Below are 72,089 nucleotides of genomic sequence, written 5' to 3'. Positions count from 1 at the left end.
GGGCAGCTATGATCCTCTGGGGGAGCTTTGGCTTTCATTTGCCTGAGATAAGAGATAAGCTGGAAAGAAGGGCTTAAGGAAAAATGCGGACAGAGGTCAGTGAGTACAAGCATGTGGGCGGTAAAGGTCAGGTCTTGGGGTATAGCCGGTGACAGCTTCACCCTGGCTTTGGCTGTTCTCTGTATTCTGTAAAAGCCTCTATTCAGAATCCTTATTAACATTTTCCAACTTTTTTTTTTAAGGTTTTTGTTTATTTATTTGACCGAGCACACACAAGCAGGGGGAGTGACCAAGGAAAAGTGAGAAGCAGGCTCCGCAGTGAGCAGGGAACCAGATGAGGGACTCGATCCCAGGACCCTGGGATCATGACCTGAGCCAAAGGCAGAGCTCAACCCCTGAGACCCCGAGGAGCCCCAACATTTTCCAACTTTGATATTAACATAGGGGTACCATGACATTGCAGAGTAATAGGAACTGGATTTGCCCTCCTGCCTGAAGCAACAAAACAAAACAAGAACAAACCAGGCAAAATCCAGGAAACAGATTTTTGAGATATTAGACATCAGGCGAAGAGGACAGTGAACCCTTGAGGGATGGAAAACAAACAGGTGAGCCTTGCAATTGCTCCAATTTACTCCCTCGAGCGAGTTTCCAAGCACTGAACTGAAGAGTTGCTTAGTGGACCCTATGGAGTTGAGCACACGAAGTGAGATTCCAGGAAGGCTGAGGTAGCTGGTGTCCATAGGCCAGAGTGCCAGAGAGGAGAGAGACGAGGAAAGTGGGTCAGAATGATTTGCCTAGGGGGCCTGGCCTGAGTTCAGATCTATCCTGACTGGGCCTCCAAGTGAGGCAACTCTACCGTCAGGGGGAAATCATTTGAGAGGATTAGAAGGAACAATGTCTGGCACTCCTACTTCGCTGGCAAAGGTGCTTGTTCCCAACAGAGAGACTGCAGCAAAGCAACCCTTCATAGTTCATGGGGTGTGGGTGGAGCCCTCAGGAAGGTCTTGCCTCAGTGGTGGGAACTGCTCCTCGACTGAGCACTGCTCTGGACAGCTTGAATCATAGAAGCGAGACCAGAAATGATCAAAGTATTTTCTTTCTTTTTTTCTTTTTTTTAAAAGATTTTATTTATTCATGAGAGACACAGAGAGAAAGAGAGGCAGAGACACAGGCAGAGGGAGAAGCAGGCTCCATGCAGGGAGCCCGATGTGGGACTCCATTCTGGGTCTCCAGGATCACACCCTGGGCTGAAGGCGGCGCTAAACCACTGAGCCACCCAGGCTGCCTGATCAAAGTATTTTCAAATAACTTATATGCATCCCAAAACAAAGCTCGAAATTCAGAGAAGACTTATATAAAAATAATAAAATCGGTGTAAGAATAACCAGCAACCAACAGAGTAAACTTTAAAATGTCTGGCATTCCATCAAAGGCTTTGAGGTATGTGAAGAGCTGGGGGAAATGACTCTTAAGGAGGAGATCAATCACTTTAAAATGACCCAGAGCTGACGCAGATATTAGAATCATCAGAAGAGGACGTGCAAACATTTATTACAATTGTAGTCCATAAATTTAAGACATTACGTAGAAAAATGAAACATATAAAAAAGATCCAGTCTAACTCTTCAGAGATGAAAACTGCCATGTCTGTGTAAGGAAATGTACTGCAAGGGATTGACAGCAATTAGGAAATGAAGAAAAACATTTGCTAGACTTGTGTTGAGTCAGCAAATCCCTTTGAGCAGTAGGGCCACCCTCACAGCACGAAACCCTCCAAGCACAGGGTGCTTTTCCACTTCTTTGCACCTTCTTTAACTGCTTGCAGCAATGTAGAGTTTTCAGTGTACAAGTCTTTTGACTCCTTGGATAAATTTATTACTAGATAACTTTTTTGGTAAGATTTAATTTATTTGAGACAGAGAAAGAGAGACAGAGAAGGGTCACAGGGAGAGGGAGAAGCAGACTCTTCACTGAACAGGGAGCCTGATGTGGGGCTCGACCCCAGGACCCTGGCATCATGACCTGAGCTGAAGGGAGATGCTTAACAACCCACTGAGCTACCCAGGTGCCCCTATTCCTAGATAATTTATTCTTTTGGGTGTTCTTGTAACTGGAATTGTTAATTCCCTTTTCAGAGTGTCATTGCTAGTGTCCAGAAACCCCACTGATTTTTGTCTATATTCTACCCTATGACTTTACAGTTAGTTTATTGACTCTAGCAGGTTTCTTTTTCCCCCTGTGTGAATTAATTGAGATTTTTCACCTGCAAAGATAGATGGTTTTATTTCTTATTTCTACACTGATTTTGCTCACCTTTAGTTTTAAAAGCTAGTTTGGCAGGGTGCTGAACCTGTATATAGCCCGCCACGGGCCACCCTTGGTCTCTGCAGGTTATCCAGGAGCTGAGACAGGAGGTTGCCTACCTCAGCTGGTGTCCGTGATTGGTACTCACAGGCTTGCCCCCGGAAATGGAGATCAACGGGACCCTTTGCTTTTTGCAAGTTAGGTTCCAATTGGAAGGATGCCAGTGACCCCTTGAGGCCCCTGCAGGGAGTGCTCCTGGCCCTAGGTCAGAAAATGTGGATCCCCAAAAAGCTAGTCCAAGTGCCCCTCTGCAAACAAAGGAGAAGTCAAAGGATCTGCAGGCTTTCTTCTCTTGGTGGGATTGGGGGCCTCAGAGTGGGTGCAGGGGCGGGGCTGCTGATTCCAGGTCCTCCACAGGGTACCACCGCCTCAGAATGTGTACAGTTCAGTGTGGTGTGCCTGGGCCACTTGGCTTTCCTGCTCCGCAGCAGAAGGGCGGGGAGCCACCACATCCAAAGGGCAGACTCCCCATGTTGCTGCTACAACCCAGCTCCATAGTCCTTCCTCAGTTAGGGCTCACATTCAAACCCGAGCCTCAGGGTTCCAACAGCACACCAATCACACCAAGACTGCCACCAAGACTGCCATCCTGCACCACCCATCGCTTGTGGTGCAGTGGTGGTGGTGGGGAGGGTGCGGGGGGGGGGGGGCGGGCGGCTGCAGGTCTCAGCATCTGAGGTTAGAAGCCAGCTACTGCTGAGCACCAGCCCCCCATACTCCAGGTGGCCTACTCTCACTGCTCCTCTCCAGCTTTCCCTGTTCACCCTGCTGCCTGTGCAGCCCTGTGTCCTCCCGCTGCAGCGTCCGTGCAGATGCAGGTGCAGGTGCAGGCCGAGGCTGGACATCAGGCATCCCCCTGTCCTCTAAGAGCCGTCTCCTGTGACCAGCGTCTGCAGACCCCTGCCCTGTTCCAGTCCCTGGAGTGAAACTGTATACAACCACTGTATGGAAAAAACTCCCCTTTTGCTTTTTAAAACAAATAGGCAAAGAACCCTTGAACGGGGCAAGGAGACCTTTGAACTGGGACAGAAGAGGCAATTGTTTTACAGGTAGTTGCTCTTTAAAATTCAACAGGACCACTGTTATCTAGACCATAAATGTGTTGGGGTGAACTCTCTGGAGACTAATTAATGCATACCAAGAACAGTCTTCTTTGTCTATGCCAATAGAATAGTTGGTCCAGTGACCCAAAAGCCACTCACCTGGCTTTGCTTGCACCAGTGGCGGTGGGGGAGGGCGAGGTTCTGGTGCTGCCAGAATCTGTGGCCCAGAATTGCAATTCTGAGACCCCAAATAAAATGCCTTTTAATATCACCTCCTTTTCTTGGTTGCCGCTGGCAACCCTGAAGTGCTCAACTGCGCATGTCCCAACCGGACATCCCCCTCCTCCTTCACCTCTTCAGAGAGCCTGCCTGCCCAGATAAGGCCCTCCAGGCCCAGGGAGCTAGGACTGTAGTCCCCAGGGTGGTGTGAACCCACCCCCTTAAAATCACTCTGCTCTGGCAGCTACAACTTGAGTGAATCCTCGTTTGGACCTGCTGTCAACAGGGCCCTGGTTTCTCCCAAACCAGGGAACCCAGGTGACTCTCAGAGTCACCAGTCAGCAGCCCTGTCCTTCCCTGACTAAGTAGTGCGGGATCCCTCAACTAGCCTGCAGGGGAAATATGCAGGCTACGGTTTGAGAATAGTCATACCCTGTTTCCCCAAGTGACACCGGTCAGTCAGTACTTGCAAACCCCCATCCTGTTCCAGAAAGCTGACAACCGCTGAGCTGTGAAGCCCCCTTATGCTCAGTAGTCTTTCAGCAGGTCTTGGGCAGCAGGAATCTTCCAGGCCTAGGGAATTTGGGCATGACCCCCTGGTTATCAGGGGATTTGGAGCCCAAACCCCTGATAACTACTTTGGGGCAGCAGCTCAAAAAGGTGACAGCCAGTCCCCAATGGAATCTGCTGTCTAATCTGCATGTAGGCTTCTCCCATACAAATCTCTCTTCTTGGGGGATACCCAGTCATCCTGCCAGGCTCTGCCCTGGCAAGGCATTCCAATTTCCTCCAGCTCTGCCTTCAGGGCAATATGCCCATTTGAGTTGGTTAGGATTTGGGATTAAAGAGATGCTTTGTAATTTTCAGTGTGAGCTGTCTCCGCCCGGAGGCCATTCAGGTGGTTAAAGTTTTACCTGAGCTCCGCAGGCCTGGAGTGCCTCCTGCAGCCCAAGGCCTGCTCACAGAGTACAGCTCTTACATATAGGGGCAGGCTCACCTCTGCATATGGCAGCAAGAGGACAAATTAAAAGGTGAGTCTAAAAGCTGCACCCCCACAGGACAGAGCAGCATTATTAGTGATTTTTTTATAATAAATTTATTTTTTATTGGTGTTCAATTTGCCAACATACAGAATAACACCCAGGGCTTATCCCGTCAAGTGCCCCCCTCAGTGCCGGTCACCCATTCACACCCACCCCCTGCCCTCCTCCCCTTCCACCACCCCTAGTTCATTTCCCAGAGTTAGGAGTCTTTATGTTCTGTCTCCCTTCCTGATATTTCCCAATATTTCTTTTCCCTTCCTTTATATTCCCTTTCACTATTATTTATATTCCCCAAATGAATGAGAACATATAATGTTTGTCCTTCTCCGATTGACTTACTTCACTCAGCATAATACCCTCCAGTTCCATCCTCGTTGAAGCAAATGGTGGGTATTTGTCGTTTCTAATTGCTGAGTAATATTCCATTGTATACATAGACCACATCTTCTTTATCCATTCATCTTTCTATGGACACCGAGGCTCCTTCCACAGTTTGGCTATTGTGGACATTGCTGCTAGAAACATCGGGGTGCAGGTGTCCCGGTGTTTCACTGCATCTGTATCTTTGGGGTAAATCCCCAACAGTGCAATTGCTGGGTCGTAGGGCAGGTCTATTTTTAACTCTTTGAGGAACCTCCACACAGTTTTCCAGAGTGGCTGCACCAGTTCACATTCCCAACAGTGTAAGAAGGTTCCCCTTTCTCCGCATCCTCTCCAACATTTGTGGTTTCCTGCCTTGTTAATTTTCCCCATTCTCACTGGTGTGAGGTGGTATCTCATTGTGGTTTTGATTTGTATTTCCCTGATGGCAAGTGATGCAGAGCATTTTCTCATGTGCGTGTTGGCCATGTCCATGTCTTCCTCTGTGAGATTTCTCTTCATGTCTTTTGCCCATTTCATGATTGGATTGTTTGTTTCTTTGGTGTTGAGTTTAATAAGTTCTTTATAGATCTTGGAAACTAGCCCTTTATCTGATACATCATTTGCAAATATCTTCTCCCATTCTGTAGGTTGTCTTTTAGTTTTGTTGACTGTATCCTTTGCTGTGCAAAAGCTTCTTATCTTGATGAAGTCCCAATAGTTCATTTTTGCTTTTGTTTCTTTTGCCTTCGTGGATGTATCTTGAAAGAAGTTACTGTGGCTGAGTTCAAAAAGGGTGTTGCCTGTGTTCTCATCTAGGATTTTGATGGATTCTTGTCTCACATTTAGGTCTTTCATCCATTTTGAGTTTATCTTTGTGTCTGGTGCAAGAGAATGGTCTAGTTTCATTCTTCTGCATGTGGATGTCCAATTTTCCCAGCACCATTTATTGAAGAGACTGTCTTTCTTCCAGTGCATAGTCTTTCCTCCTTTATCGAATATTAGTTGACCATAAAGTTCAGGGTCCACTTCTGGGTTCTCTATTCGCTTCCATTGGTCTATGTGTCTGTTTTTGTGCCAGTTCCACACTGTCTTGATGATCACAGCTTTGTAGTACAACCTGAAATCTGGCATTGTGATGCCCCCAGCTATGGTTTTCTTTTTTAGAATTCCCCTGGCTATTCGGGGTCTTTTCTGATTCCACACAAATCTTAAAATAATTTGTTCTAACTCTCTGAAGAAAGTCCATGGTATTTTGATAGGGATTGCATTAAACGTGCGTTATTAGTGTTTGCAGGCACCAGAAACACAGAACTGATTCACTTGGTAAGAACAGCTGAGGAAATAAACCAAGATAACACCCATGTATATAGGCAAAGCAGGCCTACGCCTAATGTAAATAGCCCCAATCAAAATAGTCCAAAGAGACTTACACTACCACTCTTTAAAACAAATTATAAAAATAGAAACCTGAACAGAAACCCCAGAAAGTACATAAGTGACAGAGAAATGGAAACAACTAACATTTGAGAGTAAATAGACCTACAAAAAATAAACCCATACATAGACCCACTAATCCCTTTATTGTAAATACTAACCTCTTTATAAAGCCTAATCCCGTTAAAAGACAAGCCACTGAGGGTCAAAGGAGGCATTCACCCATGTTATGCTGGCCATATCAATAGAAACTCAATTTGCAAATAAAAATACTACATATACCACCAGATTGTTAAATACAAGTTCCCACGTAACAATGATGCAAGGATATTCTACTAATTAAGAACCTTTAATAATAAAAAGGGACTAATTGAAGTGTTGGTTGAAAACTTCCTAACAATTGTTGACAGATTATGCATTGAAGCTAAATGCCTTAGAGGACCTGATTTAGGAAACATTTTTGGAATGGATGTAATAGGACATATTCAAAGAAAACATTTAGAAACTCCTAAGGAATTTATTACTGTGCCTACTAATTCACCATATAATAACCCAATCTGACCTATTAAAAAGCCAGGCGGGTCCTATAGATTTATAGGAGATGATAAGAACTTAAACATTCTCCCAAAATTGAGGGAGCACCCCCCAGATATAGGCCTATCATAAATGGTATCACCACTGGACCTTGATGAACCTACTACAGAGTGATAGACTTATCTGACATGTTGTTTGCTATTTCAATTAACCAGGAGAGCCAACCCATGACTGCATTCACATAGGAAAGCAGACAATGCCACTTTACTAGGTTACCACAAGCACAGCTTAACAGTCCTGTGACAGCCCACAGCCTAACACGAGACATCCAGACCTTGGACAAAAACAGCACACACATAAAACAATTTTCCCTATCCTGATAACATCCTTATTTCTGGGCTCAGTTTTATCCATCCTCACTTATGTCAAGAGGAAAATAAGAAATACAACATGATGACATGTATAAAATAAAACAGGTAACAAAGTCTTCTAAAACAGGTAACAAATGGGACAACAGATGGAAAAAGATATTATTTAAGGTAAGATAAAGAAGATAAAGGAATTATTAAGATCATTAGAGAAATATCTCACATTGAACCTCCTAAAATAAATCTAACAAATGTAAGTCATACCTTAGAAAACTTAAGAAAAGAAACATTTGGAAGATAATACTGACAAAGTCAAAATAACTTTGCAGATGTTAAAAACACAAAAACATGCATTCCCTAAAACAACAAGAGCTTTGAATTCTGATGTTATGACAATCGAACAGGTACTTGATAGCAGTGTGCAAGCTTGTAACCACCAGAGCTTTATAAATACTGGGAAGAAGCCCTATGACACTGGGACATGTAGACTATGAACACTGGGACTTGTGAGGAGCATGAGAGTGGTTGGTTTGGGCAAGGTACACTCTGTTGATCTAAATAAAATAGCTCTCCAGAGGCCTTGAGGCAATTAGTTCTTGCTGCAGTAAAGGCGACCCTTTTGCTGGCACTAGTGAAAGTCATGCAGCGACCCCTCAAAAAATGTCCTCTCATCCATCATCACCAGCACCCATGTTCCCAAGAAGTGTGCTCTGGCAATGCAGGACTCTAACTCCAGCACTGGCAGCTGGACATCGGCTCTCAGTTGGCTACACCGTCTCTCCTGAGTACCAAGTCCTATAAAGGTGCACAACAACAACATTTGGACTTGATTGCCTTATCTCCCCTTGCCTGGACAATAGTGTGATTAGTTGATGTTGCTTTGGAATATTATTTCTTTACTGGTAAATTAAAACATCATCCTGAAAAATAAAACATCATCCTGTACTCTATGAGCTTATGGAATTTGCCCAGTGAACCAGAGTTAAATACATTTTTGGGAAAGACAGAATCAGTTTGAGCATTATTTGCCTCCACGGACAAAGCAGACCACTGGGACAATGTGTGCACCAGTGTAGGTCAGTCCTCGGATTAAGGCAGATGCCAGGTACGTCCGATCTTCTGCTTCTGTGACTTGGCCTCACCCAGAATCACTGTGTTTCAGGTCCCCAGCTATCCTGACCATCAGTAGGCCTTGGGCAGCTGGGGACCTCCAGGCCTGTGGAGCTTGGGCCTGTCCCCAACCACATGCATTTCCTCAAGGGTGGAGGGAGCCCACTGCTGGAAAATCACTTTAAGGCAGCCACAGAAATGGGTGACAGTTAGTACCCATGTGTACTTACTGCTTGCTGGGGTCCCAGGCTTCTGCAGAAATCAAAGCTGCCAGGTGTCTCTTACTGGAGGATACCCCAGCTGGCCTGCACGATCCAGCCCTAGCCAGGCAGTCCAGATTCCTCTAGCTCTGCCTTCAGAGGTAATATGTGCATTTGTGTAGGTTGAGGCTTGGAATTAAGCAGATGTCAGGTACACTAAGCAGCTCCCTCCTGTGAGCTGGCCTGGCTAGACATTGCCCTGTTCCAGGTCCCTAGCTCCCCTGAACTGGGCCTCCAGTGTGTGTACAGTCTACACCTTATCCTGCAGAGCTCAGGCCTTTCCCAACCATCTGCTTAACTTCCTGGGTGAAAAGAGACCATTTCCTGAAAATCTTGCTAAGGAAGTGGCTGTAAAACTGTAATTGTTAGTCTCCATTTGGACTGGTTACCTGATAAGGTCTGGGCTTGTCAAGCAAAGCTCCAGAAGTCCGTTGGTAGAGAATACTCTGGCCAGCTTACTGTCCCAGACCTAGCAAGGCCAATCAGATCCTCCAGCTCGGCTTCAGCAGAAATATGCACAATTATGAAGGTTAAGGCTTAAACCTAGAAGGATGCTAAGCACCCCCTAATATCTGTGACCTGGCTTCACTGGACATCACCTTGTCTCTAGTCCCTTGGTGACCCTGAATTGTATGGTCTGCACTTGCATAGTTTGTCCCATGGCCTTTAGCTTGGGCTCTAGCTAAATCCCAAACCCTGAATAGTTTCAGGCTGCATAGAGCCTTCCCTAAAATCTTTCTGAGGTGGCAGCTTTAAACTGGCAACAGTCAATCCCCATTTGGGCTGGCTGTCTGATGAGGTCCAGAACTTCTCCATGCTCCCATGTATCTGTTATTGGAGGATACCCCTGTCAGTCTTCTCAGCTTTGCCCCAAAAAGGCAGACCAGATTCCTGCAGATTTATATTCAGGGGAATATGTGTGTAGGTGAAGGCCTGGAATTAAGTAGATGGCATAAACCTCCAAGAGTTTGTTTTCATAATCCACCTTCTCTGGATATTTGCCCTGTTCCAGATTCCTGCCTAATCTGACCTGCACAGAACATACCTGGTCAGCTAGCCTTGGGCAGCAGGGACCCTCTAGGCCTGTGGCATTTGGTCCATCCACAACCAACTTTATAAGATGTCAAGCTTGAAGCATCTTCGGAGGGTGTGAGAACAAGGCAGTTGCAATCTCACAGATTTTCCTGGTTTGTAATTTATTTCTTTCTTTCTTAAGTAAACTTTATACCCAGTGTGGGGCTTGAACTCATGACCCCAAGATCAAGAGTTGCATGCTCTATTGACTGAGTCAGTCAGGGGCCCTTGTTTGTAATTTTTTTTTCCTTGTTTGTAATTTTTTTAAAAAGATTTTATTTATTTATTTATTCATGAGACACACACACACACACACACACATACACACAGAGGTAGAGACACACGCAGAGGGAGAAGCAGGCTCCATGCAGGGAGCCCCACGTGGGACTTGATGCTGGGACTCCAGGATCACACCCTGGGACTAAGGCAGGAGCCAAACACTGAGTCACCCAGGCAGCCCCCTGTTTGTAATTTAAATGTGTCTGATGACCCTTTTGAATGGCTTGGAGAGCAATAGGCACAAAGACTATCTATATGTGAGTAATTGTGGTAATTTCCCATCAGATCACTCATATTCACTTTGCAGGGCTTAAAAATAAGAAAAGGCAGGGGCACCTGCACAGTTTAGCTGGTTAAGTGTCTGTCTTTGGCTCGGATCATGGTCCTGAGATCAGCCCTGCTTCAGGCTTCCCGCTCAGTGGGGAGCCTATTTCTCTCTCTGTCTCTCTCTCTGCTTGTACTTTCTCTTTTCCTTTCAAATAAATGAATAAAATCTGTACTATTTAAAAAATATTTTATTTATTTATTCATTAGAGACACACAGTGAGAGAGACAGAGAGAGAGAGAGAGAGAGAGAGAGACAAAGACACAGGCAGAGGGAGAAGCAGGCTCCATGCAGGAGTCCGACGTGGGACTCGATCCTGGGACTCCAAGACCACACCCTGGGCCAAAGGCAGGCGCTAAACTACTGAGCCACCCAGGAATCCTGAATAAAATCTTTTTTTTTTTTTTTTTTAAAAAAAAGCAGTTTTAGTTTTCCATGATTCCAAGTCAAAGGATGGGAGAAAATTGAAAATGTTAGTTTTCAGAGTTGTACCCAGACATTGGAGACTAGAAAAATTCAGGATTTAGTATAGTTTACAGGCAGTAAACAAAACCTCAAAGACAAATGAACAGAATTGAAGTCACAAAAGTGAGTTATTGAAACAATTTTTCTCTCTAAAGTCACCCTTGTTTTCAAAGTCAACCAAAAAAAGACTAATTTGTATTTAAAATAATCTGTTAATGAACAAGGCCTGGTTATTTATGTAAGTGCAGGAGAATAGTGATTGATCTTATAAGCTATTTTAAACCTGCTTTGCTGTTACTTTTCATAAGGGATCATCAGATTGAAGTTTTAATGAAAGACTCCTAACTCTGGGAAACGAACTAGGGGTGGTAGAAAGGGAGGTGGGCAGGGGGTGGGGGTGACTGGGTGACGGGCACTGAGATGGGCACTTAACGGGATGAGCACTGGATGTTATTGTATATGTTGGCAAATTGAACACCAATAAAAAATAAAGTTATAAAAAAAAAGGTTGAAGTTTTAACAGCCTTTTAACAGTAGGAAAAAAAAGGTAAATGCTCAATTCTGCTTATAAAGGTGTAATTTACCAAATTGTTACAAATCAGCTTAAAAGGCTTCTTTTCATCTGGTTAAAGAAAAATATTTTTAAAAATCAGCAATGTTCAAACAAAAAGTCATAAAAATGATAATCACCCTCTTCAGTTTATTCAGTCCCATGTAATTAATTCTTGTTTTGCTTGAATCCAGTTTTTTTTTCAGGAGTTCTGGAAATGTTTACTCAGTTTAGTTTTATGATCACAAAATTATCATAAAGGTGTATGCTGGAGTCTTTTTCACGAATCTACTTGAAGATGAAGCTTTTTTCAGGAACACTTTTGTAAAAGCCTCTGAATAAAAATATAACTACCGGTAAATGATAAAAGACTTCAAATTCCCATGGTTAAAGATCTGATGAGAGTTCACTACAATGCAATTGACAAGGAAATGTGGTTATTTCTGTGACAGACAGTACTTCAAGATAATAATAAGAATTACAAGACTTCCAGGGAAGATGGCAGAATAGGAGGGCCTGATGTTCATCTTGTACCTCGGATATAACCGGATAACAGCCACAGGAGTGTAAATAACCCAGAAAATGACCCTTAGACTGGCAGAACAGACTCTCCACAGCTAAATGTAGAGAAGTGGCCACGTCAAAGAGGGTAGGAAGGGCAGAAACACTGCTGGGAGTGAATGGCCCTTGCAGCTGCCCACAGGAGGGAGGGAGCTGCTGGCACAGAAATGGGAAAGAAACAGATTCTCACTCCAGGGAGTCCAAATGTGGAAAAACAATCCCCATAGCATTTGTTTTTGAAAATTCGGGGGCCTGAATTTCACCAGTTCTTACAATCAGCAAGGCTTAAAACCCAGAACTTTAAAAATCAGTGGCTTCGCTCTGGGTGAGGTGGCAGGGCAAGAGGAAACTGAATCCTTGCCCTTAAAGAGACAGCACAACAAACAGCTTCCTAAGATACAGCATAGAAGCAGTGGTTTGGAAAAACACTTAGGGTATACAGGAGGGAGACGTATTTACTAATCTTTGAGCATGTGCTGGAGGGGCAGAGATCCTTAGGAGACTTCTCCCAGGAACAAAGGAGCTGGCAGGCATCATTTCCCTCCTCTACCCCCAAGCCTAGGCATCCTACTACCCCTAAACCAGAAACCTGTGGGAATCCATGCAACATCAATATTCCCTACCTAACTTGCTAAAAGTGTGCCCCACCCCCACATTCTCCTTTGGACACACCCCTCCAGCCAGGCCTCCAATTCAGGCCCCTCGCATAGCACACCCATGAAAACCTTACTAAGACTGCTGCCCTGTCCCCAAGTACTTCTGTGGATCTGCCCCCCCCCCCTGCCCCCAACCTGGCCTGCCTCAGTCCCTGGCAGCTGCCCATCCTGTGTCAGTGACACAGACCTTGCTGGCATCAGGCATCCCAGCCCCACATTCTCCTATAGTTTGGTGCTACTACATCTTTAGAAAATACCTGGTCTAACTCAACTTAAACCCAAGATAGCCCCAGACTGTATCAGTAACAACACAGGGAAAAAACCCTGCCCACAATAGGTAAAGAGAGCCATTGCAGATGACTGGACTAAAGGCAAAAGTAGTTCAGCCACAATAGCAGGGCACACACAACATATAGGAGACACGCCAGGTTCTGGTGAACAGGGGACATTACACTGCATGGCACTACAGAACCTCTTCTTCATATGACCACTACTTTCAAGAACAGGACATGTAGTTGACTTTCCTAACACTTAGGAATAGACACATAAAGTTAGACAAAATGAGGAGAGAGAGGAATATGCTCCCAAATGAAAGAGTAGGACAAAATCGCAGAAAGAGACAAGTGAAATGGAGATAAGATTCTCTTCTGATAGAGAAGTTAAAGTAATGATTGTAAAGATACTGGACTTGAGAAGGGTGGAAAGGCCTCATGAGACCCTTAATAAGGAGATAGAAAACATAAAAAAGAACCAATCAGAGATGAAGAACTCAATAATTGAAATTAAAAACAAATTGGGAGGGGGGTGCCTGGATGTCTCAGTCAGTTAATCCTCCAACTCTTGATTTTGGCTCAGGTCATGATCCCAGGGTCATGGGATTGAGCCTGATGTCAGGCTCTGTGCTCAGCATAGAATCTGCTTGTTCCTCTCCCTCTGCTCCTCCTCCTGCTCTCTCTCTCTCTCTCTCTCTCTCTCCCTCTCTAATAAATAAATAAAATCTTTTAAAATTTATTTATTAGAGAGGGAGAGAGAGAAAGAGAGAGAGAGAGAGAGAGAGAGAGAGAGAGAGAGACAGTACAAGCAGGGGGAGGGGCTGACGGAGAGGGAGAAGACTCTCTGCTGAGTGAAGAGCCTGACATGGGGATTGATCCCAGGACCCTAAGATGATGACCTGAACTGAAGTCAGATGCTTAACCAACTTGGCCACCCAGGCATCCCAAATAAATAAAATATTTATAAAAATAAAGATTAAACTAGGGCTCCTGGCTGGCTCAGTTGGTAGACCCTAGGACTCGATCTGAGTGTCATGAGTTCAAGTTTCACATTGGACATGGAGCCTACTTTAAAAAAAGAACATGAATGAAACTGTGAAATTAAAAATAAACTAGATGGAATAAATAGCAAAATAGAGGAAACAGAAGAATGGATCAGCGATCTAGAGGACAAAGTAATGGAAAGCAATCAAGCCAAATGGGAGAGAGGAAAAAAATAACTTAGAGAAAACTCAGTAACACCATTAAATATGAAACATTCAACATTATAGGGATCTCAGAAGGAGAAGAGAGAGAAAGGGGCACAGAAGATGCATTTGAAGAAATAGTTTAAAACTTCATGAATCTGGAGAAGGAAAAAAGAAATCAGTTCTAGGAGGCACAGAGAACCCCCACCAAAGTCAACCCAAGGAAGTCCACACCAAGACCCATAGTAATCAAAACTGCAAAAAGTAGTGATGTATCCCTCTTGCATTTTTAAAAAAGTAATCTGTACACAGACCAGATCTGTACAATGTGGGGCTTGAATTCATAACCCTGAGATCAAGAGTTGTGTGCTATACTGACTAAGCCAGCCAGGAGCACCATAAAAAAGTAATGATAAAGAGAAATATAAAGCAGCAGAAGAAAGGAAAACAGTTGCATACAAGGGAAACCCCATAAGGCAATTAGCTGATTTTTTTTTGCAATTCTGATTTTTTTTTTTTTTTGGCAGAAACTTTATAAGCCAGAAAGGAATGGCATGAAATATTCAAAGTACTGAAAGGAAAAAAAATGCAGCTAAGAATACTTTATCTGGAAAGCCTATCATTCAGAAGAGAGGGAGAAATAAAGAGTTTTCTAGACAAACAAAAGTTAAAGGAATTCAAGACCATTAAAACTGCCCTGTAAGAAATGTTAAGGGGGCCTCTTTGAGTAGAAAGGAAAGACTTAGTAGGACTAAGAAAAGCAATAAAAATAAATATATCTATAAAAGTTTGTCAAGGGATTCACAAAATAAAAGGATGTAAATCATGACACTATATACTTGATATATGTGTAGAGGGGTGAAGAGTAAAGAATGGGTTCAAACTTAACTGACCATCAACTTAATATAGACTACAGAAGATGTTATATACAGATTGAATGATAACCACAAATCAAAAACCAGTAATAGATATAAAAAAATAAAGTGAAGTGAATCCCACTATGTCACTAAAGAAAGCCAATAAACTGAGAGGTGAGAGCAAAGGAGAATGGGAAAAACTAAAACAAAACAAAACAAAACAAAAAAACCCCAACCAACTATTAAACAAACAATGGCGATAAGTACATGCCTATCAGCAATTACTTTGAATGTAAATGGACTAAACACTCCAATCAAGAGACATAGGATGACAGAATGGATAAAAAAGCAAGATCCATGGGGTGCCTGGCTGGCTCAGTCAATGGAGCATGTGACTCTTGATCTCAGGGTTGTGAGTTTAAGCCCCACATTGGGTGTAGAGATTGCTTAAAGATAAAACATTAAAAAAAAAAAAAAAAGGCAAGACCCATTTATATGTTGCCTACAAGAGATTCATTTCAGACCTAAAAACACATGTGGATTGCAAGTGAAGGGTTAGAAAAACATTTATCATGTAACTGGAAGTGAAAAGAAAGCCAGAGTAGCAATACTTGTATTAGACCAAATAGACTGTAAAATAAAGACTGTAACAAAAGACAAAGGAGGACACTATACAATCACAAAGGGAACAATCCAACAAGAAGATCTAACAATTGTAAATATTTAGGCACCCAACATGAGAGCACTCAAATACATAAAGCAGTTTATAACAAACATAAAGGCAGTAATCAATAGTAATACAATAAAAATAGGGGACTTTATTTATTTTATTTTTATTTTTTTTAAAATAGGGGACTTTAATACCCCACTTACATCAATGGATAGATTATCCAAACAGAAAATCAATGATGAGACAATGACTTTGAATGACACATTGGATCAGATGGACTTAAAAGATATATTCAGAACATTCCATCCTAAAGCAGAATATATATATTTTTTCAAGTGCACAGACCATTCTCTAGAATAGGTCACATATCAGGCCACAAAACAAGTCTCAACAAATTTACAAAGACTGAAGTTATTCATTGCATGCATCTTTTCTGACCACAACACTATGAAACCAGAAGTCAACCACAAGAAAAAATCTGGAAAGAGCACAAATACATAGAGATTAAATAACATGCTACCAGACAATAAAAGGGTCAACCAAGAAATTGAAGAGGAAATTTAAAAAAATACATGGAGACAAATGAAGATGAAAACACAATGACACCAAATCTTTGGGATGCAGCAAAAGTGGTTCTAAAAGGGAAGTTTATAGCAATATAGGCCTAGTTCAAGAAGCAAGAAGAAATCTAGCCTAGCCTAAGGAACTAGAAAAAGAACAAACAAAACTCAAAACCAGTAGAAGGAAATAATAAAGATTAGAGCAGAAATAAAAGAAATAGGAACTAAACAAAAAATATATCAATGAAACCAAAGCTGGCTCTTAAAAAGATCAACAAAATTGGGACGCCTGAGTAGCTCAGTGGTTGAGCACCTGCCTTCAGCCCAAGTCGTGATCCCGGAAACCCGGGATCGAGTCCCACGTTGGGCTCCCTGCATGGAGCCTGCTTCTCTCTCTGCTTGTGTCTCTGCCCCTCTCTCTCTCTTGCTCTGTGTCTCTCATGAATAAATAAAATTTTTTTTTAAAAAAAGAAAAAGATCAACAAAATTGATAAACCTTTCTTTAGTCAGGCTTATCAAGAAAAAAGAAGTAAAAATAAATAAATAAATAAATAAATAAATAAACAAACAAACAAGTAGAAAAAAGAGGATTCAAACAAAATCAGAAATGAAAGAGGAGAAATAACAACTAACACCAGATAAATACAAAGGATTGTAAGAGAATATTATGAAAAATTATATGCCAACAAACTGGACAACCTAGAAGAAAAGGATAAATTCCTAGAAATATATGATTTCCCAAAACCAAATCAGAGAGAAATTGAAAATCTGGCCAATTACCAGCAATGAAATTGAATTAGTAATCAAAAAACCCCAGCAAACAAAATCCATGACCAGATGGTTTCACAGATGAATTTTACCAAACATTTAAGGAAGAGTGAATACCTATTCTTCTCAAACTATTTCAAAACAGAGAAAAGGAAGAAAAGTCCAAATTCATTCTATAATGATTCAAGAATTCCATGCATTTCTCAGTGCTCATCAAGATAAATTTACTCTTAATACCCTTCACCTATCTCACCCATTCTCCCATCCTTCCCTTCTGGCAACCACCAGTTTGTTCTTGTGTTTAAGAGTGGGGGGTGGGTGCTGGGTCTTTTTTGTTGTTGTTGTTGTTCATTTGTTTTTGTTCCTTATATTCCACATATGAGTAAAATTTCTTTCTCTGGTATTTCTATTTTTAATTTTTTGAAGAAACTGCATACTGTTTTTCACAGTGGCTATACCAATTACCTTCCCTCCAACAGTGCACAAGGGTTCCTTTTTCTCTACATCCTCACCAACACTTGTTTCTTGTCTTTTTGATTCTAGCCATCCTGACAGGTATAAGGTGACATCTCATTGTGGTTTTGATTTGTATTTTTCTGATGATGAATAATGTTGAGCAGCTTTTCATGTGTCTATAGGCCATCTGTGTATTCTTTGGAAAATTGTCTATTCAGGACCCTTGCCCATTTTAAAATCAGATTTAGTTTGGTGTTGAGTTGTATAAATTCTTTATATATTTTGGATATTAACTTCTTATTGGATATATAATTTGCAAATGTTTTCTCTCATTAAGTTGCCTTTTTGTTTTGTTGATGGTTTCCTCTGCTACACAAAGCTTTTTATTTTGGTGTAATCCCAGTAATTTATTTTTGCTTTTGTTTTTCTTGCCTGAGGCATATCTAGAAAAATGTTTCTATGGCTGATGTCAAAGAAATTACTGCCTGTTTTCTTGTCTGAGTTTTATAGTCAGGTCTCACATGTAAGTCTTTAATCCATTTTGAGTTTATTTTTGTGGATGGTATAAACAGTGGTTCAGTTTCACTCTTTTGCATGCTGCTCTCCAGTTTCAACATCTGTTGAAGGGACTCTCTTTGTCCCATTGCATATTCTTGCCTCCTTTTTAAAATGTTATTTGACTATCTGATTGTGGGTTTATTTCTTAAGTCTTTATTCTGTCCTGTTGATCTATGTGTCTATTGTTGTGCTATTACCATGCTGTTTTGATTACTACAGTTTTGTTGTATATTTTGAAATTTGGGATTGTGATACCTCCAGTTCTGTTCTTCTTTTTCAAGATTGCTTTAGCTATTCAAATCTTACATACAAATCTTAGTATTACTTGTTCTAGTTCTGTGAAAAATGCTATTGGTATTTTGATAGGGATTGCAATAAATCTATAGATTGTTTTGGATGGTATGGACATTATAATAATATTGATTCTTCCAACCCATGACCATGGACTGTCTTTTTATTCATGTGTGTTGTTTTCAATCCCTTTCATTAATGTTTTATATGTAAATATTTCTAAGAATTTCAGGGTAATTGCTGTTTATCTTTTTAAAGTACAGTCCAATTTTGTCTCAATATTACGGTATTTTATAATATCTACAACCATTTGGAGAACAGGTGAGGTTTGGGGATTGATAGATAGGTGGGCTTTGACCTGCTTCCAAAGTTGCATTTCTGATTTTGTAGAGATTTGCAAGACAAAGATGGTTGTTTTTAATCCCCCCAAATTACTGGATATCAAGAGATTGACCCACCTTTTAAATTAAAAAAAATTTTTTTTATGATAGTCACACAAAGAGAGAGAGAGAGAGAGAGAGGCAGAGACACAGGCAGAGGGAGAAGCAGGCTCCATGCACGGGGAGCCCGACGTAGGATTTGATCCTGGGTCTCCAGGATCAAACCCTGGGCCAAAGGCAGGCGCCAAACCGCTGCGCCACCCAGGGATCCCAACCCACCTTTTAAATTAAACTTTCTTCCTTATACCAGAGAGATTTCTAACTAAAATAGGAATCAAAAGATTTATGCCTTTGAAATGTCTGTTTACTGTATTTTAACAAAAGTCTTCTAAGTATACAATTTGACATTGGCTTCTATTAGTCCCTATCACCTTTCTGCTGATCATGTGTAGAAGGGCCTAGAAGAAATTTTGATCACCTCTTTGCTCTGTGAGGAGTGTGTTGTGAATGGTCACTCATTTTTCTAATTCCATTCTAAATAGAAAATTTTGAAAGTGGAGGTAAAGGGGCTTGATTTTAACTAATTAATTGTATTTTTTAAGATTTAAAAGATTTTATTTATTTATTTGAGACAGAGAATGAAAGAGAATGCAGAAGAGAGGAGAGGACCATAGGGAGAAGCAGACTTCCTGCAGAGCAGGGAGCTGCCACAGGGCTGGTTCCTGCAATTCTGGGATCATGACCTGAACTGAAGGCATGTAACTGACTGAGCCCCCCAGGTGCCCCTTACAGGGGCGTTAAATTTAAAATCTCTGCTCTTGTCCAAGGGTATAAATTTATATGTGTGTGTGGTTGGGGGGGGGGGGTCCAGGACACATTTGCAAAGGACATTGCATAGGAAAGCCCGAAGCTGGGAGAGCCTGATTTTTTTTAAATAATAAATTTATTTTTTATTGGTGTTCAATTTGCCAACATACAGAATAACACCCAGTGCTCATCCCATCAAGTGCCCCCCTCAGTGCCCATCACCCATTCACCCCCACCCCCCGCCCTCCTCCCCTTCCACCACCCCTAGTTCGTTTCCCAGAGTTAGGAGTCTTTATGTTCTGTCTCCCTTTCTGATATTTCCCACACATTTCTTCTCTCTTCCCTTATATTCCCCTTCACTATTATTTATATTCCCCAAATGAATGAGAACATATAATGTTTGTCCTTCTCCGATTGACTTACTTCACTCAGCATAATACCCTCCAGTTCCATCCACGTCGAAGCAAATGGTGGGTATTTGTCGTTTCTAATGGCTGAGTAATATTCCATTGTATACATAGACCACATCTTCTTGATCCATTCATCTTTCAATGGACACCGAGGCTCCTTCCACAGTTTGGCTATTGTGGACATTGCTGCTAGAAACATCGGGGTGCTGGTGTCCCGGCGTTTCATTGCATCTGTATCTTTGGGGTAAATCCCCAACAGTGCAATTGCTGGGTCGTAGGGCAGGTCTATTTTTAACTCTTTGAGGAACCTCCACACAGTTTTCCAGAGTGGCTGCACCAGTTCACATTCCCACCAACAGTGTAAGAGGGTTCCCTTTCTCCGCATCCTCTCCAACATTTGTGGTTTCCCGCCTTGTTAATTTTCCCCATTCTCACTGGTGTGAGGTGGTATCTCATTGTGGTTTTGATTTGTATTTCCCTGATGGCAAGTGATGCAGAGCATTTTCTCATGTGCATGTTGGCCATGTCTATGTCTTCCTCTGTGAGATTTCTGTTCATGTCTTTTGCCCATTTCATGATTGGATTGTTTGTTTCTGTCTACAAAAGACTCATTTTAGACAGAAGGACACCTACAGCCTGAAAATAAAAGGTTGGAGAACCATTTACCATTCAAATGGTCCTCAAAAGAAAGCAAGGGTAACCATCCTTATATCAGATAAACTAAAATTTACCCCGAAGACTGTAGTGAGAGATGAAGAGGGACACTATATCATACTTAAAGGATCTATCCAACAAGAGGACTTAACAATCCTCAATATATATGCCCCGAATGTGGGAGCTGCCAAATATATCAATCAATTAATAACTAAAGTGAAGAAATACTTAGATAATAATACACTTATACTTGGTGACTTTGATCTAGTGCTTTCTACACTTGATAGGTCTTCTAAGCACAACATCTCCAAAGAAACGAGAGCTTTAAATGATACACTGGACCAGATGGATTTCACAGATATCTACAGAACTTTACATTCAAACTCAACTGAATACACATTCTTCTCAAGTGCTGCACATGGAACTTTCTCCAGAATAGACCACATACTGGGTCACAAATCAGGTCTTAACCAATACCAAAAGATTGGGATCGTCCCCTGCATATTCTCAGACCATAATGCCTTGAAATTAGAACTAAATCACAACAAGAAGTTTGGAAGGACTTCAAACACGTGGAGGTTAAGGACCATCCTGCTAAAAGATGAAAGGGTCAACCAGGAAATTAAGGAAGAATTAAATAGATTCATGGAAACTAATGAGAATGAAGATACAACCATTCAAAATCTTTGGGATGCAGCAAAAGCAGTCCTAAGGGGGAAATACATCGCAATACAAGCATCCATTCAAAAACTGAAATAACTCAAATACAAAAGCTAACCTTACACATAAAGGAGCTAGAGAAAAAACATCAAATAGGTCCTCCACCCAGCAGAAGAAGAGAGTTAATAAAGATTCGAGCAGAACTCAATGAAATCGAGACCAGAAGAACTGTGGAACAGATCAACAAAACCAGGAGTTGGTTCATTGAAAGAATTAATAAGATACATAAACCATTAGGCAGCCTTATTAAAAAGAAGAGAGAGAAGACTCAAATTAATAAAATCATGCATGAGAAAGGAGAGATCACTACCAACACCAAGGAAATACAAATGATTTTAAAAACATATTATGAACAGCTATATGCCAATAAATTAGGAAATCTAGAAGAAATGGACGCATTCCTGGAAAGCCACAAACTACCAAAACTGGAACAGGAAGAAATAGAAAACCTGAACAGGCCAATAACCAGGGAGGAAATTGAAGCAGTCATCAAAAACCTCCCAAGACACAAAAGTCCAGGGCCAGATGGCTTCCCAGGGGAATTCTATCAAACGTTTTAAGAAGAAACCATACCTATTCTACTAAAGCTGTTTGGAAAGATAGAAAGAGATGGAGTACTTCCAAATTCGTTCTATGAGGCCAGCATCACCTTAATTCCAAAACCAGACAAAGACCCCACCAAAAAGGAGAATTACAGACCAATATCCCTGATGAACATGGATGCAAAAATTCTCAACAAGATGCTAGCCAATAGGATCCAACAGCACATTAGGAGAGCCTGACTATAGGGCTCTGGGAAGTAGGAGCAAAATGGGTCTTCCAGCCAGTCTCTTTCGTTATATTCATTTCCAGGCTTTCAGCATTTCTCTGAGTAAGTGTATACCTTCAACTTAGAGGTTAGACTGGAGGGCTCTCTGTAAATCTAGTAGGGAAAGGAAAATCAAAACAGATGGATTGGGCTGGATTTTGAGAAGGGGACTTTGTGTTGGATGTGGACATTAATTTTGGTCTTAAGTCTAATTTTTGTCTTTTCATCTTGTCAAGGGAGACCTAAAGGTTATTTATTACATTAATATGATGATAAACTGTCTATAAAGAATGTTTTTCTTTCAATATAGTCACTTTAAAGGATCCAACAATTGGCCACTGAAAAGTAGAATTTTATCAATCTCAATAATGACTCAAAGCCTTTTAATGGAAAGACCCTGAGACAATTTTCCAGGTTTAGACCATGGACATGAGAGGCATTCCTGGAGAGGGCATAGGTGATGCAACCCTGGATCTAAAAGATTACTCCCAAAAATAGTCTGAGGCAGCAAAGTCCTTCATCGCACAGGTAGTAAGTATAGTGCTAAAAATACCCTGTCTCCAGTCTTCCACAAAAATGTGGGATGCTTCTCCAGTCACTGACCTGCTAATATTTGATACCAGGAAGGTGCTACTGAAATGGGATTTTTTCAGCACAAACAAGCAATAAAGACTAAGAGGACAAAGGTCTTTGTGGGCTGAGACCTCTTATGACAAATTCCCCTGAGAGCTGCCAGAGCCACAGAGAGAGGGTACTGCTTGTAAATGACTTGGTACCCCAGGCTACTTGACAGGACACCAAGGTGCACTCAGTAAGTACACCCTTCAGATGGTGGAGACTGAAGAGCATATTCCTACTGGTCACAAAGCCAAGCACTTAGGACATAGGACAAGATGAAAGAAGAAAGCTCATCCAGCTTTTGCATAGGGGACCCACACCAAAGTTTGTCTAAATAGATGCTAGTCACATGATTACCATGAACTCACCGGGTTGTGAGGCTGGCTCAAACGCCAGGCTAATGGGGTTTATGCCTGTAGTCTTTACTGATGATAATTCCTTTTTATGACAAATAGTACAAAAGACAACAACAAAAGAAAAATTGTGACCATCTCTGGGAGAAAATGGGTGAGTCAAGCCAAGACTATTCTACCAAATTTACTGGTATCATTAAGCCCAAGCTACTATTCCACATATATTTATCTTCTGCTAATCTAAATTTACACAGCAAGAGAAAAAGGACTCTCACCACTCTTGGTCCACTAGGCCTGCAGTTGACCCCTGGGAGGCTGATGTGGCAGGGATGCTTACCCTCTGATGGCTTCTGTGAGATGTCCCAGGATTCTCCAGCAGCACTGGTGTGCAACCAGTTAGTTTTATCTTCCCAACTGTTGAGGAGGAAAAATTACATGACCATGGAGGCCAAATATTCAAGTTGAGGCCCAAAGAAATAACCAAAGCAGGCAGCTTTTATACTTTTTGGACAAACAATAAATCTGTGAGGAATTGAGGACAAAGAAAAGTTACATTCAGAAGCTTCAATTAGTAAGGCATTCTAACAGAATTTGGGCTGGGGTTAGTAAATTATTACTAACAAGGTTTATTTATATAGACTTCTTGGTTCTGAATCCCCTGTCTCTGGTGATAAAATTGTCATTTTACCTCCTGATACAGGAAGGAAGGGTACCTTTCCATGGGACATTTATTTCCTGCTCTCTGGAGAAGAAGGAGGCTCAGGGTGTTCTTGCAGTGACTGTTTCTTGAGTAACTTTAATTCGAAAGAATGAACATGCCAAAGTGGCACATTTTGGGGTGCCCTTCCCTTGGTCTCCACATGTGTATCTGTGTAGGTTAGAGCCTGAAATTAGGTAGATTCCAGATATCCCCAATAGCCTGCTGCCATAATCCAGCCTCTCCTGACACTTGTCCCATTTCAGGTCTCTGGCTACCCTGACCTTTGCATTTTATTCATGCACAGTACATACTCCACCAGTTGGCCTTGGGAAGCTGGGGCCCTTCAGACCTGTGGAGCTAGAGCTGGTCCTCAAACACCTGCCTATCCTGCCAGTGGTGGGGAGCCTACCTCCTAAGCTCTTCCTAAGGTGGCAACTTGAAACTGGTGACAATCAGTCCCATTTGGACTAGCTGCCTGATGAGGTGTTGGCTTCTCCAGCTTTCAAGGCTAAAAGGTGTCTCTTATTGGAAGATACCCAGGTCCAGCCCCACTCTGGCCAGGCAGTCCAGATTCCTCTAACTCTGCCTTCAGGGGGAATATGCACTTTTGGTAGGTAAAAGCTTAGATTTAGGAGGATAGGAGGTACCCACAATAGCCCCATGCTATAATCCAGTCATACCTGATTTTTTCTCATTCTAGTTTCCTGGCTACCCTAACTTGTCAACCCACACATGTGCAGACTGTACTTTGTCAGTTGGCCCTATGGCGGCCAGGGCTTTGCAGGTCCTGTGGAGCTCACACTGTGACTCACAGTCTTTATATCCTCTAGCAGAGAGGGACCCCATCCTGAAAACCTTTCCAAGGTAGCAGCTTTAAACTTGCAACCATCAGTCCCCATTTAGACTGGCCACTTGATTGAGTCTCAGGCTTACAGTAATCTAGGCTCCCAGGCATCCCTTATTGGAGGCTACCCCAGTCAGTCTGCCCAGCCCTATCCTGACAAGGCAGTCCAGACTCTTCCATCTTTGCATTCAGAAGGAATAAGTGCATTTGTGTGGGTTAGGGTTTGGAATTAGGCACTATGGACTCCCAACATCCTACTCTCAAGACCTGGCCTCTCCTGACTCTTATCTAGTTCTAGGATCCTGGCTACCCTGAACTGTGCTACCAAGGCATACATAGTTCAAAGCCATTCAGTTGGTCTAAGGCAACCAGGGCCCACTTGGCTGTTGTAGTTAGAGCTGAACCCCAAACACCTGCATAAGTTCAGTGTGGAGGGGACTCCTAAGCATCACCCTGAGCCACAGCTACAAATTGGGGACAGTCATTCCTTATTTGGGCTTACTGCTTGAAGGTCTCATGGTTCCTCTAGCCACAATGGCTCACAGGAGTTACTCCAGCCCTCCTGGCCCCACCAAGGCAGTCCAATACCTAAAGCTCTATATTCAGAGGCACTACTACCTATCGGGTAAGTTAGGGCTTGTGAGTATGCATGTACCTTGTCCCTATGAAAACTAGTAAATGAAACTTCATTTTAAGTGAAGTAGGGAAGCCCTAAAGGTGGAGATCTCATACAGGTAGCACGCATTGGAGCCTACATAACCAACAGAAAGGAGGATAATTCTTATCTTGACTAAGGAAGGCATTTTTCATGTTGGAGTTTTACCTCCTGCTTTTAAGAAAAGAAGGAAGATATCTCCTTGCCCCAGCAACAATGCACTAACTGCTCCTTGCAGCCAAAGAGAAACCACCACAAACTCAAGCTCTTGTTCTTTTCCAATGAACTTTTGTTCAAGCAATCCTTCCCAATTTCCTCTTGAAACCTAATAAAAACTGACCCTCCATTTGTCTCTTTGGATCTCTCTGTGGCCTGCCATAATTTTGTTCTAAATTGTAGTTCCTCTGCTATTCCCAAATAAACTCATTTTGCAAGAAAATAAATGGCTTTTTTTGTGTGTGTGTGTGTGGCTATTTTATTTTTAAGATTGACACTGTCACTGAAAACCAAACACACCTTTTAGAATCTCTAAAAGTAAGGGAGTTTTATTCAATTTCAAGTTAGAACAACTGCCTGGAAATATGCCCTTCACAAGGAAGACAGTGCTCTGGAGAAAGAACAGTTTTTACAGGGTTATACACTTTTTTTTACATCCTATAAGAGCTCAAAAGATTATAGATTAGCATACAAGCAAGAATCATGAGTTTTACCATAAAGGAATGCAGGGAGTGGGAGCATTGATCAATACCTCAAGAACAAGATATTTTTTCCTTAGGTTAGTCATTCACCAAGCAGATGTACCAATGCATGCATGGCGGGCCATAAATCAGGCTTTTGGTTTGAACAAAGTGTATATACAGGCATATTGATTTAGAAATCTAAAATGGCTTCCCTTGTATACCAGGCCTTTAGAGAGTCTTTCTCTCATCAACATTAAACACTAAACAGTGTCAGAGAGATGGGGTCCAGAGGAGACACATCATAACTCTAAGGCTGGTGAGCACACAGGTGCTGGTAGCCACAGAGCCCTTAAACTCACTGCTTTCTAGTGACCCTGGGTTTTGAGCTCTGCTCTCCTTGGGTTTTGAGCTCTCAGGCTTATTCAGGTTCTATTATGCTTTTTGTTTTTTGTTCTTTTTTATGAAGCCATAACCCTTTCTGGTGAGTACTCTTTTGCTTCTGTTTGTTGAAGCTTCCTGGTATGTTACCCATGTTGTTCAAAATTAGGGAACGTGATTCCAGTTGTTTTAGAAGACCTGTTGGAAAATAGGACTCCTCAGAGTTGAGATAACATAGGGAGCCTGAAGGCAAGATAGGTTCCACTTGGTCCTTGGACCAGGTTCTTGTGCCTTTCTGGAAAAATGGGTGAATTTTTAGATAATTTGGATTGTCATGGCCATTCTGGGGAATGTTTGTTTTAGTTAAGTCCACTGTAAGGGGCACCCTTGGCAGTGATGATTCCAAACTCTTGGAGACAATGAAATATCTTCTTTGATATGCAGAAGCTTCTAAAAGACTAACATGACTTGAAAAACAGTTCTAAAAATCCTTTCAGCACGCAAATTAAAAAAATCTTTATATAAAAGATTTTGGCCATCTGAGCAGGTAATCTTAACTTAGTCCATCTGCCAGAAGCACAATTTGGATCCAATTATTTTCTTTTTGAGTTTTGTACCTGAGACATGGCTAAAATTTCTAAACAAAAGCTATAAGTGAATCTTGTTATGTGAATCTATGTTATGTGAATCTATGTTATGTATGGTATAGATATGTGATATTTTTCTACCTCCAGGTGGTATTGACAAAATTAATCTGTAAAGATCTTTAATTGGCTTAAAGGAAAGCATTTATATAAATCAAATATAGTCTCAGAAATATAGCAACTAACTCAAATGTTTTTCAAGTCCTTATGATCTGAGATAATCTTGATAAAAAAAAAGCACAAGTTGAAGTTTGTTGGTTTGATAAAAACAGTCATGCCTTCAGAGTTACCAGCATTAAATAGAATGCAGATAAACAACTTTTTCTTCCTGAGTGTACTAAACAAATAAACTCTTACTTTTATATTACAAAATTTGTCAACAAAAGAAATAATTTAGGATGATGGTCAGCTGTTTAGTGTCTAATTCAAGTATATTTGTTAAAAGTAACTAATTTATATAATTATAAATAAGACCAACGTTTATACTAAGTTAAACTAAATGATAATCAGGTGTTCAATAACATCTAAATCATTTCCAAATAAGATAAACATTAAATGCTAAATGTAAGCATATCTACTTTTGGCTTTTTAAATAGATTTGGATCTATTGATCAACATGTTTTATATCACCTTCAAAAATTTGAAATGTATTTATAAGTCTGCTAAACGTGATAACTCACAACTGCCTTCTTCCTAGTTTTTTGGGGAACCAAGATTGTAAATATTTTTTAAAAAATTGAAATCCCCTAAAATACAAAATGAGGCCCCAAATGTCAGAACACTTAGAGTAATAAGCATCAATTAACTGTGCACAAACTGTGTGCACTAATGCTGATAAAATGAAGGTAATGCAGCAGGCTCCTCCTTTGGAAGGTGAGAAACAATGGAACTTCATGAAAGCTTTCTCTTTCTGTGGACCGATTTCCTGTGTTTCTTGTTTTCCTTCCTTTCTTTTTTTCTTTGGTGATTCTTGTTTTTCAAATCACCGTCACAGACTATTGATGAATTATGATTAACATTCATTTATTTTTTATTTATTTATTTATTTATTTTCATTCATTTAAACAGAATATTTATCACCTGTATCTATATAAATGGGTAATATATCAATTTCATCTAAAATTTGTGAATGGATTTATTATAGGTTATCTATAAGTAAAAATAATTTCATAAAATTTCATGCAAAATAGAGCAAATGCATGAAATATACTATATTCATTTCATTCATTAGAAAATATAATATATATATTTTCTAAATATAAGAAATACATCTCAGTTTATTAAACTCTTATTTCAGTTACTTAGGTGGCTTTATATATATAGGCATGTGCTGGACTATAAAATATGCTATATTTCTCGCTGTAGAAATGTTCTAACACATTTGAAAGCCACTGCTCTTGTATCACGGTAAACTGAGCAATAGCTGAGAAGCCCATCCAAGACCCACCACTGCCTTGTCTTTTCAGATTTGCAGCCAGGCATCAATCTTTGTTTAAAATTAAGAACTTCCACATTTCTTATAATGACTTGGAAAGCTGGATGGCAGCTTCCACTATTTCTAGCTATGCCATCAGTTTAGAAGCTGTCCCATTTTTCAAATCTTTATTCTTTCTACTTAACTCATAGTAGCCCTTTTTAACAATAACATGGGGATCCTGTTGCCCAGTCTAACAGAGCACTATCAGAAAGAGCCTCCAGACACCAGTGAATCTCATACTGTAATTTCTAAAGAGTGCATGGTTTACTTTTATATTATATAGGAGGAGTTTCTATTTGATGTAACACATAAACAATTGTGCTAACTTCTAGAAGTAAATCTGCCACTATTCTGTAACAATTGCTCTACATCGTTTCTTGATATGTTTTGTAAGTTTTTTGAAATTGAGAAAATAATATTTAAACTAATAAACTGGAAATATTCAGCAAACTTTTCACAGCACACACCCAGGACAAAGGCCTGAAACATCACGCCTTATAATCCTAGAACTTCATCTATTGGAAAAGACATGCCCAGAAAAACTCTTTTCAACTCCACTGGATAGGCTAGTGTAAGGTACTGTTAACCAACCCTTGTGCTGCCAAACTCCAAGCAATAGACTTTTGGATTCATGTGTCACAGCTAAAGAAGTCACAAAATCCAGACTGGACCTACATACCAACCAACGGCCCCAGGAATTGAAGTAGATGACAGCTAGAGACTGCTTTTCCAAGATGGCCAGCTCCAGCCTATGTATTGTTTTCTTTTCTTTTCTTTTTTTAAGAGATTTTATTTATTTGAGAGATACAGAGATAGCAACAGAGATAGAGAGAACATGACTAGGGAGGAGAGGGAAAAAGCAGGCTCTGCACTGAGCAGGGAGCCTGATGTGGGGCTTGATCCTAGGACCCTGAGATCGTGACCTGAGCTGAAGGTAGACGCTTAACTGACTGAGCCACTCAGGCACCCCCCATATATCATTTTCTTGCTGCTGCTTCTTACTACCTCCCTCTTTTTTCTCTCAGAGAGATAAGGCTCTTATCCACATTTCTCAATCTATTGAAAAAGGGGGAACTTCCCTGACTCCTGGATCTGTCACCAGAAGTTCCAATCTGTTCACGATGTTGGAAACTCTTTGGTCTCCTCTTGACTGCACTGTATTCCCAAGTGTTATTGCTGATTTTCCTCAAAAGCCTATGGATGTTACCTGTAAGGTTAAGTTGTTAAATCAGGTGTTCCCATGCCTTGTTTCTACCTCTCTGCACTTATAAACATCCTCTACTTCTGTCAATTATATAACCCTCACTTCCCCCATCTTCTTTTCCTTACCCAGATACAATTTTTTCCTCTGCACCCAAGGGAAAGACAAATGGTTTGCATCTCTTTAGGATAACCTCTCATAGAATGTCACCCCAATATCTCTGACCCATGGCTTGAAAGTGTCAGGGAATTCAGCTAATCAATCTATCAATAATCAGATCTTAGCTGGAGTCCTCTATGCTCCACCTGCTTCCATTGGTGTTTGTGGTGGACAACATTTCCCAGGAGCATATGTTTGCTAGTCCGTCAGAGAACGCTGCTTATTGAGGCATTTAACTGCCTCTGTTAACATGCAAATGAAGCCCGCCTTTGGTTCACCCCATTGAACCTCCATGGCTGCTGTAAATGGGAACCTCCAGGAGGCATATATGACTCTGTATTTGCCTCTATAAAGAGAGCCTTTCTCCCATGGATCAGAGTGAATGACAAGTGCAAGATCAGGAATCTCTCTCGGATGTTAGGAGAGCTGGCTGACTCCATAACCAAAGCCATAAAAACCCAACAATGACCACTTGACTCCTTGGCGACAGTAATTTTGGATAATTGCATAGCTCCTGATTATCTACTGGCTGAACATTTGTGCACCAGTGAATACCACCTGCTGCACACGGATAAATACCTCCGGGGAAGTAAACATCTAGCTGAATAAAATCAGCGAATAAGCACTTTGACTACAAAGAACTCCACCTTGTGACCTGTGAGCCTTTGATCTATTTAGCTGGCTACCTTCCTGTTGGGCTCTTGGTTCAGGACTACTATGCAAACTGGGTCATTATTCTCCTTGTCTTATTTTGTGTAGTCAATTTAAAACTTTAACCTGTTGTCTGTCAGATCTCTGCAGAACACCTCACTTTTGATCAGTGATACGTTTGGGGGAAGCTCTTTTTCAAGTGGGGAAAGTAGCAATGAGTGAAGGCCCCCTCATCAAAATGGAGCCCGGAAACCCTAGGGGTGGAGCTCTCATGTGTGTTGCACCCAGTGCAGCCTGCATAACCAACAGAAAGAAGGAAGATAATTCTTTTTTTTTTTAATTTTTATTTATTTATTCATGAGAGACACAGAGAGGGACAGAGAAAGAGGCAGAGACACAGGCAGAAGTAGGCTCCATGAAGGGAGCCCGATGTGGAACTAACTCAATCCCAGGACCCCAGGATCACGCCCTGGGCTGAAGGTGGTGCTAAACCGCTGAGCCAACGGGGGCTGCCTTTTTTTTTTTTTTTTTTTTTTTTACTATTTTATTTATTTATTCATGAGAGACACAGAGAGAGAAGCAGGCTTAATGCAGGAGTCCAATGTGGGACTCAATCCTGGGATGCCAGAATCAAGCCCTGGGCAGAAGGCAGGGGCTAAACCGATGAGCTAAACCAGAGACCCCCGAAGGAAGATAATTCTTACATTGACAAAAGAGGACACTATTCTCATAGGAATTTATCTTTTGCTTTTAAGAAAAACAAGATCTCTCCCTGCCCCAACAAAAATGCACTAACCATCTTGCGGCCAATGAGATATAGCCACATCTTTAAACTGTAGTTGTTCTCCAGTGAACTTTTGTTCAAAATAATCCTCCCCACTATCCTCCTAAAATATAATAAAAGCTGACCTTCTCTTGGTCTTTTCCACTCGCCTATAGTTTGCCATAGTTTGTTTGTCTTGAGTTTCAATTCCTCTGCTATCCCCAAATAAACTCATTTGCTGGTAAAATAAGTGATTTCTTTTTTAAGGTTGACATCCCCAAGAGGGATTCCTCTGACCCAGGCTCTAGAGACCAAATGTCTCGTTCTAGGTCTGGCAACCCTGAACTGCACTACACATGCATGCCAGGTGTCTTGTTGGATGATAGATGCCCCAGCCAGTCCTCTTGGCCCTGCCCTGGCGAGGCAGCCCAGTATCATCCAGCCCTATTTTCAAAGGGAATGCGTGAATCTACATAGGTTAGGACTTGGATTGAGGCAGATGCCTTGTGTCTACAACATCCTCCCTGGATCCATGCCCTTTTCCGGGTTTCTGGCTACCTTAAACTGTAATATCTGAGTACACGGAGTTTGGACCCCCACAGCCAGCCTGAGGCAGCTGGGACCCTCCAGGCTGTGGAGCTGGGGCCCAAACACCTATATAGACTCTAGCATGGAGGAAACCCAGTCCCCCAAATCACCCTGGAGCAGAAGTTGTTAACTGGCCATCATCTGTCTTGCTTTGGACTTGTTTTCTGAAGGGATCCTACAACAAGGACTGTGAGATATCTCCTATTCAATGACGGATACCCCACCCAGTCAGCCTGGGTCTGCTGTGCCAGGAAGAAGTGTTTTCTAGCTCTCTCTTCAGAGGGAGTGTGTGCATGTGTGTTTGTTAGGTCTTAGAACGAAGCAGATGTCTTACATCCCCGAGATCTCACCACCATGACCTAGCCTTTCCCTATACTTGCCCTGTTCTAGCTCCCTAGCTTTCCTGACCTGCATGGCCTACCCATGCACAGTACCCACTCCCTGAGCTGTCCTTGGGCAGCTGGAGCCTCTGGGCCTCTGGAGCATGCACTATGCACCACCTGCACATCCTCCAGGGTGGAGGAAGCCCATCCCCTGGAATCTGTCTGAAGCAGCAGTTTTGAAATGGTAACAGTTAGTTCACATTTGGACGGGCTGCGTGATCAGGTCCCAGGCCTCTCCAGCCTCCTGGTTCCCAGGTGTTTCTTAGAGAAGTCTACGCTGGCAGGCTGCCCAGCCCTGTCCTGGAAAGGAAGGATGGATTCTTCCAGCTTTACCTTCAGAAAGAATAAGCAGCTTTGCATAGGTTAGGACCTGCAAAGAGGCAGATCTACAGACACCAAGGAGTCCATTCTTGAGAACTAGCCTCCCTTGTCTTTTACCCAGTTCCAGGTTCCTACCACCCTGAACTGCACAGCCAGAGCATGAACAGCTCCCACTCTTTCAGTCAGCCTGATACAACCGGGGCCCACCAGGCTGGTGTAACTGGGGCTTGAACCCAAACACCTGGAGGTTCAGTCTGGAGGGGCCCACTCCCAAATATCACAGTGAGGCATCAGCTACAAATTGGCTACTATTAGTCCCCATCTGGACTTGCTGCCTGACGTGTCTGGGGCTCCTTCAGCCACCAGTGCTCCCAGGGAGTCTCTTTCTTACTAAATGGTCCCCTGGCCAGCCTCCCCTGCCTGGTGACTTGAAAAGGCAGTTCAGTAACCTAGAGCTCTCCACTCATGGGGAATACTGCCCATTGGGTTGTTTCGGGCTTGTGAGTACGCATGCACCTTGTCCCCAAGGACCACACCTCTGACCCAGCCTATCAAGATAAGGGCACCATTCTAAGATCCTGGCTACCCCAAAATGAGCTATAGGGACATACTCAGTTTATCCCTTTCAGCCAATCTGAGGCAGCTGGAACTCTCTGAGGGGGTGAAGCTGGGCCAGGCACAATACCAGCATAGGCTACGTGTGGAAAGGGACCCAGCCCTGAAAATCACCCTGAGGTGGCAGCTGTAAACGGGTTGCATTCAGTCTTCATGCGGACTGCTGCCTCCTGGAGTCCCAGGCTTCTCCAGGAACTGAGCATCCCAGATGCCCCCTGTTGGAGGATACTCAGTCCTGCCCCCAGCTCTTTCATGGCAAAACATTTAAAAAACTTCAATCTCTGACTTTGGGGGAATATTCCATAATGAACAGATAGGCCTTGAGATTAGGCCAACACCCTGTACCACAAAGAGCCTGATCGTGTGGCCAGGCCTCATCCGACATTGCCCTATTCCAGGTAGATGCAACTTTGCCCTCGGCAACTCAACAGCCAGGCCCTCCAGACTGTGGAGCTAGGGCCTGTCCCCAACCAGAGACTATACCCAGGAAATTGCTCTGAGGCCACTGCTGAAAAGGGAGTCAGTTGCCTCTGTCCCGAGTGTCTGCAGAAATGAAGGATCCCAGCTGACTGTTATTAAAGGATTCCAAGGTCAGCTTTCTAGGCCCAGCCCAGGAAATGCAATCGAATTGTTCAAACTCTGCTTCAGAAAGAATATGAACATTTATGTAAGAAAAAAAAGCTTGGAATTATGCAGTTGCCAAGTACCCTCAAATAGCCTATTCCCATGACCTGGCGTCTCCCCACAGCAGCCCCATTCCAGTGCCCTGGCTCCTCTGACCGGGCACAGGTGCCGTCTGTCCTCTCAGTCAGTTTTGGCAGTTGGAGCCCTTCAGGCCAGTGGGGCTCAGGCCAATCCCTAGAAGCTATGCAGGATTGGGGTCCTAGAAAAGTATCCACTTCTCAGAAATCTTTCTGAGGCGGCAGCTTTAAACTGGTAACAGCCAGTCCCAGACTTCTCCAATCATCAAGGTTCCCAGGTATCAGTTAATAAACACTACCTTGACCATCCCTCTCTGCCTCATTCTGGCAAGGCGATCCAGATGCCTCCGGCTCTGGTTTCAGCTGGAAGATGCCCCTTTGTGTCAACAAAAGCTTGGAATTAGGCAGATGGACACCAAAGAGCAACTCCCCACCTTGAAACCACTTTCCCAGACATTGTCCTGTTCCCGGACATTTCCCAGACTCTGCCTATACCTTGCTAGGCAGTTCATCCATGTGCTGTACATACCCCGTCTGCCCTTCGGGTGCAGCCAGGCCCTAGGAGCCTGAGCAGCTCCCTGGGTCCCAAACCACCTGCTGGGGCTCCAGGCAGAGGGAGCCACGCCCAAACATCCTTCTGAAGTGGCAGCTTGGAACTGCCCCTGCTCAGTCCCTGTTTGCACTGACCCCATGGGGTCCTGGGCCCCCTGGCGACCACAGCTCCCAGGTGTCCCCCACTGGAGGAGCCCAGGCTGCCCGATGGGCCCCAGCTGCACAAGTGGTCCCTGCTCCTCCAGCTTCACCTTCTGAAGGAATAGGGATGTGAGTTTGTGTAGGTGAGGGCTTGAAAGTAGGCAGATATAGGTATCCCAAATAGGCCATGCCTTTGCTCTGGCCTCACCAGTCACTTGCCCAGTTCTGGATTCCTGGTTCTGCTGACCTACCTGGCTTGTGTATTTACTAGTTGTACACTGTCAGTCCTCCAAGTTGAATTAGCCTTTAGGGTCTGTGGTCAGCCACCTGCGGATTGAAGAATGGGAAGTGAGAACCGTGGGGTCTGGATGCATATTTCATGTTGGGTTTTTTGTTTGGTTTGCTAATGTATTGATTCCAAGTACCAAGGCGAGGAGTCCCGTCCAATGTCTTGATGGTTGCTTTAGTTCTTTACTTCTGAAGACGGTGTGCAGAGGTTAAGTTCAGAGCAAGTAACCTGACCCTGTACTCTTAGATCTAACTGCACTGTTCACCTGGAGCGTCTGCTCCCTTCAGTTGTCAGATGTCAGTATGCAGCGCCACCCGGAGGAACCGAAGGAGAAGGCTGGGTGACTTGCAAAATACCCCTCCTGGGAATCTCTACACAAACTGCAATGTTAATTTATGAGCTTGGTTTCTTATGCCTTGGTTATTTAAAGCCAGCAGGAAAAACAAAAAAGACACCAGAGTTTTCTAATACAGCTTTACCCAATGCGGCTCTAATATCTCCTTGACATATCCTTTCCATTCCAGCTTTTCTTCTAAGAAGGAAAGGAATGGTAGATGATGCTAACAATATGCCAGTGAGTCACTGGGTGACCTTGGGGAGTGACTCAATGCTCCCAGGTACCCAAGGTCAACTGCTTATGGGATGCCATGGGTGAAGAGTTCAAGGAACTCATTCCCTCTGGTGTGGCGTTTTTCTGTTCTGTGGAGGTCGGATAGAGCTGCTTCTCCCACAGCTGTTGAACTGTGAAGGGACCCCTAAGTCTCACCTCTCTATAAGCCTCATCAGCTGAGTGGAACAGGACAGGTCAGGGCTCATGTCACTGTTTTTGGGTTTCCAGGGGAAGCAGGGTGTGTACTGCATCTTCATAAGGAGAGCCATCTCAGTGGCTCCAGGAAGGACATATTCACATGGAATAAGTCACAAATGCTAAAACCCTTTGCTGTCTGCTTTGTGCAGGTCACGCCCCAGGCAGCAAGCATTGCAAAACTGAGCTTGTAAGCCAATATTAGTGATGTTTTTCTTTGCAACTTATTAGATGGTAGCAGGTCTGTTACCTCAATGGTATTTTAGAAATAATCAAATGTATTTGAAATCTTTGATCCGTAGCAGTAAAGATGTGGGGAGGCAGCCCTGAAATCTGATGGACACCATCATATCAGTCAGTTATAGTCGAGGACTCTGGATGTACTGCCCAGATCCCCTTTTGGGAATGAAGGACTTATTCCTCCAGATGCACAGAGCACTGTCAGTAACTTTCTCAGGGAAGTGCTTCCACTCAAGGAAACTGCTTTGCCCAAGGTCATACTCCTTCCTAGAGCAAATGAATGAGACATCTGGTCAACTCAGAGGTATTAAAACCCCTCACCCCAACCTGGGACAGCCCAGAGCTGAACCTTCACTGGGACTGTGCCCAGCTCAGCTCAGCTTCCCCCTCTGCTGAGTACAGCTTGCTTTCCCTGCCTTCCACAGGTATAGGTTCCATGGACTTTCTGTAACAAACCTCCTGCACACAATTCTGTGTCAGAGTCTGCTTCCTGGAGAACTCGGCCTGAGACGCTTACTACCATATAACCTACCCAACAAACCCCTCCGACTCAGTGGCTTAGAGAAAGTGTCTATTCCTCCTGAGTACAGGCCTGTGGGTCAGCAGAAGCAGCTCTGCTCTAAGTGCTGGCCATCTGGGCTTGGCTTTGGGCTTTGAGTTGGTTCAGGCCTGCTCTGTATGTCCCTCATTTGTTCTTATTAGGACTACTTATTCTTCTGACCCAGATCACAGGAGTCCAGAACCATGAGCAGAAATGCAGGATGCCTCCTAAGGCCTTGACTCCAAACACAGTCCCTTTGCCTGCATGGCCATGTTCAAGTGTGATGTCAATGGAACAGGGGAATCAACTCTGCTCACTGTAGCCCACTGTGAGGTCATGCATCACAAGGAGGCAGGCAAGAACTGAGAATAGGAACTCAGTCTCCCCTCTATTGTTATTTTCTCATTCATCTGCTCATGCAGTACTTGTTGAATGTGAACCATGTGCCAGGCATGGCTGCAAGTGCTGAGGCTGAAAAGATGGCCATGACAATCTCCCTGTGCCCTGGACCCTCAGAGTCCAGGGAGAGAGCCAATGAGCATGCATTCCAGGACTCAAACCTGCATTTCCAGAAGGTTTGTAGAGTACTGTGTGGAGAAGGGCCTTCTTCCATATCACCTTAGGGATCATGTCAGGACCCCATCTATATTGCCTCAGTCTCTCTTTTCTCACTCCTAAAAGGCAGCATCTTTGTCTTGTCTGGGGGCTGCCTGCAGGCTGCTGGAGTTTCCTGGCCTGTGCACCTGGCAAGCTGGAGGTGCCTGGGAATTTATACCCCTCCAGGGGCACCTACAGGATCATCAGTGCAGGGCTGTAAATGCTCCAGCTCTCTCACTCCCAATTAAGACATTATGGGTGTGACCTGCACTGCTCCCGAGGTTCCCTGTGGATGGGGGCAAATGGGAGCCTCCAGGGGACTTGGCCACACTCTTTCATGATCTCCCTCCTCCTTGATCCCACTCCACACTCCCGGCTTTCCTTTTAAATAAACAGTTTTCCCATTAATGCTTGACATGGGGAAGGAATCAACCACATGATATTTAAACACAATGCATCTACTTCCTCATCTGCTGGATGGGCAAGGAGGGGAAGCATTTACTGGAGGTCACACAAAGCAGAGGAAGCTCAGCTCAGGCCCCTGGGCATCATCCTCTGCTGCTCCAACAGCTGATGCTGGGAGAGAAAGTCTTGGCTGTCCACTGGGATCACTGAGGCAGGAGTTGGAACTTGAACTTGTAGAAAAACGGCTGAATCACCTATAAGAGCCCTCATCTGGACTCCTGATGCTCTGATACTCATCCATCTTGCTGAAATAACAGGCAGCCATTCAACTAACAGACATTTATGGAGCATCTGTTTGTGCCAGATAGTGTTCTGGATGCTAGAGAATCAAGGTGAACACACCCACCCACATATCTCCCTCTCACAAAGAAGAGGGAGATAACAGAACACCAGTGAGTGATAAACGCTGAGAAGAGAAAACAACAGGGACCAGAGATTTGCGAATAATGGAAGCTGCCATGTTGTTGAGGGGGTCAGGGGGCTCACGAGGAGGGGATCCAACAGCATGAGAGACTGAGCATGGTTTCTCTGGGTCCTCTCTCCTGTGTCAGCAGAATGCTGTGCTTAAGCATCAGTGGTGGAGTCGGTGTGGCACCTGACTAGCACTCGGTGGACATGGGCCATCTGCCTAGCAGGCCCCCTCTGGATCTGCAGCTCCTGCAGTGGTCCTGCACAGCCCAGACGACCAGCTGGCTTCTGCTCCGAGCAAGCAAGGAGATGGTTGGAAGCAAGGAGCTGTGGCTTCTCACTACACACATGGAGCTTGTACCCCCCAGAATGGCCTTCTAGCCACCAAAGGATGCCATCAGAGTTGTCCTCAGCTTTTCAGAGAAGCCATTATCTTGGAAAGGAGAACTGAAGTTACACATTAGGTGTGTTCCCCCTGACTTCAGATTGCATCCTTGCTTCTACATCATACTTAGGGCAGGAACTTTCTTAAACAGTAACTTTCCAAGGACCCTTTGGGAATTCAGTTTATGCTTGCCAGATTTGCTGTGAGGCAGACATCAGCTCAGCTCTGTGCTGTGTGCTCTCAGTGTCCTCACAGACCCTCTCTGAACTCAGACTTGAAAGATGAGTGTCTCAGGCTAGCACCTCTAGGGCAGAAATGAGCTTGTGTTCAGAAAGCATTGATGAAAAGGGGTAATAACGGTGGTTTCCTCCTGCGGCTGCTCTGAGGGTCAGTGCAACCAGCTACACCTTCCACTTCACCCCGAGCCACCCATGACTCCCAAATATGGCTTGTTTTCAAGGAAAAGGAGATGATGCTACCCTAAGCAAGCCTGGGGCCTCTTGGGTGGGAAAGATGTGAGGGCTTCCCGCCCCCAGGCAGGGGCCCCGTGCCAGACTCCACATTCCCTGCTTGACTTTAATCCCCACTGAAATTGGCCTGCTGTATGTAGGGGTTACTTAAAAATACTTATTTTTAAGTGTTGCTTTTACAACAGCAGAGAAATCAGTTGCCTTTGAGCCCATCTTTGAGAGGGAAACTTCCTAATTCTTGGGTGTATTTCACTCCCATCTTTTTTATAATAAATACCTTCACATAGCTGAAAAATCATCATATATAAATTTTTTCTCCTCCTACCAACTTGTTTGTTTTCTGGGCCTGCCACTCCCTGTAAAAGGCACAACATATGGCACAGGAACCTTCCTCCACCCAGGGTTTGGAAATAATTCAAAATTATTCTTTGGCCACCATTGGCTGAAATGTGTGCTTTATTTTATGAAACCTGCTACTTAGAATCAGGGGCCATAAAACTGAACACAGTCTAGGGAACAGATTGGCTCCTTTGACAACAAAACTCCCTTCTCACAAAGGAGAAAACTTTTTCCAGTTTATTACAATGAACAGGTAATACTTGTATAATAAAAATATTTTTAGGACCCTGGAAGATAAAAAATAAAAAGGACAAGCAAGACAGAGCATGTTATGTGTCATGTGGCCGAATTGTCACAGGATGATAAAGATGTTCTGTGAGGACATGCTCCAGTGAGGAAGCAAGTTGGGGAACATGGAGTTAAAGTTCATTGGATTTCTTCCCTTCAGGACTTCTCGGAGCCTCTAGTTCACTGAGGAGTATTGTGACCTTAAGAGGGTACTATAGCTAGCAATGTTATCAACCTTGTTCAATCTCTGAACCCTTCTTGGAGCAGTATCTCTGCCCACAGAATACCTGTGGGACACACTTCAGAAAACCCTATTCCGAAGCACTGGCCATGTGCAGGATTGGGGAAATGCTCGGGTGTTATAAGGCCACATTCTAATGTCACCAGCAGAATTGAACAAAGCGTGTTCAGTGGGGACCCTGAAATCTGAGACCCTGTCAGCTCTCGGCCCAGGAACTCTGCTGGGATCTCACTGGTAGATTAACAAGTGTGGCTGGATCCATTGTGGGCTTTATTATCAATGAAGAGAACTGGAAAGTAGAAAGACTTTCCTGGACATTTGGTTAGTAGGATTACTGAGCTTTTGGTTCAGCAGAGACTACAGGCCTTAAATAAATGGAGGGCACATGCATTCCAGGGTCATAAAATATGCCTGCAAATGAAACATCCCACAGAGGAATACAAGGAATAATGGAGAGGGGGTGCAGCAGACAGGCCAATGGTGCCCATTGGGACCTCAACATCCCAAGGGCTGGACTCCATCTGCCTAGGGCTGCCTCCCTGCCTGCGGAGCTCCCCTGGCCATGGGAGCCTGAGATGGTCAGCAGGCCAGGGGTGTAAAGAATTGATGTGGAGCAGCCTGCAACCAGCGAGAGGCTCCCCGGCCTCTCCAGCGGGCGTTGGGGGTGCAGAGCCCAGGCAGGCTGCCAGTTCCGCAGAGCGACCTCTGGTTTGACACCACGCCCTGCACTAGCTGCTTTCCCTTCCTCGCTTCGCTTGCCCTGGGAAAACAAGGGTGAGTTCTGCAGGAATTTCCTTCCTGGCAAGACAATTACTAAGAAAACCAGTTTTCCTGCGTTTCCGGAATTCTACCTAGCAAGATCTACAGCCCTCCGGCAGGTTGAAGTGGTTCCATCTTATTTCCGACAGGGGGCACCATTTAGTTTTCTATCAGAGCAAGATCTATTCCTGGGCTCGCAAATGACTCTGGCCCCAAATAAAGAAAAACAAATTGAAATGAGGATTTTAATCACTGTGAAGGGGAATGAAAGGCTGTGTCAGCGTTTCCATGGTAAGCGCCGCCTTTCTGGGATTTATCATCCCAGCTGTAAAAACCCGCTTTATGCTAGTATTTGGCAAGAGCAAGCCTTTAGTCACAATCTATATATTATTAAAAATCCTACTTTCAATCAACTTGGAAACGTGACTCAGTAAAAATGGCACAGAATGCTCCTTTCCCCCTTGTGGCTGCCACTGCACCCGCTGCATCCCTACCAAATCCCCTGAGCACAGGCTCCTGGAAGTGGCAAAGGCACAGCCCCTGGACCTCTCCAGGAGCCTCTTTGCATTTTGGATATGGTTACACAGAGGAAAAGGCCTTGACTTGGTGGAGACAAAGTGGTGGTCCTCGTGAGGTCCCGTCTGTGGGGCTGCAGGTGGTGATTCTCTGAGCCCTGGCTCGCTTGCCCCTGTCCTGCCCTCCAAGTCCTAGGGCCACCAGGAGAAGGAGAGGCAGTGGTCTAGCCTCCTTGGTTCCTGAGTCAGAGGCCCCCAGGACATCACAGTGCAAGAGTATCAGGTTGAGCTCACCTTAGACTCATTCTGACTGTAGTGGCAGCCTGAGCACTGGTGATGTAAAGAAGATAAAACAGCTAGGTTACATTATCAGCCAAAAGAGGAGGCAGTTTGTGTAAAACAGGCCCAATCTGAACTTTTGTCCATCACATCAAAGCCACCTCTGCTTGATCTCAAATAAGATCAAATTTACTGAGACTTATAGTGTGCCCTTTATTTGAAACAGGGGGTGGGAGGTTGGGGATGGGGTGGGCAGGGGGCTCTTCATGATGAAAGAGAAAAAGTAAGAGCAGAACAGTGACTTTTTATGATCTGAAATGAATTCTTAGTATGTGCCAGTGGTGCTTATCAGATTTGAAGCATTAGTGATTTAATCTTCCTCCTTCCGACACAGGTAGTGATTTCCATTTTAAAAATGAATGAATGGTTGTTCAGAGGTTGAGGAACTCACCCCTCATGGAATCTCAGGGTGAGTCGGTGGCAGAGGAGGTGCTTGAAGTCAGATGACTATGGGCTCTGGGTATTGCACTGGGGAGAGGTCTGAAGTCCCCTCCCCTGAAATAGTGCAGGAGCAAGACACGGAGATGCCACGACCCATCTCCTTACCCTTCCCTGGGTGGTGAATAGCCTGGCACAGTGCTGGCTAGACCCCAGCCCAGCAGATTTCCTGCTGCTGAGACAGATGATGGCTGCAAAGGGCAGGGCTGGGACTAATGGTCGAATTCTAAAGGCACAGATTTGTTTCCAACACTAATATCTTTTACATGCTTACTGTCTACCAGGCACAATGGGAGGAGCTGTATGTAATGTTATCTCCTTCATAAGCACTCACAGCAACTGCCTGAGATAGGTGCTAGCATTGTCCCCATTTTATAGATGAAGAAGTGGAGGAAGAGAAACTGAATATGCAAGCTATGACCTTGGAGGTAGAGACGGCTTTGTGGCCCAGGTAGCTTGACTCCCAAACCAGGGCCTGCTGCAGGGGTGGGGTAGGGGAAGCTTCCCTAGGCTCAGAGTGTTCAAACAAAGCCTACATGTTCTTTGGTGACCTAATCATAAGTGGCTAGGCTGGACAGGACTTCAAGCCAGCTGGCCAAGCAACCCTATTTTCATGTTGACCAAGCTGGTTCTACAAGAGGTAAAGTGGCCGCCTTAGGATGTTCTCCTTCCCTCCACGGGGAGAGCCAAAATGGGAGCCTGAGTTCCCTGGGCGTCTCGCTTTTGCAGGGGGCTGGGCATTGTGATGGAGCCTCACACTGAGCAGGTGAATCAGGGTCCTGCACTTTGTCCCCATGGTGACTCAGGGCCAGAGCTGTGCCTGGGCAGGGCTGCTGCAGACAGGCTTTCCTGTGTTCCTTAGATAATCCAGGTTGCATGCTCCCTCATCTCTCAGTATGGAGAAGGAAAGAGCTAACAATTGCTTGGGATAGGGAGGACCATAACCCTGGTTCTGAAATGCATTCTGAAGCAGAAAAACTCATTCCTGTTAGGATGAGAATATCATCCATGCTACCCATAGAAGCCCTCCAGAGCAGTGGCACCCCTGGTGCTGAAGCTCCAATATGCGGTCGTGCTAAGGTATTTTGGTTAGGATTCTAGCCCTTCCATTTTGGTCTGATAGTTTTCCATTGACACTTAGCTATATTGGCTTATAAGGCAATTAATGGGATAGAACCTTCCATGAGTCCAGGCCCTACACTGGGGGTGGAGGACAGGAGAGAGGAATGGACAGGCAATAATGTAAACAAAAAAAAGGAGCAGAAATTGGGAATGAAAGTGAAACTTTACTATTGACCTTACAAAAACAAGAACTTTTAAGAGACTGCTATGAACAATAAGAATGCCCACAAATTAGATAACCTATATGAAGTAAATGAATTCCTAGAAAGTCAAAAACTATAAATATGGACTTGAGAAGAAATAAACATTTTGGACATACTTATACTAAATGGAGCAACGGAATTAGTCATTTTAAAACTCCCCTCAAAGAAAGGCCTAGGCCCATATGTCTTCACTGGTGAATTATACCAAACATTTAAGGAATAAATAGCAATTCTTCACAAGTCTTCCAAAAACTAGAAGAGGAAGGAACACTTCCTAACTCATTTAAATGGGGTCAGTATTAACCTGATACCAAAACTCTCTAATACAGATTCCAATGTAGTACTTCTCAAAATCCCAGCTTGCTTTTTTGTAGAACTCGACAGGCTGATTCTTAAAGTCATATGGAAATACAAGGAACACAGAATAGCCAAAATAATCTTGAAGAATAAGAAGTTGGAGGAATCACATATTCTTGTTTCAAAACTCCCTATAGAGCTACAGTCATTAAGCCAGTATAATATTGACATAAGAATAGACAATTAGACCCATAAAAAAGAATCAACAGTCTAGAGATAAGCCCTTACCCTTATGCTCAATTGATTTTCAACAAGGGTACCATGGAAGTTCAGTGGGTAGGAATAGTCTTTTCAACAAATAGTGCCAGGACAACTGGATGGCCATGTGCAAAAGAATAAGTGTGGATCTGTACCTCACATCTTACACAAAAAATTAACTCAAAATGAATAATAGACCTAAATGTAAGAGCTAAAACTAGAAAAACTCTTAGCAGAAAACACAAGAGTAAATCTTTGTAACTTTGGATTAACAATTGTTTCTTACACAAAAACACAGTTTATAAACGTGAAGGTAGGTGGGTTGGACTTCATCAAGATCAAAACTTTTTTTTTTTTTTTTTTTTGCTGCAAATAATACTACCGAGAATTAAGAAGACAACCCACAGAAAAGGAAAACAAATTTGCTAATCATATATCTGATAAGGGACTCATATCCTGAATACATGAGAACTCTTACAGCTTGATGATAAAAAGACAATCTAATTTTAAAATGAGCAAAGATCTGAAAAGACATTTCTCGAAAAGAGACAAATAGCTAACAAGCACACAAAAATGCATTTGACACCTCAATCAGCATTAGCCATTGGGGAAATGTAAATCGAAACCATCATGGCATCCCTTCGCATCCACTTGGATGGCTATAATCAAAAGCACAGACAAGTATTGGTGAAGACATAGAGAAATCAGAACCCTCATACACCGCAGATGGGAATGTCAAATAGCATGGCCATTTCAGAAAACAGTTGGCAGTTCCTCAAAAAGTTAAGATACTGTTTCCCTCTGACCAGCCAATCTATCTCTGAGAGAATTAAAAACATATGTTCACACAAGATCTTGTGCACAACTGTTCATAGCAGCATTATTTATCATAGTCAAAATTGAAAAAATCCAAGTGTCTATCAACTGATGAATGGATTAAAAACTGTGGAATAGCCACACAATGGAATATTATTTGTCAGTAAAAAGGAATGAAGTACTTACTCGTGTTACAACATGGATGAACCTCGAATACTTTTATGCTAAGTGAAAGAAGCCAGACAGAAAAGGCCATATGCTGTACAGTTCTATTTACAGGAAATGTCCAGAACAGGCAAACCCATGGGGGCAGAAGGAGTGATTGCCAGAGCTGGGAGAGGAGGAAGGATGGGGAGCCACTGCTAATGGGAACGGGGTTTCTCTCTGGGGTGATGAAGATGTTCTAAAACTAGATACTGGCAATCGCTGCACAACTCTGAATATACAGTAAACCTACTGAATTATACGCTTTATACGAATGAAGTTTATGGTAGATGTGTCAATAAAGCTGTTAAAATTCTAGGGGATTAGTTAAAAATATTATGATAAAAGAATACAATGGATTGCTCTACAGAGCTCCTTATATTAATGCCATTTATTTAATTGATATGGAAAGTTATCCACAATATAGTGAATGGGGGGGGGTGGTGGAAAGCAGGTTTTAATTCATTACAACATGTTCTCAGGTGTTTTTTTTTAATAACATAATCTCAGTTTTATGGAAATAACCAAACACATGTGTGTACGTCTGTGCGCATGCGTGTAAAATGAAAAATTTGGAAGGATATATGAGAAGAATGATTTTCACTGAGTACCACATAATAAACTATTCTTTTTCAAAATATTATTTCATCTTTGAAAAAGTAATAAAATCCCATGGCATAAAAGTCCAAAGCTCTAAAAGACTATCTAGTGGAAAATGTCCAAACCACCCAGTTCTCCTTGCAGGTGGCAATGAATATTACCAGTTGCCTGAGTGTCCTTTGGGAGAATTGACACACACAGGGACTGCTGTGCACGCTGCATAGCACCTTGATGTACTCACATCACTGTGAATCTTGTCCAGACTGAGTTCTAACGGGAGTCCTCCCTCTTTTCTATATGGCTAAGTAGCTCTCCATTCTGCAGATGTTCCACTGAAAGATTATACTCTTGCATTTCCTGTTTCTGCACTTAGCAGGCATTTGACTTGGGATGAGAAAGAGATGAGGCTCTTTCTCCAAAAGAAGTACATATCCTGGGGGTTCAGATGTAAGAAGAGTGAGGAGGAGGGTTGCATGGGGAGCCCGAGAAGCCTAGCCATGAAAGCAGAAGGAGAGCAGGAGAGAGGGGCTGCCCTCTGCCACAACACCACCACCACCACCACCACCACCACCACCACCACCACCACCACCACCACCGAGAAGGGGCACGGGAGAGATTCCGGGACTGAGAACAGAGTTCTCATAGCATTTAGGAATCACTCCTCCTCCCTTTTCTCACAGAATCCCCCCAGATATGAGGGGAATTTGAGATGATCTGGGGGCAGAGGACCAGCACCCATGTCTGCTCTGGTCTTGGTGGCTTCAGTAATCTCTCCCCGCCCCCCAGCCCAGGTCCAAATAGGACTTTCTGCCTTTGAGCACAAACTGTAGTGCTTGAGAGCCCCCTGGGAACTTTATATTCTACTCTTTCTAAGGCTTCTTAGATGGTTTAACCTCTACCATACAGGAACTTTGGAAACTGCCTGGCTTTGATTCCAGCTTCCCCCTTCCTTGCTGTGTGACCTTGAGCCACTTACCACATCTTTCTGAGCCTGGGTCTTCTATCATACAGCAAAATGTCAAGGGGAAGACTTAACCACCTTTGTTGTCATCCTGGCAATGAGGGAGGACTCCCAGATGGCACTCCATGTGTTGGCTGCCCACAGCCCTTCAGGGAGCAGAGAGAAAGGCCAATAGTGTGAAGGGAGGGGCTCGAGGGCCGGGGAGGTGAGGAGCCCCTTGGTGAATGAACTCTTCCTTCACCTGCATCTGTCCCCTGTGTCCTTCTTGCCCTGTGCTCCTTGAGTTTCTGGAAGGTGTTTTCCACTGGCCCTCCCTGCTTTTATCCAGCCCTGTCCAGCTGGGTGGCTCCCACCCCACTGTGAGTGGGGTGGAAAAGAGGGAGAAGGCAGAGACTCCCAGTGGCTACTCCCATTGTATAAAGGTCTGCTCCTGGTCAAGTTCAAGCCCAGTACTCTGCTGTTTTATTTGTTTGCTAACTGCTTCCTGGATCAAAACAAAAATAAAATGCTGCAGGTCTTGTGGTTGCCCTATGGATTTTCCTATTTATTCAGATGAGCTCTCCTTCCCTGCTGTTTTCATCCCACCCCACACATGGTCTCAGCCTGGTCTGCCCCTGTGAGCTTTCATGCTGCTGGCCCCTGGCTCACCACTATGCCTGACCTGCCTGTGTTCTACAGGTACAAACTTCTCTCTTTGTCACTAAACTTGTTTATTTGTAAATATTCTTACCCCCTTCCTGACAACTATCCTCCCCAAGACATTGGCCTCAGAGGTTCTTGCAAGAGCAATCTACAGCCCTTCCTGTGCGCTGGGCATAAACACTGGGTTCCTAACATCCTTGGGCCTGGATTGATCGACACGTGGCTGTGGTGAGGACTCAGCCTGCCTCGCTGGAGCAGGTGAGCCGACAATTTCTGATTAATACGTTGTCAAATGGAAAAGGAGTCATAAGACCCGACATCTCAGCTGAGGAAGAAAATAAATTTCTGGAAGTTGGCTCAAAATAAAGACCAGGTATTTTCTTCCACAGGAATTCACATTTGACTTGACCATGTTCAGGAAGAGGAATTGTCTTGTGGAGGCTCAGTCTGGAGACAGGGCCTCAGGACCCATCATTCCAATGAAAACAACCCAAGTATGCCCAGGGATTCTCACTGGAGCATCTCTAAGAGCTTTACAAATAACAATGAATCTTCACAGAAGCCTTTACAGAGAGGCAGGCAGGTAGGAAGGAGGCTTCTTTCTTTGAAGATGGAGGTACCAAGCTGAGAAATGACTTATCTGAGAGCGTGAAATGCCAATGACCAAGAAAGAGAGTGCTTTTCCAAGCACCTGACTGAATGCACAATTACCTGATGCTGAAAATCACTTATTTGAAATAATGCTGACTAACAGCATTTATCAAGCACCTTTTATAGGCTGGGCCCTGGAGAAGAAAGTTTGCATAATTCATCCTCGTAGTATTCTTAAATGTTGGTATAATTACTGTGCCCATTTTACCAATGAGGCTCAGAGTTTCCCTGACTCACTTAGGTTACATGACTGGCAATTGAAGGAACTAAGATCATAACCAGCTCCCTCTCTGCCAGAGGCAGTACCTTCTCTCTGTTCTACTCCTCAATCTAGCATGCAGTTTTAAATATGTATCAACAACCTCAAAAATGTCCCTGCTCTTTGATCCAAGAGTCTCATGTCTGATAACCTATTCTTATGAAATAATTCTGAATGTGGAATAAGTGTCTTACAGTTCATCATGGCTAAGGACACATTGCTGTGCACTCTTCTTCTTCCTTAAATCCCAGAGAAATGATAGAGTAAATATAGAAATAAAAATGGAGTCCAAGTGGTTGTGGACAGTCAGGAGGAGTGGGAGCAATGTCCAGAAGATGAAGGAATTTCTGGGAAATAGGAGATTGAAGATACAATGAACAGAAAGCTGTAATGCTACGGAGCTAAATGCATAATCAATCACAGGTAAATTCTCCCTCTACAATTCCAGAAGGAAGGCAACAAAGCACTGGGTGCAAGAGTCAGCAGGCAATGGGTTGGAGGGTGGTTGAGCTGGTTCCTTCCCACTGTCCACCATCTGTTGCCCTACACACATGTCACCTGAGGCTGGCCCCTGTGTCCCAAACTGAATTCCTGACTAGACAAATGGGATTCTTGTGGGGGTAAAGAAGTGCCCTTTAGCCATCATCCAGATGGTCTGCCCAGACTTGTTTATCTACAAGTAGATAAACAAACTTTATCTGAAGTCTATCTATCTATCTATCTATCTATCCTTTTTTTCCCAAAAAGCCAGAACCTGAGAGAAGTGCAAAAATAGAACCGACTCTAAGAAAATAGAATTAATACCTAAAACAGAAGAAAACTTCAATTAAAATGAATATTCTTTAGAGAGTTAAGTGACCAACCTATCCATTTAAAAAATCTAATAAAGCCTCTATGAAAAAGATACTAAATTCTTAGAAATTAACATCATGACTGTCAAAATTTAAAAAAAACCCACAATAAATGGGCTAAATAGACAAATGTAAACAAATTGGCAAGCTGGAAGATCAAGCTAAAGGATTTCTCAAAAATGTGTTAGGAAAAAAATGAAGAGGTGCCATCATGTGGTATGAAGTATAGAGTCAAACACTGATATACCTTTCTTATGGGAGTTCCAGAGGAGAGAACACAGTGAATGTATAGAAGGAAATAAAAAATATATATAGTAGAAGAAAATGTTCTAGTGCTGAAGAAACACTTCAGGTAGAAAAGGACCCAGAGAGAACCAAGGAAGAATAAAGCAAGATTCTAAAACTCTATTTTCAAAAAAGGTAATGAATCTCATAGAAAAATGGACAAAGAATATAGATAATTCACAGAAGAGAATATGAGGGTAGCTAGTAAATAAGTGAAAAGAGCTTAATCTTACATATCATCAGGGAAAATACAAGTTGTACTTTATATCCATCAGACTGGCATAAATGAAACACACCACAATCCAGTGTTGATGATACAATAAATCAGCAATTTCACAAATGTCATTTGTTGTAGTCTTCCAGAGGGTATGTTGGCAGCAGCTATGAAAATCTTAAATGTAATTCACCACCTAAATTTCTAGGAACCATTTTTTTTTTAAGATTTTATTTGTTCATTCATTTAGTCATTGATTTAGTTTAGAGTGAGTGCTCCTGAGAGCGGGGTGGGGGGGGGGCGCAGAGGGAGAGGGAATCCCAAGTAGACTCCATGCTGAGCATGGAGCCCAACACAGGGCTTAATCTCATGACCGTAAGATCATGACCTGAGCCAAAATCAATAGTGGGACGCCTAACTGAATGAGCCACCCATGCACCCCTTTTGGAATCCATTCTGCAGAAATTTTCACCCATGTTCACAGAGACCTATGGACAAGGATGTTCACTGGGCCATTGTTTGTAATTGTGGCTATTGGAAATCATGTAAGTGTTCATTAACAGAAACGTAAATCATGGTGTGTGAGTGTGTACGTTATGCACACGTTCCACGTGACCGTCCGGAAGGAGGAGGCAGATGTTTGAGTTCTGATAGAAGATGATTTCCAAGTGACAAAATATCCATGTCGAGGAATGGGGCTACTTTCATCCTTGCCGGTGTTTCTTCAGATCAGGGAAGCTTCCATTGACTATTTCTTTGATTATTTCATTTCCTCCTCTGGGAAGCTTTTCAGATGAATGTTCAGACTTTGAAGGCTGCGTCTCTTAACTTTGCCCTCACATCTGCCTCATCTTTGTCCATTTGTATGCCCTTTTTGATAGAAACCTCAACCCGATTTTACAAGTAGTAACTTGTTCTTCAGTTGCTCTATTCTCAACTATTATGTTTAAAAAATTTTTTAAAGCCAAACTTTTATCTCCGTTGTCTTTGTGTTTATTTTCATATTAACCTGGTCTTTGATGGATGTAGTGTCCTCTTCAATTCTTCTGGGGATACTAACTGCATTTGCAAATAATGAAGTCTCCTTACATTTGCTCTGTTAACTTTGTTTCCTTGGGAGTTGGGCCCAACTACCTGTAGGGCGAGGTGCCTATCTTTTGTGATGCTGGCTCTTAAATGTTTTGTTTTCCTGCTTCTGTCTGCCCTCACATCAGCAAGCAATCTAAATTTTGACGATCCAAGAGTTGTCCAGGGTGTGGAAATATGGGTACTATGCATACTTCTGGTAGGAGTATAAATTGATAGCCATTTGGAAGATGATTTGAAAATACCTTTAAATCTAAATGTGCGGGATGCCTGGGTGGCTCAGCGGTTGAGCATCTGCCTTCAGCTTAGGGTATGATCCTGTGTCCGGGGACTGAGTCCTGCATCGGAGCCTGCTTCTCCCTCTGCCTGTGTCTCTGTCTCTCTATGTCTTTCATGAATAAATAAATAAAATCTTTTTTAAAAAATCGAAATATGTATAACCTTTTTTTCTTTTTGTTAAGTAGATTCCTTTTGCAGCATGGAGCCCAACTCAAGGTTTGAAGTCATAACCCTAAAATCAAGACCTGAGCTGAGATTAAGAGTCAGATGCTTACCCAACTAAGTCACTCAGGTACCCTCAAATGTATATAACCTTTGATTTAATCATTCCTCTTTCAGTTTGGAATCCTAGAGAAACACCCATGTGCACAGAGATGTTTACTGCAACTTTGTTTGCAAATGTGAAAATTAGAAACACCCTAAATGGTTATGTTGGAAAATGGTCCAATAAATACTATAAAATTTCATGGCCCAGTTGAAAACAATGAGATACTGACATGCACTAGTACGGAAAGATCTCCAGGAAATGTTAAGTGGAAAAATCCTGCAGAACAATACATATAGCATGCTACATAAAAAGACACATTTACAAAACAAAATGTGTATTTCCATAGGTACTTACATATGTGAATAAATGCATAAAAAGCAGTTAGTCAAAGACCAATCTGATACTAGTTGTTATCCCTGGGTAGCTATTGAGATTGAGTGATGTTACAGGAGATTTATTGTTTAAATATTAATAAGAACATATTAATTTGCATAGTTTAAAATTTAAAAATTCTAAAAACAAACAAATGGGAGACCTGTGCCTAGGTTCCCAGGACAGGCGTCAGCTCCAGGTTTTTGCCTAGAAGGCAAATCCCCAGAGTTTGGCATGAGCTCAGTGTGTAGGGAGGAATGTCCGCCCAGAGGATGTGATCACGCAGGATATAGTTGAGGATGGAGCGGGACAGCTGGTGTTCAAGAGGCCAGGAGCTCTTTCCCAAAGCTCTGCTCTTACCAGGGAGGGAACTTCCAACTGGACATAAAGAGACATTTTAATTTATTTATCAGGATACTTGAGAAATAGTTTCAAAAATTCTCATCTCCCATGGTAATCTGTAGAAAAGGGACTCCATGGTCAACTAGCTGGGGAAATGCTCCAGCTATTGTTGGTTTGCAACCCTCTAGGGAGCTTCATTGGTGAAATCTGAAACCAGCCACATATGGAGCTCCAGGAGAGAAAGAGAAGGAGGCAAGCCACCCCCGGCTGGTAGATGGCAGGTTTAATAAGCAAAGAGAATTTATGTTTGGGGCTAGTCTTTGTGGCAGCAAGACAAGCAGATCCCCACTTCTACCCACCACATCTTAAAAGTTTATGTAGAGAGAGGCGCTAAGTGGATTCATTCATGTGTATCATGCAGGTGTTCTCAACACCACATCACATCTCAAGGCTGTGTGCTTGGAGCAGCCTCTGGGAGCAGGACAGGCAAGGGGAACCCACTGTTCCAAAGACGGGGCCCAAGTGAGACATTCCCAGTACCTGGGTCTAGCTCAGAGGTTGTCTGGCAGTCGTGTTTTTGCATGACCTTTCTCAGCAACTGTAGACATTAGGATATCAGAGACTCAGCAGCCATAGATCAGACACCTGTGAGCTTAATGCTCCTCAAACTTATTTGACTATGGGACCACCTCACATTTTCTCTAGGAATAGCAACGAACATCCTGGAAACTTGCTTTAATTAATAATGTGCACTTCTTCCCCTCCCCTTCCCACAGTAATGTATATGGATAGGGCAGGTTAAAGAGGTTTGCACAGGTGCTTGGAGAGAGAAGGGAGGGACAACATGTTGGTGCTCTTAGATACTGGTCCTTTCCCTAGAACTCTGGACCAGTGTTTAAATCTCCTGAGGAAGCTGTGCCCACTGGGAGTTTAGATTCAAACTCAGGCCACTAAGGCACCCAGAGGAATGCAGGTAGGGTCCTGAGGCAGGTACCAACGCTCTCCAGAGGTGTTGGCAGCAGTGGTTGAGGGGATCCTTGGGCTGGGTGCTTTCCTGCGCTGGAGACAAAGACATAGGGATCCGGAGAAGAAGAACGTGAAACTCCTTTCCAGAAACATCTGAGTGAGCTGCAAAGACATATGGTGCTCTTCATGGCAAGAAGAGCAAGGACAATGAAATATGGACTGCTACCGTTAGTGTGAATCCACTGTACCCACTAAGTGGGGGAATTCTAGTTATTTTTTAAAAGGTTGTTGCAGGTCTTTCTGGAGAGCTTTTCTGCCCAACATGGTTGCTACTAGCCACGTGTGGTTATTGAACATGTGAAAAGTGGTTAGTCTGAATTGAGATGTGCTGTACGTGCAAAATATACACCGGATTTATTTTTATTTATTTATTTTTTAAAAAGATGTTATTTATTTATTCATGAGAGACACAGAGACACAGCAGAGGGAGAAGCAGGCTCCACGCAGGGAGCCCGACGTGGGGCTCAATCCCGGGACTCCAGGATCACACCCTGGGCCAAAGGCAGATGCTCAACCGCTGAGCCACCCGGGCATCCCCCTATACATTGGCTTTAAAATATCTTGTTACATAGCAGAATTAAAGTGTCTCATTAATAATTTTAAATTGGGTAAATGTTGAAATGATAACACTTTGAATATATTAGGTCAAATAGAGCATATTAAAATTGATGCTTCCTGTTCTTTCTTTTTTTAAAGGAAAGATTTATTTATTTATTTATTTATTTATTTATTTATTTATTTAGAGCAGGAGGGAGGTGTGGGGGTGGGGGTGGGGTGACCAGGAGGGGCAGAGGGTGAGGGAGAGGGAATCCCAAGCATACTCCATACTGAGCGCAGAGCCCAAAGTAGGGCTCTATCTCATAACCCTAAGATCATGAACTAATCCAAAAATCAAGATTTGGACGCTTAACAGACTGAGCCATCCAGGTGCCCTCCACCTGTTTGTTTTAATTTTTTTCAGTAGCTACTGGAAATTCAGTGGAAACCAACTAAAGACAAAACTGCCCTTTGGTTTGAAGAAAACAAGTTTTTGGGTCCAGACCTGAGGAAGACTCTGAGGCAAATGGAAGGTTAACCACTTCATATAAGAAAGTAGAAGGAAGGAAAAGTTACAGAATGGGACAGGGACAGGCGAGTATGGCCCTGGGCTGGGTCTCAGGGGAGGGGAAATGGAGGTAGGGTCAGGGGGAGGCCCAGGAACTACACAGCCTCCAGAGACCAGGGAGACAGATGGCTAAGGAAGGGCTCCCTGGGTCCCTGAGGCAGGGCTGGCAGTGAGTTTTGCCAGTGGTGGGATCTGTGGGTAAATTGTAAATGGGTTCCCATTCTGTGCCGTAGTACTCCTCTGCTGGCCCCACAGCCCGAGGACAGACTGTGTGGGGCTGGGGGAGTGGCGTCCACACTGGGGCAAAACAGGGCCAAGTGTAGACAGTGATGTGCCAAGCAATGGCCTGACAGCCAGAGGAGAGGAACAAGGTTTGAAAGGTCAGGCAACTGAGAGGACAGTGTGACCCCCAGAAATCCTTGGAGGTGTTTACAAGAGCCCTGGACTGCTGCTGGCAGAGACATGCAAGGCAGCTGAGCATTCCATTTGGTTTTCGAAAGGAAGGATGGCCCTAGGAGGCTGGCCAACACTAGGATGTTGTAGTGTCCTCAGGAGCACCAGGCAGTGGGTGTCAGGGAAGTCTGGTGGCCCTGCTGGCTGGAGAGGTGAGGCGGTGGAACAAAGCAGTGTTGAAATCCTCACTAGTGAGGGTGACAACACATGAGAGACTCCTAACTCTGGGAAACGAACAAGGGGTAGTGGAAAGGGAGGTGGGTGGGGGATTGGGGTGACTGGGTGATGGGCACTGAGGGGGGCACTTGGCGGGATGAGCACTGGGTGTTATGCTATATGTTGGCAAATTAAACTCCAATAAAAAAATTTAAAAAAAGAAAAAGAAAAAGAAAGATACTCTTAACTAGAGGTGATGGGGATTAAGGAGGGCACCTATGATGAATATCGGGTGATGTATGGAAGTGTCGAATCACTATACTGTACACCTGAAACTAATATTACATTGTATATTAACTAAAGGGAATTTAAATAAAAACTTTAGGAAAAAAAAAAAAGAAATCATCACTAGTGAATAACGTGTGAATGCGCTGTCAGCTGATCAGAGCCACATGGTGTGCTGTGAGTTCTGTGTGACCCTCCTGAGACCTCCACCCCCTTCTCGGGCTGCTTTATGTCTCAGGAGGCTGGCTGGTGACCTTTACACGTGCAAGCCTCCTTGGCCCCATGACTTGTGGCAGGCATGGCCAGTGGGGGCCCTGCAGAGTGTCAGAGGGCCAGAGGGAGTAAGGGAGAGGGATTGGGTTCCTGGGCCCTCCTTAAAGGACTGCCAAGTAGGCTGTCCCTCTACCTTGAGCTCCCTCCACCAGGTTCTCTCTCTCTCTCTCCCTCTCTGTCTCTCTGGCTTTCAGCATCTGCTCCTTCTCCTTATCCCTGCTGCCAGGGCTTCCCACGGTCACCAGCCCTGGGCTACTGCAGGTCCTATTGCTTCTAGTCTGCCCTTTGCTTCCTACAGAGACTCTGGCTGGTCTACAGGGCATACCATATGCCAACTTTTGTGCATTTAAGGCAGGATGCAGGGTGAAGATACATATTTGAATTTGCATAAAAAGACTAGATTTCACTTATATGCGAAATCTTAAAAACAAAACAAACAAAACCAGAAACAAAATCATAAAATACAGAGAACAAATCTGTGGTTGCCAGAGGGGTGGGGGGATGGGTGAAATAGGTGAAGGGGATTGGAAAGTACCAACTTTATATAAAAACCAGCAGGGATCCTTAGGTGACTCAGCGGTTTAGCACCGCCTTCAGCCCAGGGCGTGACCCTGGAGTCCCAGGCTCCCTGCATGGAGCCTGCTTCTCCCTCTGCCTGTGTCTTTGCCTCTCTCTTTCTGTGTCTCTCATGAATAAATAAATAAAATCTTAAAAAAAAAAAAGTAGCTTACCGTAAGGAGGGCAGTGGGAGGAAACGGTGAGCTAGTCCAGAGGTGGAGTAAGATTTCTCATCATGTCAATTTTTTATTATTTTGATTTTTGAACCATGTGAATTACTTATCCATTAGACAAAATTAAACTGGAAAGAATCTGCACTACCTTAAGTCTGAGGAATCTCCAAATCTTGAGTGGGAAAAGCCATGGCACCCAGGGAAGTGGTTTCTCTGACTTGGCTCCATGGAGCTGGGCCACAGCCAGCACCCACCTGCCTCTCTCCCTTCTCCTGTCCTTCTAGGGCTCCAGTCTCAGCCATCAGTGCCCTCGAGGTGGTGCCGCAGTTTGTCAACTGACCAGGAGAGATAACAAAACCAAATTACACCAGAAAGCCGGTCAGGAAAATGAGGAGACCCCGAAAAGCAGCATCTCTGAAAGGAGACAGCATCGGTGCTGCTCACTCCAACCTTGACAGGTGCTGCTCAGTCCATGGTTTTCGCCTATTGGAAACTTCCAAAAGGCCTAATAAGATCTGTTCCTTTGTCTGACTTGCCATGTGAAATGCCCCAGGCATGGGCCCTGAGCCCGAGGAGTGTTCACCCCCTTCCTTACGAGACTTACCTTCTACCTCCACCTATTTGATGTGTCCTCGGGGCCTCCCATGACCGTGACACAGACGCAGAGCTCAGGCCACACCTGGAGAGGCACCTCCCGCAGCCTCAGACTTCAGCCTCGCGTAAAGGGAACCTTGACATTTGCTGTTCCTCTGCTTTGTGGAATAATCAGGGAACTGACTTGAGAACAAAGCTCGCATTCACAAGGCTTAGTGCTCATTCCCTTATTAATCCTCCGAGTCACCATTATGAGGCAGGGAGAGGCCAAATGCTATTATAGCCTTTTAGCCAGAACAGAAGGGTAATGACCTGCCTTGTGTCATGTGTGAGTCATGAGCAGAGCACAGTCTAAACCCTGCTCTCTGGACCCGGGTGCAGCATCCCCTCCTGGCCCTCAGCAGCTGGAGCAGACAGCTCTGGAGGGTGCTCCTCCCTTCCTTCCTGGGGCTCCCTGCTTGCTAGGGGAAGGCAGCTGGAACGTGCACAAATAGGCCTAGTGGGGACCTGAGTAGTGTGACCTGAAGTTCAAAGTCAAAGATATTCCCCCATGGGTGCACCACTGGCCCCATGGCCCTCATTTGTCCCCATTTGGGGGTGGGGCACAGCTCCTGGCAGCATGGCCCAAAGTGAGCTGGTCTGAGACATTTAGGAAACACTGGACAAGTGACAGTCTGTGCTTCCCTGGGCCGTGGTGAGACATGACCTCGCTGTGGTAATGTCAGTCAGGGTCAGTTCAGCCATCAGGCCAAATCTGGGCTGAAACTGCCCCAGTTCTACTGGAGGCAGGTGGGAGTCACAGAAGCCTCCCTGAAGCCTTCCCTCTAGGCCTGCCAGGCAGAAGGAATCCACATCTGAGGTGAAGTCTGTGGAGAGAGCTGGACAGGAGGCAGGGCCTTCAAGAAAGGGGGCCAGAGAGCTAAGGCCCAAGTGCCTGAGGCTCGCAGTAGCTCTGGGTGCCAGGTTTATCCCGGTCTCTTCCATGCGTTACCCCTTTCCCGGTGCCAGGCTCTGGGACAGATCACTTTCAGGTGTTCTTACAGTTTCCACATGGCTGTCTGACACTCAGAGAGGTAAGCGGCCTATGTGTGCACAGCTGGGAAATGGTCGACCTGGAATTTAAATGCCTGCCTGGCTGGAGCAGCAGTGTTCCCAGTTCCCAGAACATGTCCCCACATTTGCCCCCAGATCTGAACAAGCTGTGGGGAGGAAGGAGGGAGGAACAAAGGGGATGGGCACAGAGGCAGAAGAGAGGAAATGGTGAGGTGGCAGCCAGGAAATCCTGCCTGTGTGCACAGAACACTGTCAGCACACGGACCGAGCTGTTTTAATGTCAAGGCCAGGATGCTGCCTGGAAGAATGGCAAAGGGAGAGGTGTTTGCTTCTGCAGTTGGCCTTTCAAATACTTTTTTCTTCACCAATTAGAGCCCTGGTAAACATCTGGATCTTCCTGAATTAAGCCTTTGACATTTAAGAAAATAATTTCAGGTAACAAAGCAAATACATTTCAGGCTTTGCAGCCAGAAGTCCCCTAACCTCTGAGATCCCACTTACTTGGTGCCTCCATTTAATGAACTCGCTGAAAGGAGCTCCAGAGATGAGTGGCCATTCTGAGAAAGTGCTGCTGAACAATGATGCAGGAGGAAGGCGGGTCCGGCTTCCTGCCAGTCACAAATCTGACAGTGACTACAGAGAAGGTACCTGGAGGACTGGCCTTGTTTGACCTTTCTGCATTCCCTGTGAGCTCCCTCCACACAGGGGCCATGGAAGTTTCTGGAACCGTGTCCACTCTGGGGTGTAAGAGTCCTATCCCTCCTCCAGAGTTCCATAGGAAAACTTGCCATGCAAGTTAAGCTGGAAATGCCCACCAATGGCAGTGACGGTTGTTCCCAGCTAGGCCACGCGGGGCACTCTGAGCAAGTTACTTAGTGTGTTTCTGTTTTCTCACCTGGGAAAGATGAGTGTTATAATAACATAACCTATTTCATGTGATTTTGATGGGAATACCGTGTGGGGAGATGTGCAGCGCCCTGTAAGTATGCTGTTATTACTTGTTCTGGCAAGCCTGTGGAGATCACGTGGTGCAGGGGGTGGGAGGATTTATTGCACACCTTCTATATGTCAGAGAGTTTCCATAAATGATCTCCTTCAGTGCCTCCCAATGATCCCTTAAGAAAGAGGTTATCACCAGAGTTTATAGATAAGGACTCAAATAAATGACTTTGCCTAAGGTCATGGAGTCTGGGGCCTAGGAGTCAGGGTTTGAACACACATCAGTCTGGCTCTAAGCTGAATGATGCCACATCTCCTCCCTGAAGCCCACCAGGCCTGACTTCTCATTCCTGACACTGGTTTAGGATGTTTGGTAATGAAACCGCACCCCTAGAGGCAGGAACTGGGAACCCAGGCCATGGTCACTCAACCCCCTCTGCTCATCCTGGATGGGCCTTTCGGTCATTCACAATCCCAGTTGGTGGGCCCCGGAGGGGAGTGGCCAGGAAGAGATGCCAAAGGAACAGAATAGTGAGAACTAGAAGATGAGCTGGGATCCTGGGGGCCACGAGGCAGCACCTGCCGGCAGGAACATTATGTTCTCCCTGGCTCTGGCTCACCTCCTTGGAGAGCAGGCCCCAGGCACAGTGATGGGCAAGAGGCAAGCACGTGGGGAAGCAGGAGGGTGACTGTGCCTCCAGCCCTGCAGCTGTGATCTCATTTAAACTCCAAGGTAACCCTGTGAGATGATGATTAGTGTGCATTTTATAGACTGGGCAACTCAAGCCCATTAAAGTTAAAAGAGTTGCTCAAAGTCACACTATAGAAACAGTGATGCTGTTCATACAATAGACGATATGTAATGTGCACCTGCGGAGGCTGGGCCCCTCCCATGGCTAGAGCTTAGTAATGCTCCAAGCCCCAGGGATAAGGAAATTGAGGCAGGGCTAGGATCCCAGGAGGACAAGGACTGGACAGCACAGGATAGAAGGAGACAGAAGAACTGAGGAAGTGGAGGGAGGGCACAAGGCTGTTAGGGAAACAGGGAATTCAGAGTCTCACTTCAGCTGGGCGGCTATAGCAGCATGTGAGAAGCCACTAGAGCCTTGAGCGGACCAGGCCAAACACACTGCCTCCTTGCAAAACATGAACATGGACCTATTTCCCAGCTTGCAAATGGCTGCCTTACTTTGTCCTTCCTCCAGGGGCTCAGAGGTAGGGAAGCTCAGGAAGGAGAGAGAAGCCATGGAGAAGTTTCCCTGACATGGGAGGAAGAGAGGAGGCAGCCTGGTACAAAGTCGATCAGATCAGACCATATCCAAGAGGGAACCTGCAAAGGTTGGCTCCAGTGATGAGGGCACACCTACCACATATAAGCAGGCCACAGGGATGGGGGTCCTCTTTCACAAGTGCCTACCTGGGCCTCCTTTCTGGTGCCCACAGCTAGGTCCCACCGTACGTCCCCTCAGGGCTCCTGTACTTCCGTCCAGCTCACATTTCTTAGACTAGCCAGTTCTGCTGGGAATCTCAACCCCTGTCAGCTGTGGGGGTCCTGCAGGTCCCAGTGGACTAGTCTCTTCCTCTCGGGTGCCTGGGTCATATCCCGAGGGAATCCTTATGATCAGTTTAGCTCTCATGACCTGTACACCTCATGCGTCAGTCACCAATGAGGGTGAAGCTTCTCCAGGTCACCCCTCAGCAGGCCAGTGTCTCCCCTGGGGATCATCCCGACATACTGGCGGGCATCCTGCTGACAAATCTGGTCATACCGCAGGAGCTGCTCAAGGCTCAGGGTGAGCACTCAAATCCACAGTCCAGGCAAATGGGGAGGCAGGTGGCTTCACTCATGTAGGATGGAGCTCAGGGATCCCTGCCAGGCCGCTGGTGGCTCCTCACTGGAGGACCCTTGGCCATGTAGAGAGGACTCTTGATGGTCATAGTTCTTCTGCTCATCCTTAGGTAGAGGTGATAAAAATGCCCCTAAGAGACTTCACATGAACAAAGTTATATTCTAAGGCTTTAAAAAGAAAGAGAAGGGGTGAAGAGGCTTGTGGGCAGCAGAGTTCTTGATTTATAATAGCCTTGACATTTGCTTACAATAGGAATGCCAATAATCAGGTCTCCTGAGTAGCTGAAAGAGATGAAAACAAACCACACCATGGCTGAGCACACCCTGAGGTTTGAGATCTGCTAGGCTCTTTCAGGATCACCTAATAGTGGCGGCACACCCCCCAACCTCAAGCAGAAGAGCAAGCCTGCGAAGAAGGTTCGACACCCCAACATGCTGAGTGGTCTCTGTAGCCCTAGGGCAGGCCGCCCAGCAGCCAGCAGTGACAGTACCATGCACACAGCACGGCCCTGTCTCCAGCTCTCCCTGAGAAGAGCTGCCTCCCCAGCCCCCAGGACTGGGCTGGACACAGGGCAGGTCCTCAGGAACACTTGCTAAGTCCATGGGCAGCCTTGTCACCAAGCCTACACCACCTGGGTGCACATGTTGAGGAAGGTCATCAAAAAGACAGGAGTGCCAGTTGACCCGTGAGCTGGGCCCAGGTGACCAGAGGCTCCTCAACCCCAGCCCTGTCCTTGCCGCAGGTTCCACTTGCCATTCCCACTGCTCCAAGGGAAAAGTCCTGCCTTGGTGATGAAGTGTTGAGAACCCCTGCATGGTATCCGGGTCTGAACCCACTTAAGGCCTCGCTATAAACTTTTAAGATGTTGTGGGCAGGTGCAGGGATCCATTCGTCTTGCTGCCGCCCAAGACAAGCCTCATATGTAAGTTCCCTTCACTATTAAACCTGCTGCCCATCAACGTGGAGTGGCCAGTCCCTTTCTTCCATCTCTCCCTGCCCTCCACACTCAGGGGCCAGCTCAGATTTCACCCAGGAAGCTCCCAGGAGGGTTGCAAACCAACAGCACATCCCAGGTACACCGTTTGCTGGCTGTATGACCTTCACGTCCTGTGCCTCGGTTTCCTCATGGGGTAATAATACTACTTGGCCCACAGGGTGGCTGTGAGGGTTGAGTGAGTTAATGTATGTGAAGCCCTGAGAATGGGTCCTGGTATGCTGAGTAAATGTGTCACCCTACCTTCTGGCAGAAGAAACTGCTTAAATATGAAGGTATAGGCTTCTCTGTCTTATTTCTATTCTGTCACTGGTGTCTGTGGTCTAAGCTTGGTCTGCCTGTCCAGGGTGGGCGAGTGTCCACAGTCTCCCCACCTTCAGCCCAGAGCTGAATTCACTGTCTTTGCCTGCTACCACCTTAGCTAAGCCAGAAGAGTTCCTGGCTGGCCATCCTCCTACCCCAAGATCCAGGCTCAGACACCACTCTACCTTCATTAACTGTGTGACATGGGGCAAGTTGTGGGACCTCTCTGTGCCTCAATTTCCTCCTCTAAAATGGAAGCACCGCCTTTTTTTTTTTTTTTAAGATTTTATTTATTTGTTTGACACAGGAGAGTGAGAGAGTACAAGCAGAGGGAGCAGGAGAGGGAGAAGCAGTTTCCCCACTGAGCAGGGAGCTGGGAGCGGGACTTGACCCCAGGACCCTGGGATCATGACCTGAGCCAAAGGCAGGCACTTACCTGACTGAGCCCCCCAGGTGCTCCAGAAGCACCACTTTAGAAAGGGTAGAGTGAGGGGCAGCCCCCGTGGCCCAGCGGTTTGGCTCCGCCTTCAGCCCAGGGCGTGATCCTGGAGACTCCGATCAGAGTCCCGCATCAGGCTCCCTGCATGGGGCCTGCTGCCTGTGTCTCTGCCTCTCTCTCTCTCTCTCTCTGGGTCTGTCATGAATAAATAAATAAAATCTTGAAAGAAAAAAAAACACACACACACACATAGAAAGGGTCGAGTGAGGTTTAGTTTAAGGTATCGAGTAAGTGTTACATAACAGTCTGCAACTTTTTGCCGATGGTATTATCATTGTCACCGAGTTATTGTAGCTAGTCCGCACCCAGCGGCTCCCTCTTGTTGCTGCGTACGTGTCTGGCATAGCCTAACACATATTCATCCATCAAATTTACCAAACATTTACTGAGTGGTGAGCATGTGCTACGCCCTGGGAACATAACGATGTGCAGTATATGAGGCACATCCAGTGGTTCTTTTATCCATTTCTTTAGAGTTCTAGTCTGGCTTCCTGATTGTCCACACTTGCTAGTATTGATGCTAGAGTAACATTTGTCACGAACGGGGCCCTTGCCATGTAATTCGCATACACATTATGCAATTAGATCCTTGCACAGTGCTAGGTGCTGAGTTTTGCTGCTTTTATTTCCAGCTAAGGAGCAAAGAGGCGTGGAGAAGTCAGATAACCTGCCCACCTTCCTGCAAGGAGGGGCTGCCAGCACCAGGAATCCAACAGAGCCCTGTCTCACTCCTAAGCTCTCCATCATGCTCTGGGAGTCCTGGGACACCTGGGAGACCTGGAGAGCCACCATCCCTGAGCACAGTAAGACCCTCCCTCATTCCATCCCTGAGAACCTGGAAACCTTCAGCAGTTTCTTGTCTCAGCACCAGAAAAACTTTCCAGCAACGCCAGGAGCGCTGGCAGTCGGCTCTTTTCATGGGCCTGCGTTGCATTCATGTTTTCTTTGGAGGTGCTTCACGGAAAATATTAGCCCATGAACTAAATCGCCATTCAGAGATGTGATCCAAAGAGGCACACGTGTTTCCAAAGATAGCCTCCAGGAATCCTTGTGAGTGAAAAATGGCTCACAGAGGTCGAGGTTCCAGGTCCAGGTTTTGGGACAGTGCAACACCGTGTCTGTACTTGAGCCCACCTATGGCTGTTCTGGTAGCAGGTCATCTGGGAGAGTCTCACGGCAAACAAAGGCAGAAGATACTGCTTTTCTGATTTTAGATCTGCCCAGGCACAGAGAAAGAGCATGAGTAGGGGGTGGGAGGGGGAGGGATCAGGAACCAGCATTTCTACATCTCCCAGCGAGGAGAGGCCCCTGCTCTCCTGCATTTGAAAATGCACTTGCCTTTGTCACCTAAATCCCTTCCCATTCCTTCCTTCTCCCTGTCAGCCTACCTGCAGGGCCGTGGCCCGAGTAGTGCGAGGCTCCACGGCGGACACAGTCCAGTGCAGGAGCTTATAGCCGTAGCTTTCTTTTCATCCTTTGCACATTGGACTATGTCAGGGTTAATTTTGCAAAATTTAACCAAAGCGTTAAAAACCATCTACGCTTTAGCTGAGCAATGCCAATTTCAGACATTTAGTTTAAGGAAATAATTGAACACATGAAACAATTTAGCTACACGAAGGTTCAGACAATTTTGTTTGTTTTTGGTTTTGTTTTTTTACTTTCTATTTGTTTTTAATAGTAGCAAAGGGTTGGAAACAAACCAGATGACCAAAAGATGGGTGTTTTACACAGTGGAATGATTTGTGGCCATTAAAATGATTTTGTGAAAGTATCTTTCTTGGAAGAGGAGTTCTAATATGTTATTAGGGGAAAGGAGTTATAAAATATGCTGTGATCATATATACATTAGGATCCCGTTTGTGTGCATGTGTATGTACACACACCCACACCCACCTCTCTGCATATCAGAGGCTATACATGACTCAGTGTTTGGTTTTCATTATCTTGACAAGGCCTGTGCCAGGGCTTCTTGTTCACCTCTGGAAGAGGGAACCATCACTTCCAAGGGATCTAAAAGGGGCTGTTCATAAGGTGTGTGTTAGGAGGCTATTGGGAGTGGTGATAGCTTATCCCCCTAAGATGCTTTCATCCGACTGGAAGCAGTGCACCTGGTATGATACCCCTGGATTCTCTCCATCCCTCCAACTCCCCATCCTTGTCACCCTCCCTGGGTGGGGCTTAATCTGATTGGGAGTTCGGAGGGAGAAACTGGACAGGAATAACCCAGAACCTCTTGGGACTGTCTACTCTCCTATGTTGTAGATCCCACAGGGTACATGTCTTGGTCCATTTTTGCCAGGACTGGGTGAGTTAGATGCCTAATTCTGGGATTCAGAATGTAGAAGGACATGCAGCCTCTCTCTCCTACATCAGCTTTATCCTAACAAGTGACTTTCTGGTCTCCATCTGCCTTACTATTCCTTTGTTTAATTTCTCAATGAGGATGGGACTTAAGCAAGGATGTGTGAGAGAGGATAATATTCACAGCACCCACTCAAACATGTCAACATTCACGGTCCTCTTTTGGAAGCAAGAGAGTGGAACCAACTCCTTTTGTTCAAGAGTAGGGAAGCTAAGATGTCTGATGGGTAGGGGCTTATCCCTGGGTGGGGGGGTGGAAGGCAGCTGGGACTGGATACCAGAAGGATTTGGACTATAAGCTCCAAGAGCATATGGACCCACGTGGGGAGGGCTGTATATGGGACCCAGGGACCCCAAGTCTGGAGTGGCCTTGACAGTGTGGTACTGGAGGAATTCAGGTCATTGTCTGCCTTGAGCAAGAAGTGAGGACACTGAGAGGCCCTGCTCAGCACCTCCATGTGGCCACAGCAGTGCAGCGTTCCCCATACATGGTGTGGTCACTAGGGTGGAGCAATTGCTGTAGTGGAATAGTAGGGGTCACTTGAGAATGCAAATCAAACCATCTCTGTGTAAACCAGCATCTGTTCCTGGGCCATGCAGGGATCTGCGGGGTGCCCCAGGAGGGAGATGCGGTTCTTCTGCTAATCTAAGACCTGCTCCTCAAACCTGCCTCTGTCTGCAGGTACTTCCTTGGTGACCCTATGACTTTATTTATTTATTATTTATTTTTTTTATGGTGAAAAATTTTATATTTAGATTTATAGCCCGCTGAACTCAGTTTAGATGATCCCAATTTTGTTGGCAACATCCAAAGCAGCATAGTCAGGAGCCAGTTGAACATATGCTTTCTTCTTCCCATCAGGCCTGATCAAAGTGTTGACCTTGGCCACATCAATCATAGAGCTTCTTTACAGCCTGTTTGATCTGGTGCTTATTGGCCTTGACATCTACAGTGAACACAAGTGTATTGTTGTCCTCTATTTTCATGGCTGACTCGGTAGTCAGGAGGAACTTGATAATGGCATAGTGATCAAGCTTGTTTCTTCTGGGGGCACTTTTTCGAGGATATTTGGGCTGCCTTCAGAGAGGCAGGGTCTTGGGTCTTAGGAATGTAGGTGATGAACAGATCTTCTTTTTTTTGGTGACTGAGCACGCCTTTCAGCCCCGCTTTCTTAGCTTTCAAAGCCTTTGCTTTGGCTTCAGCTTTGGGAAGGGCAGGGGCTTCTGTCTTGGCCTTCAGGGCCATCTTCGTGAAAGGGACCCTATGACTTTAAATACTAACACTTTGCTTTTGAAACGTAAATTGGTGTCTCTAGCCCCAGCTTTTCCTCCAAACCCAGACTGGCCTCCTTGATACATCATGTGGGTATTTACTATCTCAAACTTAAAGTTTTATTTATTTATTTATTTATTTATAAAATATTTTATTTATTTATTAATGAGAGACATACAGAGAGAGGCAGAGACACAGGCAGAGGGAGAAGCAGGCTCCATCCATGCAGGGAGCCCGATGTGGGACTTGATCCCGGGACTCAGGGGTCACACCCTGAGCCAAAGGCAGGCGCTAAACCACTGAGCCACCCAGGGATCCCTCAAACCTAAAGTTTTAAAGCCAACATCTGATCTGTCTTCCCACCTGGCCCTCCTGCAGTCTCCCCATTTCTCTGTTCTCTGGATGCCTCGGGGCAATCTGGAGTCACCTTGTCCCTCTATTCCATTTTGCATCTCCACTAGGAAACTCCTTTAGTTCTATCATCAGATACATCAAGAAACCACCTCTCCTCACCACCACCCACATCCTCCTGGTCCAAATAACCATTGTCTCTCACTTGGATTGTTGTAATAGTCGCATAACATGCACTATTACATAACAGCTCCTACCTGTGCCTGTCTGCAGTTTATTCTCAATGTTAAATCTTTTTTGCCTTACTGCCCTGCTCATATCCTCCAGTGGTATCCCATCTCACTCAGAAAACAGCCCCATCCCTTCACCGCCCCAAGGCCCTGCACAGTCCAGCTCCAGGATCTATCTCGCCTTCCACACCCCATTCACACTGACACACTACCTCTTCCAGGCACACTGACTGCCTCTGTTCTCAAGACTTGCCAGGCATGCTTCTGCCCCAGGGCTTTTGCGCGTGCTGTTTCCTCTGCTGGAACACTCTTCCCCATCCTCTCCAGGTGGCTCAGTCCTTTGTCTCCCTCAGGGTGTTGCTTTCAGGCTTTCTCTGATCGCCTCATTGAGATTTTAGGCCTGCCTGGCACTCCCAAAGCCCTTCCCCTGCTGAGATATTTCCATTGTGCTCATCTCCAGCTGTCATACTATTTTTCTTATTCATTTGTTTATTGTCTGTCTTCCCTGACCAGAATGTCAGTTGGGCAAGGGCAGAGCTTTTTGTTCTCTATCACTGCTGTTTCCCCAGCACCCGGAAGAGTGCCTGGCAAGTAATAAGCATTCAGTAACTGTTCGTTGAATGATTGAATGGATTAAAAGATGGGTGACTGATAGTTTTAATTTAATTTGGAAAAATAAAAGAAGTATGACCCACTGTGCACAAAAGGGTCACAGAGAAGTTCACACCAGGTACACACAGGAAAAAAATTAAGCTGCACTGACACTAAAATGTTATAGTGGTTTTCCCTGAAGGAAGGGGCTACAGATGGACATTCTCTCTCTCTCTGTTTTTATTGATCCATTATTTTTAATTAATCTACCGTATATTGTTTGTGTAAAGAAGTTAAAATAGAGGAGTAATTGTGTTTTTTTAAACTGGTGCTTATGGGGTGCCTGGGTGGCTCAGTTGGTTAAGCGTCTGCCTTTGGCTGGGGTCATGGTCTCAGGGTCCTGGGATTGAGCCCCACATTGGGCTCCCTGCTTAGTGGGGAGGCTGCTCCTCCCTCTCCCTCTGCCCTTCCCCTTGCTTGTGCTCTCTCTGTCAAATAAATAAATACAATCATAAATAAATAAATAAATAAACAAGCAAGCAAACAAATAAATAAAATAAACTGGTGCTTACTATCAATTATAAGATGTCCAGAGGTGAGGATTGTCTGCAGACATATGGGCATTTCTAAATCCCCCTAATAGAGACTTTCCATAGTCTAAGATGCTCCACCTCTGGTGGGACTGCTAGCTCTCTACTCATTAGGTGTTCTTTATGCATAGCAACTGAAATAGCTTCTGGCTATACCTGAGAAAGGCTGGTGCATCAGTAGATCTGCTGTCATCGAGAGAGGAAGTCACGCACTCGCACAACCAAGGGCCACAGTGCTTGGTATGCCAGCAAGTGGGGCCCCTTGAGTAAACAATGGTAAATTCACTGAGCTCTGTGGCTGCCAGAGCATTTCCACCTGAATCCTGTTACTGGAACCTTGCAAAGACTTCATATGTTACCTGTCATTCCCTTCCCCATGGAGGCTCGGGGAGGTTAAGCACTTTGTCCAGGATCCCACAACTGGCTTCCCCACAAACAGCCAGGCAGTAACAAGGAGTTAGTCAGAAGCTTTTTCTTTTTTATTTTCTTTAATTTTTTTTTATTTGAGTTCAATTTGCCAACATATAGCATAATACCCAGTGCTCATCCTGCCAAGTGTCCTCCTCAGTGCCCATCACCCAGTCACCCCAAACCCCCTTCCACTACCCCTTGTTCATTTCCCAGAGTTAGGTGTCTCTCATGTTTTGTCACCCTCACTGATATTTTCACTCATTTTCTCTCCTTTCCCTTTATTATCTTTCACTAAGTTTTATATTCCCCAAATGAATGAGACCATATAATGTTTGTCCTTTTCCGATTGACTTACTTCACTCAGCATAATACCCTCCAGTTCCATCCACGTCAAAGCAAATGGTGGGTATTTGTCATTTCTAATGGCTGAGGAATATTCCATTGTATACATAGACCACATCTTCTTTATCCATTCATCTTTCGATGGACACCGAGGCTCCTTCCACAGTTTGGCTATTGTGGACATTGCTGCTAGAAACATTGGGGAGCAGGTGTCCTGGCATTTCACTGCATCTGTATCTTTGGGGTAAATCCCCAACAGTGCAATTGCTGGGTCATAGGGCAGGTCTATTTTTAACCCTTTGAGGAACCTCCACACAGTTTTCCAGAGTGGCTGCACCAGGTCACATTCCCACCGACAGTGCAAGAGGGTTCCCCTTTCTCCGCATCCTCTCCAACATTTGTTGTTTCCTGTCTTGTTAATTTTCTCCATTCTCACTGGTGTGAGGTGGTATCTCATTGTGGTTTTGATTTGTATTTCCCTGATGGCCAGTGATGCAGAGCATTTTCTCATGTGCTTGTTGGCCATGTCTATGTCTTTCTTTGGGAAATTTCTGTCTTTTGCCCATTTCATGATTGGATTGTTTGTTTCTTTGCTGTTGAGTTCAATAAGTTCCATATAGATCTTGGATACTAGCCCTTGATCTGATATGTCATTTACAAACATCTTCTCCCATTCTGTAGGTTGTCTTTTAGTTTTGTTGACTGTTTCTTTTGCTGTGCAGAAGCTTTTTTATCTTGATGAAGACTTGTTCTATGAGGCCAGCATCACCTTAATTCCAAAACCAGACAAAGACCCCACCAAAAAGGAGAATTATAGACCAATATCCCTGATGAACACAGATGCAAAAATTGTCAACAAGATACTAGGCAATAGGATCCAACAATACATTAAGATTATTCACCAGGACCAAGTGGGATTTTTCCCCTGGATGCAAGGCTGGTTCAACACTCATAAAGCTATCAATGTGATTGATCATATCAGCAAGAGAAAAAACAAGAACCATATGATCCTCTCAATAGATGCAGAGAAAGCATTTGACACAATATAGCATCCATTCCTGATCAAAACTCTTCAGGGTGTAGGGATAGAGGGAACATTCCTCAGCATCTTAAAAGCCATCTACGAAAAGCCCACAGCAAATATCCTTCTCAATGTAGAAACACTGGGAGCCTTTCTCCTAAGATCAGGAAGACAACAGGGATGCCCACTCTCACCACTGCTTTTCAACATAGTACTAGAAGTCCTAGCGTCAGCAATCAGGCAACAAAAAGAAATAAAAGGCATTCAAATTGGCAAAGAAGAAGTCAAACTCTCCCTCTTCGCCCATGACATGATACTCTACATAGAAAACCCAAAAGACTCTACCCGAAGATTGCTAGAACTCATACAGCAATTTGGTAGCGTGGCAGGATACAAAATCAATGCCCAGAAGTCAGTGGCATTTCTATACACTAACAATGAGACTGAAGAAAGAGAAATTAAGGAGTCAATCCCATTTACAATCGCACCCAAAAGCATAAGATACCTAGGAATAAACCTAACTAAAGAGGTAAAGGATCTATACCCTAAAAACTACAGAACACTTCTGAAAGAAATTGAGGAAGACACAAAGAGATGGAAAAATAGTCCATGCTCATGGATTGGCAGAATTAATATTGTAAAAATGTCAATGTTACCCAGGGCAATTTACACGTTTAATGCAATCCCTATCAAAATACCATGGACTTTCTTCAGAGAGTTAGAACAAATTATTTTAAGATTTGTGTGGAATCAGAAAAGACCCCGAATAGCCAGGGGAATTTTACAAAAGAAAGCCATATCTGGGGGCATCACAATGCCAGATTTCAGGTTGTACTACAAAGCTGTGGTCATCAAGACAGTGTGGTCCTGGCACAAAAACAGACACATAGATCAATGGAACAGAACAGAGAACCCAGAAGTGGACCCTGAACTTTATGGTCAACTAATATTCGATAAAGGAGGAAAGACTATCCACTGGAAAAAAGACAGTCCCTTCAATAAATGGTGCTGGGAAAATTGGACATCCACATGCAGAAGAATGAAACTGGACCACTCTCTTGCACCAGACACAAAGATAAACTCAAAATGGATGAAAGGTCTAAATGTGAGACAAGATTCCATCAAAATCCTACAGGAGAACACAGGCAACACCCTTTTTGAACTTGGCCACAGCAACTTCTTGCAAGATACATCCATGAAGGCAAGAGAAACAAAAGCAAAAATGAATTATTGGAAAGTCAGAAGCCTTTCCAAAGGAGAGTAGCGTCTGGGATGGGTTGAGGGCACGTGAGTCCTTGGAGTGCTTAGAGCAAACTGCGTGAGGCACTGCAAATCAGAGTCTGTCTAGCAAAGGAGATGCAATGCCTCTCATATCTCAGCAGTATGGGAGTGCCTCCTGGGGGAAATAAAGACCTTAATAAATGCTTGGGGTGGAGTGCAAGGTCTTGAAGGGAAAGCTGTTCTGCCACATGAAAACAATGTGAGAACTACTTTTTAGCCTCCAGGAGAATCTGAGAGACGACAGAGGAGAGATGAGGAAGGAGGTACGGGGGAAGGGGGAAGAGAGAGAGGGCTGGGAGGGAGTGGGGAATGTCAGGGTGGGGCTGCCAGAGGCTGAAGGGTCAGAGATGCTCATCTGTTGGTTTGAAGTTGTGTTGCTGCTGTGGCTCAACCTGCTCATCTCCCCTCTCAGCCCTTTCGTTCCTGAAATAGTCGCCAAATTCTGCTCTGCTCTCAAATATTTTGTTGAGAAGGATTTTTTTTTTTTTTGAGAAGGATTCTTGATACATGCGACAAAAGCCATGCAGGTAACGGCACATAATAGGGACCACACACATGGAAGCAGGAGCCAGGCTGGGGTGGGGGAGGGCAAGAGGGGACACAGGGGGACATGAGCTCCTTAAGGGTGTACAGAAGTCTAGAGGGTGCTTTAGGTTTCTAACGGTCACAAATCTTATGGCTCAAGTCAACACTACCTGGATCTCTATGAGGTGGAGAGAGGTCCAGGGAGGCTAATATCTACTTACATCCATAAGGAAAGTATAAGGGTTGGCATTTAGTGTGACTTTATTTTTCCCACTAATCGAGTTCCCTTGCTTGAGTCAAAAAGCTAGAATCAATAAGTGCAAAGAACAACAAACTTGTTCGTTGCCCCATTTCCTGCCTTCCTTGGGATCAAGGCTTAATGGATCCCTTTCTTTTATAGACAATGCCACAGGATGAGTCATATAGAAACTCTAATCTTTTTTCACTGGAGCAGATTTTCATATATCAAAGAACTTGAAGAATGGAGAACAAATAGGTAGTGTGTGGGTTTATCAATCATCTGTGAGTTTAGTCAGCATAGATCAGTTTTCCCATTTGCTCCGTTTGTTCCCACAGGCTGACAGCTGCCAGCACTGGATGTAAGCTGGGATTTACCACTGTAATGCTTTTCTTTCCTCTTCCCAGGGGTGGGTTTGGGCATGAGGTCATACAGAGCTCTGATCATATCAGAAGGAATTAAAGGTTCAGGGTCACAACAGGGGGCATTCTCAGGCTGCAGGCACAGAGGTGACCTCCTCTCTCCTCTCACTTTGCCCTCTCCTTGTCCCACTCTAAGGAGCATGCTCTGAGGGCCTGTGCTCAGGACAGTCAAGATCTCTACTTCAAGAGGAGCTCTGGGACCATAATGGGGACAATTGTGACACAGCTTTGTGCCTTACATCATGATTTGATGACCACCCTACAACAACTGCCAATCAGCAAGGAGTTCCTCGCTGTCCCTCAGTGCCAGGGCTGTGAGGGTTGCCACATCAGAGAGGCGTGGGGCTTGGCCCAGATCAGCGAGGGAATGACAAGAGTCAGGAGTTGGATGCAGATTTGTGGTTAGTGTAAGGGCCTTTCACGTTTTGTTTTCTCTGGTTTATTATCAGGATCTTGGCTCCACGGATGCTCCAAAGGCTCCCTTTACCTCTCCGTCCAGCTCTCCGCAACACCCCCCCCCCGCCCCGCCCTGCTCAGGGCCCAGGCGGCTTCCCAGAGACCTGCTAGCCGGCCGCGTTCGGAGCCCAAGCCCTGCTCCCGGGCCCCAGGCCTCAGCGTTCCTCCTCTCCTCCCTCCAGATACTGTCTGCTTTCCACTGTGGCTGGTCTCTGGGGGCCTTGTCATCCCCAGGGCTGCTTCCTTAACCCTGCAGCATCCCTGCCCTCACCGATGTACCCTTTCCTTACATTGTTCTTCATGACACTGTTTTGAGGGTAACTCCTGGTCCTGTTGGGCCCCTGGTGTGTCACTTGGATAAAACAGAGCTGACCCCTTCGGTGGCCCCCAGGATGCTGCCGAGGAATCTGAGTCCCCAAAGCAACCACTAC

General features: G+C 44.6%; 1 long non-coding RNA gene across 1 annotated transcript; it reads right to left on the bottom strand.

Annotated features, from left to right (window-relative positions):
- Positions 1-23,356: 23,356 nt before the first annotated feature.
- Positions 23,357-56,179, bottom strand: LOC140594522 (uncharacterized). The gene is made up of 3 exons (XR_011995388.1): positions 55,936-56,179; positions 34,725-34,800; positions 23,357-23,434 (listed from the first exon to the last, which is right to left on the bottom strand). It is a non-coding gene; the product is annotated as an uncharacterized lncRNA (long non-coding RNA).
- Between the last annotated feature and the right edge of the window lie 15,910 nt (positions 56,180-72,089).

This window comes from Vulpes vulpes, chromosome 11 (genome assembly GCF_048418805.1).
Source record: "Vulpes vulpes isolate BD-2025 chromosome 11, VulVul3, whole genome shotgun sequence".
Classification (NCBI taxonomy): domain Eukaryota; kingdom Metazoa; phylum Chordata; class Mammalia; order Carnivora; family Canidae; genus Vulpes; species Vulpes vulpes.
The sequence above is the reverse complement of the archived record's forward strand: the minus strand, read 5'-3'. Positions and strand labels throughout refer to the sequence as shown.